Raw genomic sequence first — 70,415 nt, forward strand, 5'->3', positions numbered from 1 at the left:
TAAAAAGATAGAATAATCTAAAGATATGATTCGTTGAATCTTTGGCCAAAGTACAGGATTGAAATAAGAACGTTTGCAATTACAACCAAGTGAATCATAGAACCTAAAGATGTCATTTTAGGGATTTGACCCAAGTTAACCTTATTCTAACAACACGACATGGAGTATTATAATAAGAGAAGGACCAAATTGCATTGTAATACAAACTGACTAGGTTCTCTAAATTAATAGTATTTACCTTGCGTAGCCATGACATTAAGTGTCACTCATGGTTTGTGGAACCCTTTTAAGGACTAATTACAATTAGCCTTCACCAATATGGAGAATTGTATAGAGGGATACTATTGACATTCGATTTATAAGTAATCATTCTTACCCACAGCCTTGCTAATTAGAAGTTAAAAGATCGCACACTGAAAATGTATGGATCAAGAATTGAAAAGATAATAAATGATTTTGCGGCTTGGTCAAAGTCAAAGTCAAAGTCAAAGTAAAAATTCAAATTCAAAGGTCAAACTATTGACCTGAGACTTGATGTGGTCAACACAAGATTGACTAGGACCAATGCTTGTTAGGCAAGTTAGTGATTTAATTAGTTAAGTCATTAAACCAATTAAACTAATTAGATTAGCTTAAAGAATTAATTAAAGTTATGGAACCTTAGTTTTGGTCCTACATGACTTAAACATTTATAATAAAATGGACCTTATAGGCTTAGACAAAGTGTGACACATTATAAGAACCAAAGTAGCCTAAAAAGGCCCAGGAAGAGGAAGGTGTGGCACATGGTTCTTTAGTGGCACATGTATGACATTATGTCTCTATATAATCATAGCCATAGCACAACACCTTCTTAGGGTTTCAAGTTAGGCATTTAGGAAGAGAGAAACACATCAAGCCTCCTCCCTAGTGTCCCTTGGCAGACCACCATAAAGAAGAAAAAGTTAGCACCCATTTTTCTTCTCTTGGTTCCTTATTGTTGGTGTGATAATTAGGTTTAGGGTTTATTATTTAATATAGTTGACTTTGTATACTTACCTTTTTTTGTATACTTTGTACATATTATAAATACCTCAGAATGAGAAGAATAAAATCATTCGATTCATTCATATTTCTAGATGGTATCAGAGAAATTGATCTGATTGGCTCACCTGCGATCTGAAACCCCAATTTAAAACAAATTCCCTAAACCACTCTCTAATGTCGTCGCACCTCTCTAGCGTTGTTTACCTTGCCTGTGTGTTGCCGCAGCCTTCTAAACTTTCATCAAGAGTATATTGACCTTGATGTTGTTACCTCTCCCCCTAAACACAAAACCCAATTCCGCTGCCAATATGCCTACTCTTCCTAGTGAAACTAATCCTTTCACGCTCTTCGTAGTGACACCCATTGTTACCATTCAACAAGACGTTGCTTCCTCTCCTATCAACGTCAAACTAGATGGAACAATTATAGCCTCTGGTCCAAGGTTTTAGAGATGCATATCGCTGCCCGTAACCAAAGCTACACCCAACCGTTCTGATTAGAAGTATGAAGAATGGGTGGCCGAGGATGCCTTACTGAAGTTACGGCTCATCAACTCCATGCATACCAATCTCATGTTGAACTTTATTCAATGTGAAACTGTGAAGGATGTGTGGGATACGGTGAAGAAGGCCTATCATGATGCTTTTGCATGTTTTCAAGTCTATGAATTGATGAAAAAGTCCTTTCAACTTTGACAAAGTGGTCGGCCCTTATCCACTTATTTTACTAAGATGAATTGTCTCTTTATGGAATTGGACTATCGTCCTCCAACTGATCTTAAGAATCCATATGATATTGCTAAATTAAAGAAACGCACTTTTGAAAAACGTGTCTACATGTTTCTTGCTAGTCTAGATCACAATCTTAACCAAGTGTGTAGTCGTGTGTTGGCTATTGTACCTCTTCCCGATCTTACTGAGGATTAAGCCATGGTGTGTCGGAGGCCCAAAGACAAGTTACTATGACTACTGAGGGTTTCACTGAAGCATCATCTCTTGCAGCCAAGAAGGCTCAACCTCACCTAGTTTTTGAAGAATTGGTAAGAGGAGGGTTGATCTCTATTATTTTGAAGAAACTTATTCTGCTGGCTTTGTGTTTCAAGTTAATGGGGATCATACATCGGAACCAGAGAAGATTATGTTATGGCATCGCCGTTTAGGACACCCATCTTTCTTGTATTTCGAACGCTTATTTCCTAGTTTGTTTACTAAGGTTTTGAGTTCTAGTTTACGGTGTGAACATTGCGTGTTGGCTAAGAATCATCATGTTACTTTTCCATCTTCCTCCAATAAAAGTGAACAACCTTTTGCTATTGTTAATACTGATGTTTGGTGTCTGTTTTCTTCTCCTACTTCTGCTAATGTCAAGTAGTTTGTGTCATTTATTGATAATTACACTAAAGCTTGTTGGATTTATCTTATGAAGCAGAAAAGTGATGTGACTTCTATATTTTCTAGATTTTATCAAATGATTTGTACCCATTTTCGGGCTCAGGCTCAGGTGTTTTGATATGATAATAGGAAGGAGTACCTCAATCAGACTCTTATTGATTTCTTCCATCAACATGGGATTCTCTACTAGACGACATGTGCCTCAACAAAACAGGATTGTAGAACGTAAGAATCGCCATCCACTTAAGGTGGCACGATCCTTGTGTTTCATTATGCAAGTTTTGAAAAAGTATTAGGGTGATGCTTTCATGGCTGCTGCCTTTCTTATTAATCAGATGCCCTATCGTCTCTCTAATTATCACACTCCACTTCAGATGATGTCTACCTTGATCTGATCCATGGTCTTCTTTCCTTGGATCCTACGGTGTTTGTATGTGTCTGTTATGTTCATCTTCACTCGATCCACCGTGACAAATTGGATCCAAGGGTTCTCAAGTGTGTTTTCTTAGGATACTCTTCTACACTAAAAGGTTACAACTGTTTTCATCCACCATGAGCAAGTACTATGTCTTCATGGACATTGAGTTTCAAGAACATATTTCTTATTTTTCTCAAGATGTTCCCAATTCTCTCCTTCAGGGGGAGCATCCAGCTTGTGAAGGTGTGAATTTGACGCACATGGAGTTTAGTGATTATTTGAAAAAATATATATGAAAAAAATAATTAGGGAAGGAAGAAAAGTCAACAAACAAAACAAAAAAGGAAGAAGAAAGTGGTTGTACGCCACTTTGCTTGAATGTGCATATAGATAAAATAAAGGGTGTAGGCCAACATGGAGGAAAGTAAAGATGCTAGCGATCATGGGCTAATTGATAACAAATATTAAAGGCCCGAAACAAATTAACGGGTTGTCAAAAATATTGGCCCATTAGTTCTCAAAAGCCCAAAATATTTAATCGGTGATCTAAATAATTACCTATTAAATTTACAGAGGCCCAAATTGCCTATTATATGGTTAATGGATTAATTTTAAAATCCTCATAGCCATATTTGGGTCCAAATGCAAATGAATAAATGGGTTCATCAAAATTGCCTATTATTTTTCTTGGACATTGACAATAAGAAAAATGGTACAAAACCATCCAATTTTTTCCCATGGGTCAATTTCAATGAGATTAAATTCAAATCTCTTAAACACAAATTCTCAATTAGTGGGCCACACTTACCGATTCATTTCCAATTTTTCTCATAGGTCATCTACCTATAAAAATCTCCAAATTGTCTCAAAGACACAAATTCTAAATTATTGGGCCACACTTACCCATTAATTTTTAAATTTTGGAACTACGCCAGTTTGATCCCATAATGGTACATAGGCAGTCTAACATCTCAATAGATGCAATCGCAACCAAATTTGAATCACTGGCTACGTCAACCAAATTCCCATAAATCAAATATCCATCTTCACACAAATCAATTTAGAACTACGCCAGATTGATCCCATCAAGAGTATTTAGGCAGTCAACCATATCAATAGATGCAACCGCAACTAAAGGAGTAGGGTTCAGAAAAACTTTCATTGTTGATGAGAGCCTCATCAAGTGCGTTGTTCCAAAGCCCATTCAGAGGGCTAGGCCTCAGGTCACTCCTAAGGTCTTCAAGACCCAACTGAAGAAAACACCGTCTAAGAATGCTCTCCGAAAAGCAAGAAAGAGGGCTACGCGTGCTCTGAGGAAGAAAGAAGCAAATAGGTAGTCTATTGAGGCAATCTTACACAACTCAACAGGATGTACACCATACAATTTGGTGTTTGGCTCCGAGGCTGTTTTATTATTACAAGTCCAATTGTCATCGTTAAGAGTAGCCTTACAGCTGACAAACCCCGACGAAAACGCAAATGTGAGACTAGCAGAACTAAAGCTCTCACAAAAAAAAGACTTGGCTCGAAATATATCAAGCTCAAGTTGTAGGGACATTCAACAAAAAAGTTAAGTTTAGATCTCTCTCAACTGGAGATTTGATTTTAACTATCTGAAGACTCTTTGTCATTACCAGGAGAATGCATGGTAAGTTTAAACCAAGTGGGAGGGGCCCTACACCATTACTAAGGTTTTCTCCAAGGGTGCATACGAGTTGTCAAACTCCGAAGGCAAGTGCATTTATCCTTGTGTGAAAGGAAAATTCGTCAAGAAGTTTTATGCCTGATGATAAATAAATAAAAATTCGTTGGGCTAAAAAACTGAAAGGGCAGTCCAAGCAAAAATTAGAGCTAACAAAAAAAAAAAAAAAAAAACTTTGTTGGCTGAAAACCCAAAAGGGCAGCCCAATCAAAGAACTATGGTTGACTTGATCCCTCAAAAGGGATAGGCAGTCTAGTTCCTAAAAAACTAGATTCAGTCACAAGTCCCAAAATCTCCTTTCATCACCTCAATTCAAAGAGGGTGAACTACGTTCTGCTTGATCCCTTCACAGGGTACGTAGGCAAGCTAGCCCAAAAGCTAGGTGCAGCCGTAAATTATCACAAATTCATTCTTGTCCATCGATGGTGTTAGCACGTGGTTAAACTGTTGTATATTATGCAAGAACTCCAACTTCACATAAGTATAAACTGGGAAATTGGAAAGCAAAATCCTACAAAATCTTTATTTTGAAAATTGTTCTTGGTGGAAAAACCACATTACAAGGGCAAAGAATACTGAAACAAAGGCCTATCTACGAATTCTTGGTGGATGAACCATACTACAAGAACACTTATTAAAGGGAAAAGGCATGCTAAACAAAAATAATAACAATAGGCTCATCTCATAGAGCTCGCTACAAGAAGAAAACAGGGCATTAATCAGACGGTGGATCTCTTGCTCTTGAGCCTTCATTGACCGTTGAGCGCTCTCACTTTGGGGAAGTAGATCTTCTTTAGCATCAATTCTTGATTGTGGAAGTTGTGTTGCTTGTTCATTCTGATGCTCCAAAGAAATCTCCAAGTTCATCTTTTGCATATTAAGGGAAGTTTTCTTAGTTTCATTCTCTTCCCACATTTGGTGAACTCTCTCTTCTACTTCCCTGATGGTAGCTTCCTTGACATCTAAGTCTTCAATCTCTTTAGCAACCTCTATAAGTTGTCTCAAGAGCCAGCTTGGTGTTTAAACATTCCTCGTGTTGACGGATCAAATCCTGAATCACACCAACATTCACATCTCCTAAGGCTTCAATATAGGCACTACTCTTGAAATGTCGCCTGGCAATCTCAAAAATCCAGTCCCACAAATGTCAACTATTGACCCCAAAAGTTGAAGGGCCTTGATCATCTAGGAATGGTACTTATGAAGTTGAGCAGGTGTTTCTGAGGAGGAAGGTCGGCTAAAGATACCTTCAATTTCTCTGCTGATAAACTCCCGCCTACTCTAGTTCACTCAATTCCCAAGAATCTGACAAACAAAATTCTCAACTGATATGGGCCCTACACCTTCAAAAAATTGATCATCAACTAGGCTATTCTGAACTTGTTGAAATTCAGATTCTTCAGCTAGGGGTTTAGACCCACTGTCACCCATGTTAGAGTTAGCACTCTTATGAAGAATGCTTTCCTCTTTACCTAAAGAAATAAACTCAAAAGCTGCGTAATCTGCATTAATAGGCTCCATTTTGCGAGGGAAAGAGACGTCATCAAATCTCATTTCCCCTTGTACCGGATTAGAACTTTCTTCATCGGGTACATGGCTAGAGCTTCCAACCTCAACCCTGTTGTGATCTTCTTAATGTGTTCGTTTGAGGTGTGAGTCTCGATTAACCCTTTGGGAGTGGTGCATCATGTGATTAACCCCTAAGAAAGGTTGCCCTTCAGCATTGTGAATTCTCTTCTTGTGTCCTCTGCTCGAAAAAGCACCATAAGGAGGTAAAGATGAATTGAAGCCTCTTTTGCCTATGCTTGTCGAGATACGTTTCAAATTATCAGTCACAAAGACGTGGTCCCTCCTTTGGAAGTGCCTGTCTACAACTGAGAAATTTTTTAACAGAAAAACCCCATGTAAGATGCACAGGCAGTCATCTACCATCTACAATACCACCAAGAGCACTCCCCTATGCTGGTAGATTGCGGAATATAGAAACACGTTGTTAGATCCTTGCGAAGGAGGACGGTTTGTGCTCTCACCAATTTTTCAATCCCACACCGCTATCTCTCACAGACACTAAATAGAAATTTGTTCGCTGGAACTCCTTGGTCAAAACCAACTGGCGAGAAAATCTGTTTGGGTAATAAGGTTCCAACCAAAGGTGGCCACCCACCCTTGCAGGAAGTAATGCAGAGCACATGCAGATCAAGTACTCAAAAGTATCATCTGCTAGTGTCTCTGTTTCTAAAAGCATACAATCTTCATGTGCAAGGAAGACGCTAGGGGATAAACCACAGAATCACTCCTAAAGATTATTCTAGCTCGAGTGGGGTCAACATATTTGGCCTCGATTTGACTATAACTAGCAAGAAGAAGGTAATATTCTGGAAAGTCATTATCACATCAACATGTAGTCATGTCAGGAAAATGCTAGCCTAACAGTCCAAGCACATAGTGAATGGGAAGACATGTGTTTGCTAGACCAGGACCTCTAGGGTGAGTAGCAACTATACCAAGAGCATGGTAAATAACACCTAATACCGTTGGAGCAAGGGAAACTTTGAGCCCACAAGCCATCAAACTTTCCATATAGAAGCACTCGGGCCTTATGGCCTTGCTAGTAGGCATGAAAAAATGGCTAAGCCAAAAAGCTAAGAAAGCAGCCAACTGATTGTTTAGCAATTAAGTTCTTCCCATTTCCAGTAGCACCATATACAGCTTCTCCTCGGAAAAAATGCTCAACCCAATGATTGCAAAAGACTTGACCTTTCTTATGGAAAATGTATAACTGTGCATGGATTCTCAAAAGTTCAACACCCAAAGGATACAAATCTTCACGACATAATTCTTCGTTTAGAGGGATCAACTCTTCATACTGGAGACCTAAAATTGGTAACCCACCAATAACTTTCAAGTCGTACAAATAAATGCCCATTTTGCCATTTCCGTAATGGAAAGTGTTAGATAGAGGCCCCCATAACTCACAAAATGCTCTCCATACATTAGAGCAACAATCATAAGAGTAACGGGAAACGACCACTGCACCAAAAATACTAGCTTGGTGGAAAATATCTCCAAAATTGTGCAAGGTAGTTTCTGTCCGTTCCATTACGAACTGTTGGAAGGTAGCTCGACCATGAAACTTGAAATTGCTCTCCCATGCAATTTGCTCACGAAGCATCTTGTGCAAAGCCAGATAAAATTCATCTTTGGGTAAAACTTCTTTGTCCCCATCTAACGAGTTGTTTACTTTCGCCAAACAGTGAGCTTGAAAGTAAGCACATCTTGCTTGGGAAACCTAAATGACTCTATCCTCTTCATGAGGATTAAACTTGAAATGTCCACTACTCACGTGATCAATACTGAACCAAGTCACGCAACTATCAGGTGATAAAGAGAGGTTGATCGAGTTCAAAGGAAAGGATCTCATATATTCCGTGCCAGCCGTGATTGCTTCTCCACGCGCATCGAAGGCATGTTCTTGGAGAAGGTTCCAGTGCGCATTCATCACCTGAAATTGAGAATGCAAAAGGGAATTAGTTCACAGTTTAAGACATTACACACATTAAGCTTGAGGGGGCAAATGTTGAGATAAAAAAATCGGCAAAATAAATTGCATTATTGTTCAAATAAAAATTAAATGATAAATGCAAGCCAACATAGGTTCCCAAAAATTTTGGGATATCTATTATGTTTCAAATTGATGGATATAAAAGATAATAAGCCTAAAAGGGAGGCTAAACCTGATCAGCACTTATTTGAAATTCAAAAGTGTTGTTTATTCAAGGAAGTCATATCCATTTGGCCTATAAAAAGGCTACAACAGAAAAAAGAAAGAAAAAAAGAAAGAGGAAGTGGCGATGGATTAAAAAAGGATGCTGGAGAAATTAGAGCAGTGCAAAGAAGAGAAAAAAAAAATTGCTGCAAGTATACTATCATCCCTATTTTCTTTTCTATGTTAGGCATAGCATGCCACAAATCCATGGGTGAAAAACCCCTAAATTACTTGGATGCAAATCCATGGATGAGAAACCCTGAAATTATTTGATGCAAATCCATAGGTAAGTGACCCCAAAATTATTTGGATGCAAATCCATGGGTGAGTAAAATCCGAAATTAATTGGATGTAAAAATCCATGTGGGTAAGAAACCCAGAACCTCTGCAGATGAAAGAAATCTGGAAAAAAATGGGTTGAAAGATCCATGACAATTAGCAAACGAAATGGGTCTTTACTTTCATCCTGCTGTTTCTCCTTCTCTCTGCCTAAACAAGCTACAAATCAAAAAATGAGAAGATAATTCTCTACCACCAAGTGCAGCAAGGGAAAAAAAGAGCTAAAGTAAAGTTATTGGGGTTTATTCCCGTAGCAGATGCAAATAAAAATGGGTTATACCTCTGCCTTTGGAGAATCTAATCAACTTTCTCCCTCTCTGTTAAAAAACTAATTTCCTCTGTGTCTGCACTGCTCCGAAACAAAAAAAATAGAAAGAAATTAGCACATATAGACAGAACCAAAAAAGAAGAAAGGTTTGAATGAGCAGGTCCCGTCGCACAGCCAACTCTTGTATCAATTCCTAGTTTGGTGTTTGTGTACAGATTGTCAAAACAAAAGGAGGACAGCCATGGAATCCCGAGTTAAACAAACCCATTTGAAAATGGGGAAGTGCAGCAAACAATATAAAAAACAAAATGGAGAAATTGATGACTGAAGCATGACTAGTATTTTTGGATAGGTCGTACTGAGACGAGTTCATAGACACGTAGTGTGCTCGAATCGGAGTTGTAACGAGAGAGATATGGTCAAAAGAAACTCAGTGGCACAATCGTAAGTAGTTCGAAATGGAATTTTTATAAAAATCAGATTTCTTTCTCTCTCTCTCTCTCTCTCTCTCTCTCTCTCTCTCTTCGAAACTCCGGCCACAGGCCACGGCTGTGGACAGGGCCGGTACCAAAATGACCGGGGCGTCGTCCTCTTCCAGCCTCAGTCGACTCCCGCCTCCAGCCGCCATGGTTTCGCCGAAAAATGGAGAAGAAGAGGCCGGTGTCGCCCGATCTTCGCAGCCGTCGATCTCCCTCCTCCGGCCACCGATTCTGACGAGCGAGGTATGGTTTCTCACCTACTTTTCATGCTCTAGCTGCCTGTTGGGTAGAATTGGATCGATTCTTAGCGTAGCCAATTCGATTCTCGAATTGAAATTCGGCCAGTTTTGGGATCGCTATTCCGACCACTTCCGGTCAGTTTTTGGGGTAGGTCCAAGAACAAAAGTGGTTCTAAATATGGTGTTATACCTAGGGTAGGAGTTTGGAGCCGTGGTTTTGAGATTTTCCGGCGATGCGTAATCGCTTTGGACACCTAACGCTGCCGGCGTGTGGGCGAGGGTAGTGCAATGGAACTGTGTCTTGATGCGATCCTTAGGTTGTCACGAGCGCATAGGAATTCGCTGATCTCAATTTGGATACCGTTTGAGCCTCGAAACGATTTTCCATATTGTGCGATTTTCGGGTTCAATACTGTTGAGCTGTTGGGTCGTAATCAATTTTAGATATGTTACTCTAGATAATTCCAGAATCGTGTAGGATTCGATGGATTGTGAATCGGAGTCCCAGATACTCCGAAATCGCGAACCCTAGGGCAAGGGTTTAGAAATTATGCGATTACACGATCGTGGTCAATCCGATCGTCCAATTCAGACCAGACTTGCAGGACATGGTTATTTAAATGTGAGAAACTTATAGGAACTCTCGGATTGGCAATTGGCGGTCGTGGACCCCACGAGGTTCCGTATTGACCAATATGAAAGTTTATCACTTAGTGAGTCTCGGGTCTTTTAAGACAGTTCTAACCATCCGAAATGCTTAAGTGGGCATAAGAATGACTTTAAAGTTAGTGCACACACTTCTAGGAGCCGGGGGTCAAGGTTTTAATTAAATATTTATACCGAACAATTTTATTAATTAAATATTCATGGTAGTTTAATCAGGCACCCGAGGCCAGGCAGACCCGCATGAGGGACCTTCAGGAGTCCAGCTAGCTCGGACCAGGAATGAGTGGACTTTTCTTTTATAAATGATTTTATGCAAATGAATTTCATTATTTGATCTTGAATAAGTTTTATTGATTATGGTTTTCCTAGTATGATTTGTTAAAGTTAAATATCTTTATTTATATGCTGCCTAGTTGAAAATGCTAAAAAGATATGAAAAGTAAAGATTAAGATTTATATAAGATAAAATGGCAGCAGAGTTCTATAAATTTATAACAAAAATTCAGTTATTTATCAGATATTTAAGAAATTTTATATTTTCTTAAGCCACCTTAGGTACCTAGTTGTAGAAATAGGTTGCCTACGGTATATGTTGCCTTCGGATATGACGATGTCCACGGACATCCAGGTTGCCTTCAGTTTTGTCAGCGCGCTTGACATTTGCCTCACGAGTTTTAGGGACGCCCGGACCGTGGAAGCCAGGAATGCAGATCAGGCTGACTACGGTCCCCTGAATCATGCCAGTTTGCGGCTCGGGTTGACTTTGTGTCACCGAGACCTGCCAGGGGAATTGACAGATATCAGGAATTGACGGATTATCGGGAATTGACGAATATCAGGAATTGACGGAATTTAAAGGGTACACCTAGGTAGTAGTTTTAAATTGATTTCAATGCTTTTAAGAGAGTTTTATTGACCTTGAGTATGATTGGCATATACGTATATAATTATGTGAATGCCTTGATTTTAGTACGAATATAATGAAGAGTAAAATTCAGTTTTGCATAACTGTTTTTACAGTGGGGTTAGTATGTTCATATGCTATTTTCTAGACCTTTATTTTTGTCCACTCACATTTTTGAATGTTTTGTGCCCCCAGGCAGTAGACGTGTACAGGAATCCACCACCGGGCCGTTTCCCATCTTCCGCGCCTTTCCTTTAATGTAGGATTTTTGTTTTGTAAAAGGATTAACTCCTTTGTAAATTCTTAGTAGCTGATATTTTGCCCTAGATTGAGAACTGAACTGTTGGAATGTATATTTACGTATGTTGGCAGTTGGTTGCATAAATATATATATATATATATACTTATTTTGGCAGGTGTAAATGATTGGTATTGAGCCAGTTACAAGGGAAACTCTGCCAGTTTTTTGGTAGAAATCAACCTTGTTATTTTATCATGTTTGTATAGAAGGGCAAATAGGTTATTTATGCCCGACATTCGCTAAGTGTCGGACACGCACAGGGTCCGGCTCGGATTCCAAAGCGGAATTTGGATCAGGTCCTGTCAGTCTACCATATCAATAGACACAATTGCAACCAAATTTGAATCCATGGTTTATTTCTTTAACCAAATTTGTCCCAAACCCAATTCCATATTGATTCCCTGGTTTATTCAGCTAAATTCACTCAAACACTTCTCAATACAATTCAAATCGAATTTCTAAAAATGAGTCATTTATTCATTGCGATTCTTTGAACTACAAGTGGCTTGATTCCCTCCAGGAATGCATAGGCACCCTGAGGTTGGACTTGGGAGCAGCTGCAAAACCAAAGGCACACGTTCTGTTTCTTTATGATGGAATCAAATGGTGTTCCCTTGAAGCAAGGGATTGTAAACAAGAGACATTGTGTCTCGAACGGGTTGAACTTAAAATTATAAAACCCCATTATTTAATTAGTGGTGGTGAAATTATGTTTGGAGGTTCACATTTTTGCTTCAACAATAGGCTCTATGCCGATCGTATAAAGGAGAGCCTCTCCTGTGACACGCACATCCCCTACCGATCGGTAGGCTCCGTGCCAAACTTGTAAGGGAGAATCTCGCACAACTAGAGCATTCTCCCTACCGATTCTTCAAGATATCACCATCTAGGAAATCATTGGTTGTGGTCATGGTACTAAGAGGGGAGGCTTATATTATGTGGATGATGTTAGCACATGAAGGAGTTTATCAGTAAAGGGATTTGCTCAAATAAAGAAAATCATATTTGGTTATGGTATCATTGTTTAGGCCATTAATCTTTTAGTTATCTGAAACATTTATTTCCATATTTATTTTCAGATTGTACTATTTCGGATTTCATGTGTAACACTTGCATTTTGGCTAAGAGTCACCTTTGTTACTTATCCGCTAAGTTCTAATAAAACCTATGTCCCATTTGCTTTGGTTCATATTAATGTTTGGGGTCCTACTCCTACTTCTACTACTTCTGGATATTGGTGGTTTATGATATTTATGGATGATTTCACTCGTATGACGTGGTTATATTTCATGAAAAATAAGAGTGATGTCTATGATTGATTTCGTGTTTTTCATAAAATGGTACAAACTTAGTTTTATGCTACTTTGAAGGTTATTTTTTCTAACAATGGAGGTGAATATGGCAATTAGATGTTACAAGCTTATTTTTCAGGATCATGGTATTATTCACGAGATAACTTGTCCTTAAACACCACAATTGAATGAAGTTACAAAAAAGATAAATAGCAGCTTCTGGAGATAACTCGAGCTAGTCTCATTGGTGCCCACATGCACCTTACATTCTAGGCGGATGTTATCACATTTGTAGTGTATGTCCTTAATCGTGTCCCAACCAGTGCTTTGCAATTTAAGACACCTTTGGAGAAACTATCCGCCTATGTTACACTCGCTTCCCATTTGACCATCGCTCCACAAGATTTTGGGTGTATTGTATTTGTCCACCTTCATAAAAATTTGTGTACTAAATTGACCTTTTTGCTTCGAATTGTGTGTTTTTTTTTGGCTACTTTCCACACCAAAAGGGTTACAGGTGTTATCATCCACCTTTATGGTTCTTTTGTCACCATGGATGTTACTTTTTCAGAAATAGAGATGTATTTTGCCCAACAGTGTCCAATTCTTCTCTTGAGGAGGAGATTGTAAGTGTGGAAGAGCCGAATTGGATGACTGTGCTACCATATTTAGTTGATGTACCATCATTAGATGTGACAAAATCCGAGTTGATAGAACCATTGATAGCGGATAGAATACTAGACTCATCAACTATACCAGCGGTGACGCCATCACTATCTTATGCAAACCTTTTGGCTTATGATGCTTACTTTCCGCTCCTCTACTCCTATAGTACCCAATCATGATATTCCTCCTGCTAGTATTCCTAAGGTAAGTCAAGAAAATCAAATTAATACTAATAATTCTACCATTGAAGTCAAGAAAATCAAATTAATACTAATAATTCTACCATTGAACATATACCTGCTATACAAAATTGCAATGACATGTATCAATTACTACCAAGGGATACCCACGGGAAACCTCTAGATAGGTACTCACCTGGTAATTCTAAGCAGGAAAAATATCCAATTGCAAACTATGTTTCTACTCATCGACTATCACCATCCCATGAGGCCTTTGTGAATCAAATGTCTGCAATGACTATCCCCACTAAAGTACATGATGCATTGTGAGTTTCTAAATGGGATGATGCAATGATTGAAGATATGCGAGCTCTTGAGAAGAATCAGATATTGGAATTAATATCGTTGCCAAAGAGGATGAAGCCAGTGGAATGCATATGGGTATTCACTATTAAACATAAACCGGATGGTACGGTGGACAAGTACAAGACCAGATTAGTTGCAAGAGGATTTACTCAAACTTATGGTATTGACTATCAAGAAACATTTGCACATGTGGCAAAGATAAATAATATACTAGTTTTACTATTACTAGTTGCAAATCTTGACTAGCCCTTGTAGCAGTATGATGTGAAGAATGTTTTCGTGTATGGTGATTTGTGTGAGGAAATTTATACGAGTATGCTACGTGGGTACAAAATTTTTGGTAAGATAGATTTGGTGTGCAAGTTGAAGAAGGCCTTGTATGGCTTGAAGTATTCTCTGAAAGCGTGGCTTGAGATATTTAGCTTGGCCATGAAGAAGTATGGGTAATGCAGATCATACTTTTATTTCTTAAAAGGCAAAATGGTAAAGTAATTGCACTCATTATATATGTAGATGATATGATTGTGACAAGTGATGACACTAAAGAAATTGGAAAGCTGAAAACTTATTTAGCTTTTGAATTTGAGACGAAAAACCTAGGAAATTTAAAATATATTTTGGGTATTGAGGTTACTCATTCCAAGCAAGGTATATTTCTATCTCAAAAGAAATATGTTTTGGATTTATTGAAGGAAACTGGCATGCTGGATTGTAAGCCAGTGAATACACCTATTGAACAGAATCACGGCTTGGAAGAATCTCCTTATCATACACCAGCAAACAAGGAGAGATACCATAGGTAGGTTTGTAGATTTATTTATTTGTTACGTACAAGACCTGACATTGCTTATGTAGTCAGTGTTGTGAGTTAATTTATGCATAATCCAAGTGAAAATCATGTGGATGCAATTATAAGGATTCTACAATATTTAAAATATGCGGGAAAGGTCTTATGTTCTCTAGGCATGGACATGTGGATATTGCAAGATATACAGACTCTAATTGAGGTGGGAAAGGAGTTAAACGAAAGTCTACTTCTGGCTACTTCACATTTGTGGGAGGTAATATATTTACTTGGCAAAGTAAGAAACAGAAAGTTGTAACCTTATCTAGTGCAGAGGCCGAATACACAGCCATGACTAAAGGCATTTGTGAACTCTTATGGTTGCGAATACTCATGGGGAGTTGGGATTTGAGCCTAAAACTACCATGAAGTTATATTGTGATAATTACTGAGCAACTAAGATTGCAGAGAATCTAGAACAACATGATCGTACTAAACACGTGGAGATTGATCGTAATTTCACATATGAGAATCTGGAGGAAGATATTATACAAATTCTGCATGTCAAGACTATTGAATAGCTGGCAGATATTCTGAGAAAGGCGGTATCAAGTCAAGCGCTTCATGACTCACTTGTCAAGTTTGGCATTGGAGATATCTATGAGCCACCTTGAGGGGGAGTGTTGGTGCGAGTCCCTCCTAAAATTAGGAGATAATTTTGTAATTAATTGTAATTCCTTATTAGATGGGATTGTTTTTATTTTCCTAGTTGACTTATGTATATTTGTAACCCTATAAATACCTCCTAAAGAGAAGAATAATAAAATATACAAATTATTCTTAACCTATTTTGCGTTAATTGACCATGACACGATTTATAATGTAACTGTTCCTCCTCCCCTCTCCTCTCTTGTTCCCCTTTTCTTTTGGGTTAGTGAATAAGTATCTTGGGGATTTTTGACTAAGAAGTCCCTTGTGGTGGTTTCTTCTAAGCCATGCTCAAATCCAACTTCACCACTACCTCTTTTCGGCTAATTCCTCAATCAAATTCTTCTTCCAAAACCCTCCCTCAAAAACTTTGCATATTCTCTAAATTTAATTATACATTGCATTTGAAGGAGTTTGCTAGAGTTTACTGATTTTTTTTCGCCATGATTTCGATTGGCATATTTGTGCATTGTTTTCTATAGTTTAATGGATGGAAACCATGTTTAATCCAAATCCATCACATGTCTTGCATTTTCTTGTAGGCTAGATGCAGTGGGTTTGACGGTGGCACAGCTTCAGGTGGTGACAGTAATGTTCATTTAGGCTTATAAGTTGTTTAAGAGGAGTGGTTTGTGCAATTTCTGTCTGCTTTAGTTTTTTAATTTTATTAGTGTGTTAATTTTATTGTTCTTTTGGGTTTGGTACTTTGAATATCATAGTGATGTCTTGCATTTTTTTTAAGGGTGTAATGAAGTTGCTCTTTGATTTATTTTTATTTTTTAATTATCAAAATCTCGCAATGGGCTTAAAGTTTCTCTCTTGCAAAGTATATTTCGTTTTCTCATCAAAACTGTTCCAAACCTTTTTGCAATGAAGTTTATCATGGGAAAATTTACCCATTTTTTCTGGATATTTACTCGAATCTTCCACTCATCTTCTTTGTTTTGTGTTTTTCTTTTTCTGTGTGAGAACGCAATCTTTAGTAAACGCCCAAAGACTGACAGAGAAACAGCAAGCGGCCCACAAGACAAGATTGACCACAGACCAAGAAGGTCAAGCCCAAATAGACTACAGAAGTCTTGTACGCAAAGGAGGAAAGAGGAAGGAAAAAAAAAGAAAAGAAAAGGAGAACAGTCAAGCACGTGGTTTTTGTTTTTACTTTTTATTTTTTAAAGGCTGTTAATTGTTGTTGACGGCCGTTAAGTAAATAAATAGAGGTAAATAAATAAGGGTAAATTAGTAAGTAGACGAGGTGGGGACACAAAGGATGCGAACAGCAAATATGACCTCCCAAATTAGTTGTCTCATTCGTATGTGGCATTAACCCAAATTAGGAATTTAAAGGTCAGCAAGGCTATTATAGTAAAATCCCGCTCCATTATGACTAAATATTATTATTTAAAGTAACATATCTAATTGGTCATTTGAACCTTCCAGGAAAGAGAGCTTTCCTTTCAGGTGCATTTTTTCTATTCTCAGGTGCTTGTTTTCCATTTAAACGCTTTTTTCCCATTTAAGCAATTGTTTTCCATTTCAGTGTTTGCTTTCTATTTAGGGCACGGATATTTATAACTCAAGTGGTTGAAAATATTCAATTTAATATCGGAAATCTTGTGTTAAAGTCTCTACTTAATATCGCCCGTACAAAAAGATAAAAAAAAAAACAGCTAATAAAGCCACTTTGGATTTATAAAGTTCGGGTATCATACCTAAAACGCTTCAAGCTTACATAGACGACTAGATCGCGAATATCTAATTCGACTTCGTACGTAGTAGATACGATCATGCTGCCATGCATGTGATTATTTTTTTTCTTAGTTTTATTTTGAATTAATAAAGAAAGATGATTCAACGTTGAGATACCTTTGAACATTTGGAAAATAAATACTATTAAACAAATAGTTATGTAATTTTTTTTCTTTTTTTTAAAACTTAGACAACATAAATGATTTGTAATTATTGACGTAATAAACGATTACATAGAAGAAAATCTGATACTCATATTGCACGTATGTTACAATAAATGAATACTAAAATCATTAAAAACGTCTGATACGCTGTGCTAAACTCCATCACTCTGTGATTGTGATAAGCTTCGCATAATAATTTGCGGAATCCATAAATAATACAGAATGATGGAATTTAGCATAATAATTTGCGGAATCCATAAATAATAGCTAAAAACTGCTTGACCAAATATAAAAATATCTACGAATTGACCAAAATGGTGGGATGTAACGCACGTTTGGTGAAGCAGCAGTGACTTCAGGTTGAGAAAAAGTGTGGAAGAAAATCTCACTGCGATAAAAGAGTCTTCCGTATCCAAACGCCAAAAAGGTTACCCACGTCTTAACCACGGTTAAAACGTCACCTAACCCTAGTTAAATAGGCCACCTTCCAAATTAAAATGTCACTGTTGTTGCTTCATATCCTTCTTGTCCCTGCAAGCCCACCACCGTTCTTATCTTTTCTCTTCCATTTATAAAAGCTCGGAAAACCCACTAATAAACACTCTCTCTGTGTCTATCTGTCTCTCTCTCTCTCTTCTGACCAGAAAAAGAAAAAAAAAACCTCTCTCTCTCTCTCCGAGCAATCAGAGAGTGCTGGAGGAGCTTGATGGTACCTTCATTTTCTGCTTCTTTTATTTAAAAAAGTACTTGTTTCATTTCTTATTGTTCATGGCTGCTGAATTTTGTAAAAATATTTTTTTCCCTCAATCTTTTGATGTTTCATGGTTTTTGATGGTTGATCTGCTTGCTGTTGTGTATCTGATATGCATCACTGTCTGGAGTTGTTTCTCTTACTCATTTGTAAAAGTATGTAATAGTTTGTGTCTGCGTTTTGTTTGATATGCCTGTTGTTTCATGGTAAATATATATATATATATATATATATATATATGTTTTTTTTTTCTATATGATTTTTTATTTTTGCGTTTTTTTCTTTTAATTTCTTGTATAAGAATTTAGGTTTTATATGTTTGGATCTGGCTGGACAGATAGGTTTAGCCTTTTGGTCCAAAAGATGGCTACCCTGAATTTCCGGATTTATATTGAATTATGAAAAAGAATTAATAAGTGAATTATGTTGCTTACATAGGTGGAAAATTTGCTGTAAACCTGCGTTATAAGCTATAGCCGTTTGTGTAAACCGAAAACAATAAATTAAATAAAACCTGAAACTTGGTCCTGTCAATACTTAATGATAACGTGTAATTGTGAAGAAAATGAATTTGAGTAACATGTAATTGTGAAGAAAATGAATCTGAGTGTTCGTAGATCTGGGGGTGCTTGGCTCTGTTCTCTCTGCTTTAGTGGTTCACATTTGCAAGGTATTTACTTGTCACTTAAATTTGGTTTTTATAGCGATTATCTCATTTTTTTGTGTCACTGATGGACACTTTTCCCTTTTTGTTTTTCTATTTTTTCTCGGTTTTTCGAGAACCTCATCATTTTTTGCTTTTCGTGGTTTAGAGCCTTGGATTTTGTTTTGTTTCGTTTTGAATGTGAAAATGAAGGAACTTATTGTGATCTTTTGTTGATTTCATGCATTTAATTTATGGTTCTTTTGTAAGTGGTTCTGACTTGTTTAGCGTATTACCTTTTATGTTTGTAATTACTTGTAGTTAATGAAATTATGTACCTTACCTTGTATGTTCTTTCATTAGATGAAAGTTGTTATTGCTAGTTCAATGTACCTGATCTATGATATACTAATTGTGGGTTTAACTAACTTATTTGTTATTTATTTCATTGGCAGAATATTGAATTTCATTTACTCTTCACGGAGAATCCGTCGTAGACTGCGTTGATTACCCTTTCTTTTATATATATTTATATACCATAAATATATCATCAGGGTTGTTCTTCGTGCCGGTGCTAGATGGGGATCTTTGAGGAAATGGGTTTCTGTGGTGAGCTTGACTTTCTTTCGACTACCTCTAGGGAAGGTGATGGCGACGGCGACGGCTTCGACGCAGCTCCAGAACATGAACCAGAGGCAACAGTAGAGGAGGATTATAGTGATGAAGAAATGGATGTTGACGAGCTTGAGAAGAGGATGTGGAGAGATCGAATGCTATTGAAGAAGCTGAAAGAACAAAATAAGGGAAAGGAAAGAGTTGACAATGCAAGGCAGCGTCAATCACAGGAACAAGCTCGGAGGAAGAAGATGTCACGGGCACAAGACGGAATCCTGAAATATATGCTGAAAATGATGGAAGTGTGCAAAGCTCAGGGTTTCGTTTATGGGATTATCCCTGAAAAAGGAAAACCAGTGAGTGGCGCTTCTGACAATCTCCGAGCATGGTGGAAAGAAAAAGTAAGATTTGATCGTAATGGCCCAGCTGCAATTTCCAAGTATCAGGCAGATCATTCAATCCCTGGGAAGGATGAAGACTGGAGTGGAGTGGCATCAACTCCTCACACCTTGCAGGAGCTCCAAGACACCACTCTTGGTTCACTTTTGTCTGCACTGATGCAGCACTGTGATCCACCCCAAAGACGTTTCCCATTGGAGAAGGGTGTTGCCCCACCTTGGTGGCCTACTGGTAATGAGGTATGGTGGCCTCAATTGAATCTGCCCAAGGATCAGGGTCCTCCTCCATACAAGAAGCCTCATGATCTGAAGAAGGCGTGGAAGGTTGGTGTTCTCACGGCTGTGATAAAGCACATGTCACCAGATATTGCCAAGATCCGCAAGCTTGTTCGTCAGTCTAAATGTCTGCAGGACAAAATGACTGCTAAGGAGAGCGCCACTTGGCTAGCCATTATAAACCAGGAGGAAGCTTTGGCCCGGAGTTTGTATCCCGATAGATGTCCTCCTCTATTGGCTGGTGGAAGTGGCTCTTTTGCAATCAGTGGAACCAGTGATTATGATGTTGAAGGGATTGATGATGAACAAAATGTTGAAATAGAGGATTGCAAACCTCATGTTAATCACTTCCACATTGGTACTGCTGGACAAAGAGATAGGCCGGTACCGCAGATTAAGGGAGAGCTCATTGAGATCAACTCGGATTTTGGTCAAAAGAGGAAGCAGCTGGCTGAAGAGCCACCAATTATGCTAAATCCGAACATTTACACCTGCGAATACCCCCAATGCCCATATCATGATTATCGTCGGGCTTTTCTCGACATAACTGCAAGAAACAATCACCAGTTGAATTGTGCATACCGGAGTAATTCTTTACAAGTGTTTGGAATGTCCAGCTTTCAACTTAACAATGAAAAACCTGCGGTCTTCTCTCTACCCCTTGGTCAACCAACACAAGCTGTTCAACAACCAGTGAGCCAGGCAGGTAGTTTTAATGCTTCAGGATTTGGACTGGCCGATGATGGACAGAAAATGATATCTGAGCTTATGTCATTTTATGATAGTAATATTCAGCAGAACAAGAACTCCAGTCCTGGAAACCTCAATGTTGTAGAAGGCCACAACCAGCAGCAGGCGGAATTTCGTTTTGCAATGAATGATAATTTCTTTGGTCAAAGGTTGGATATGGGACGCAACATGTCTGAACCCACCCCCATGCCTGTGGATATGGGATGCAACATGTCTGAAACAACCCCCATGCCTATGCATCGTCAAGCTTTCCCATCCACGGAAGTTCAGTTTGATCAGTGCACAATATTTGATTCTCCATTTGGTGACAATCCCAATGATACTGTTGACCTAAGATTTGACTCCCCGCTTCACTTGGCACCAGCTGACTATAATGTTCTGGACCCACCAAAGCAAGATGCATCCTTTTGGTTCCCATAAAGTTGGGTTTTTCTTGTACTGACTGCTCCAATACATGTGTTGGAGGGGAGGCGGTGAAAGCTATCTTCAAACAGTTGTGGACCGAGTAGGTGAAGCTTCCTTTTTAAGTTTAGTTGCTCATTTTATCTTTCAGACTTGTTTAGATGTTTATATTGACTGCTCCAATCTATGTTTGGGCAGTTTACACAGTTCTGGAAGCATTAGGTGAAGCTTCTTTTTATGTTTAGTTCATTTTATCTGTTGGACTTGTTAGATGTTTATAACCCTTAACAACTTGGGGGTTCTCTTGCTGCAACCTTCTCATCTGAGTATAAGGTTATCTAGTTGCAGTATTGAGTAGGGCCAATAAAGGACCGGAAAACCCCAAATGTGAGTTTCAGTACTTTTGTTGAAATGTTAGAAACATTTTCTGGTTTCCGGTTCAAATGTTGGCATATAGGTTATGCAATGTATACAGAGATCTATATATGTGGTGGTTTGATATATTTAGCTACCCTTTGCTTGTTTCTTTGGCTGGGTTGCAGAGATTGGTTTCAACTGTTCTTGCTATCAACAATACTCGTTCTGATTTATTCTATGAATTTTATGCCATTGCTTTCGCACTTCCTTATGATAAAGCTGAAATAGGAAAATTAGTATTAATCTTCTTGCATAAGAGTGATTAGGTTGCAGTAAAGGGCTTGTAGCTCAAGTAGTTAAGAGCATTTACCTTTGCACCCGACGTCCTACATTAAAAATAAATAAATAAAGTGCCCAAGGTGCATACTGTGCTAGTTGAAGTGATATGCATGGTTTTCTAATTTTGTGCACTGAAATTGTTTGTCAAATCAGCCACAATGGTCTTCTATGTTAGGTATGGAAAAAAAAAAAATGACCTGGAAGAGACCGAATGGTTGCAATAAAGGAGATTCCAAGAGCAAATTGAAATTCAAAGCGCAGTTAGGCTTGGGTCAAAGTTGGGCAAGTTTTTCTCAAAGTAATTTGTTATTCTTCAACGCATAATAACAGGAGATGGTAATAATAATTGGAAAAGTTTTTGACTCAGTCTCAAGACTTTGAACAATTCTTTTTAAGGTATGTTCAAGTCCTATACGCATAGAAAAGTGTTCGTACTTTAACTGTGGAAGAAAAACGTGCTTTAGCAATCAAATTCACTCTTCCCCAAAACCAAAAACAAAACAAAAAACAAAGAGAAGAAAATTTATGTAGAATGATAAGGGCTTATTCTGAATGAATGCTTGAAATTTATCTTCTTCTTTAAAGGTACCACATATCTTCTTCTTATTGGGCCACTTCATGCGTAAGGAAATTGGACTCTGGATTGTCCTTTAGGTGAAACAATTGCCAAGTAAAAAAAAAACACTAAATACAATTGTCCCAAACAAGTAATTATAGTGTGGTATTGAAGTACGATATTGATGGTATTACAATATTGTATAATAATTTCTTTAAAAAGCAAATAAAGTTTTGTTAAATATGTAATTATTTCTATTTTTTGAGTCGTTTGGTTGAGGATTTTAGAGAATTTTGAAGACATTTAAGTAGTGATATTCGTTGTTTTCTTTTTATAGAAGCCAATATCATAACGGATAGATTAGCTTGTTATACATTATTTGTGAATGATGTATCATCTTCGTATCAAGACCCACCTGCTATCATTGATGGTGCTTTAGTGGGGGATATTTATAAATTTTTATATCAATATATTGATTTTTTTTTCCCTAAAAGAAAAGTAATTATTTCTTAATATCCACTAAAAGTTGCAAAAAAAATGTTATGTGAATTAAAATAAATGAAATATAGTAAATATTTTCTAAAAACATAAGTGCAAATAAGATCCTCAAGCGATCTTACAAACATACAAGTTAAATTCAAATTTAAGTAACATTTTAGGAAGGAAGTTAAAAACCAAAATATGTTATAAAGATAGAGGGAAAATGTAGAGAGAAATAAGGGGAATGGAAAAACAAGAATTTGTTCTATAAATTTGTTATCTTCATCTTTGATAATTACCTATTTATATGCGTACAATCATAGAAAAGTAATCCACTAAATATAGGTTAAAGGCTACTAATTACTATGCTAACAACATATGTTACAAAATAATAAAAGGTGGAGATAATGGATATAATGGTGGTTATCCACATTCCATGGATTTATAAAACCCTCCCTTGGATGTCCACCATACAATGACATTGTTGTCTCATTAAAAACATTGCTTGGAAAACCCAAGGGGACAAAGCCGAAAAGAAGGGAAAAAGAGTGTAACTTTTTTCTGGATGATTGATATGGTGTTGGACACGCTTATGTTGCATTGTTAAAACCTTGTTAGAAAAAACTCAGTGGGACAAAAACTTAGTCGAAGGGAAAAAGAGTACAACGCGCATATGTCATGTATGTAGTAGAATTGGGATGCTCCCCCTGATTGATATCTCCTCCTGATTTTCATTAACTTCGGGAATATAGGCTTTGGAAAAGCTTTGGTAAAAAGGGTTTGCCAAATTATCTTGTGAACAAATTTGTTTGACTCCAATTTCTTTGCTTTTTCTGAAACTATATCACCCTTCATGAACTCTTCTTTAATTTGAGCAATACAAGTAACATTGTCTTCATACATGATTGTTTATCACACTATTCGACCTGCTTTTCACTTTTCAAATGATTGAACTCTTTAGGAGCATCAACAACTAATCTAATAGTTAGAATATGTTACATCAATATCACATTTGAATTCAAAATACTTAGACTCTTAGTGTTAACTTTTAATTAAGAATATTCTAGTACTTTATATCCTTGAAGGGGTCGCTTCATGTGATATATCTCAAATATTTCATGAGTTTTGAAGATTTCCATATACCATACAGTCTTAATAAATATGCATTTAACACATGCTATAAATTCAGCGTTAAAATAACAATTGTACTTATAGAAATATGGATGCATCTACAATGGGGCGGGAGACTAAAACCATGTATATACTAGGAAACCTTATATCATATTAGTGATCGTATTTCACTTCATAAACATCAATATGTAACCTTCATGCTTAACATTTGTAATTCAGTATTTGAGCCATAGGTTTAATATTCAACACATTATATTTAGTGACAAATGAAATTGCCTATTTCCATTTTGGCCAATCACTTAACTTGTCAATTCATGAAACGAGATTTAATATAATCATAGCCTTTTATGAATGTAGACGCTACTAATAAACCAAATGTATCATCAATTTGTGATCCCACAATTCTCATGGGCATGCATAATTTATAAATATCTCATTGCTTTGGGGTACCAATGCCTCTTAAGAGGCTTCTATTGTCACTTATGGGATAAACATCTCTTTTAAGATGAATTATTTAGAATATGTGGATCATAAACTCCTATAGAGCGTTATTTTCTATAAGGCTTGAATTTTTCAAATGATCTCCACTTCTTATGAGTTAAATATTTAGAACCTATAGGTCTGTCATGCTTTAGGCATGCAACATATTAGTTATTGATAATCACTTAATATAATTTTAATGGATTGTGATACGAGAATATCAATCCATGTTAGCATATGTATAACTTACATATGCATTATCCTGATGAGACAATAGTGGATTGATTTAGCACTACTTCATGATGTTCTTCAGGAACTGTCATATCTCCCCCTGACGGCGGGAAAGTTGTCTTATCAAATGGACAATCCTTAAAACATAATGTAGAGTGCAAACATAACCAAAACCAACTTAGATTTTCAATTTGCATTGATAATTCAGTGCATTCATTATGTTTGTGCAATAAGCACATAAATAAAACACATAAACGAGATGTACGGAGGGATTTTTGTCGGTTGGAAACATGCCTCAACCGAACTAATACTGTAATTATATAAAATGGCATGGGCTTCAACTACTTTAATGGTTTTGTAATAAAACTCACAAAAGAAGTAGGAAGTTTCTCCAATAGACGCCTCTTGGCTGTCAATATTGAGAGTAATGCAAAAACATTAACATTAACTAACAATCCAACACAAAGATAAAGAAATACTATCTTTATTTAAAAGGACTCAAAACGAGAAATAAATTAAAATATATTAATTGAAAAAAAAAAAAACAGCAAATGAGATCTAAATAAAATATCCAAATTAAGTTAAAAATATGAAAAGAAAATAAGACATCAAATTAACTGGGGATGACTCCACCACTAATTATAGAATCATGTGATTTGCCATTAGTATCAGCAAAGAAGGTTGAAACATAAAGGTGGGTTATATCCACTTGGTGTCAGTCTAAAAGATCAGGTTCAAACCAATGTGTCTCAACAATTTTTTTTTTTTTTTTTTGCTTTCTTTGTCCATGATCGAGGCTTGGTAAAGATCTACCAAATATTTTGACGTGCGATAGACATGTACCCAATGCCCGATGCAGCACACCTATGACAAGCTTCCTCAATTACCTTATCAGTGATATTTTTGGGGCCCTTTGCCTTGTCTTATTTGTTCCACTTCTAGTGGTTATTGTTTATGGAGTAAACATTAATACATCTATCAAAACTTCTGGTTTTGGGATGTTTACAATTGGAATTGAGGAACCAGGTCCTCAATTATTTAGAATCAAAGAACTTTAGATTCTAATTCTATCAAGGAAATTCAAGTCTTAATCTAGCTATATGATGAAGATTGAGGAACTTCATGTCCTGATATCTTGTATAATACAAACTTATTATAAGATATAATAATTAATTAGAATCATGATTAAAGAAATAAATAAATAAATAAACTAAACAATTGTATGAAAATATGAAATAACGAGAGTCATGTAACCTACAAAATGCCATAAATATTAACGAAGAAAAAAAAAAGCATATCGTCTTAGAATGATTAAAGCACCAGAGCTGAATAAGATGAGAGATGAAAAATAAAGCAAACATGCAACCAAAACAAAATTTTCAAACATGGCATTCATGCCTAAGATTAAGAAACTTTTTATTTTATATTAAAGAAAAACAAGCATGGTGAAGTCTGACGGTGAGTAAAAAGATAATTCTATATCATATAATGATTCTAACTCAGAAGAAAAATAAAATTCAAAAATAAATAAATAATATCAAGAGCAACATCATGCTAATAACCTATTATAAAACTAGAGGGAAAATGTAGAGAGAAATAAGGGGAAGGAAAAAACGAGAATTTATTCTCTAAACTTGTTATCTTCATCTTTTATAAGTACCTATTTATAGGCTTACAACCATAGAAAATTAACCCACTAAATTTAGGTTAAAGGCTACTAATTACTATACTAATAACATATGTTACAAAAGAACAAAAGGTGGAGATAAGAGCATTTACAATGGGCTCGCCACACCACCTTCTTAGACAGATTTTAGGGACGAATTGAAAAAATACAACTCCAACCATACTCCCTATCCACCTCATAAATCGGGAGCCATTTAGGAGTTCCTAAACCAGAGGAGAGAGAAAGGATTTCTAGTGGCTCAATATAATTTAATACTGCTTTGTTTTATGAGTAGTTTAAACTTATAATTAATGCTAACAATTTTTTTTAATGAAGATGGACCAATCATATTGAATTAAAAAATAACTATAGTATTTATGACTTCATAAACTAGGAAGCATGATTGGAGTTCAAATTTTATAGAGAATTCCTAAAATAACTTTTATGTGTTTTTAATCAAATTTTAATTAAAAAATAAAAGCATAATTATAGATGCTCTAATGAATATAATAGTGATGAACCACATTCCATGTATTTGTAGAAACATGTCCCGTCACGGCGTTGGCGGCCATATGCTTCATGGAAGACATGTTTGATAAGTACCCGGTAAAAAGATCCCAATATCTTTACAATTACAATGCATATTTGACATCATTACAATCCAAACAAATTAAGCTCCCGGTTGTATTACTTGAGTTTCAAGGACCTTCCACAGGTTGAGAGAGAGAGAGAGAGAGTATAGCACTATTTCCTTGCACACGCAAGAGAGATTAATCAAAACAAACAGTAGAAACCCTATTTCTGTGCACATGCTTGACAGTTGACTCTGTCTTTGTCTCTTCTTCCTCATCACCTACCCCTACAATATATTCCCTCACGTCCCTTTGAAATCTTTTTTCTCATATTTTATGCATTAAACAAGTTGAACAACTGTTCACAAGCTGATGTCAATCCATGTAATTCCAATGCCCGTTTCAACTTCTCTCCCTTATCAATGAAACCACCTTGCCCTTTCACCAATATTATACACATTATTTTCTCTGCGACTGCTTCTCATCATCAGATTCAAAGATTCGATTTCTTTCTATTCTATCCCTCTTGGGGTCTCTCTCCCTCTCTCTCTCTTGCTCTCCCCTTCTGCCAGTTCGATCTCTTCAAGGTTTTTTTTGTCATCGTCATGGGACAAGAAACAAGAAGACTGGCAGATGAGTATGAGATATCAGAGATTTTAGGCAGAGGAGGATTCTCTGTAGTGAGAAAAGGCATCAGCAGAAAATCAGGCAGCAGTGACAAAAACAATGTGGCAATCAAGACCCTCAAAAGGCCATTTGGACCATCAAACCCTCCGCCCGGCAGATCGGGTGCCGGTGATCATCAGAAAAGCTTTGCTGCTGCTTTCCAAGCCCGGAAGCAGGTGTCCATATCAAATGTCTTGCTCACAAATGAAATCTTGGTCATGAGGAGAATAGTTGAAAATGTCTCACCACACCCAAATGTCATTGACCTCTATGATGTGTATGAGGATGAAAATGGGGTCCACCTTGTGTTGGAGCTTTGCTCTGGGGGTGAACTGTTTGATAGGATTGTGAAGCAAGAAAGGTATTCTGAGGCTGGAGCTGCAGCTGTGGTAAGGCAGATTGCTCAAGGCTTAGCAGCTCTTCACAAGTCCAATATTGTTCACAGGGACTTGAAGCCAGAGAACTGCCTGTTCTTGAATAATACTGATGATTCTTCTTTGAAGATTATGGATTTTGGGCTCAGTTCTGTGGAGGAGTTTACTGATCCTGTTGTTGGGTTGTTTGGTTCCATAGATTATGTCTCACCAGAGGCTCTTTCTCAGGGACAAGTCACTTCTAAGAGTGATATGTGGGCTCTGGGTGTAATCTTGTATATCCTTCTCTCTGGGTATGTTCTCCTCTTTATTTTCTTGGGAACCAAACAGATGACTGTAACATTAGTAGTGTTTTTTTTTTTCTTGGGAACCAAAGCCCTTTTTCACTGTGCTGGACTCTCGTTCGCTAATATTAGTAGTGATTAAGGCATAGTTTAACTTTAATTGGATCCCGGATTTACTTTACTCTGCTCAACGTTTTTTAAGCAATCCCATTTAAGGACAGAGAAATTTCAAGTCAATCTCTAAATGTCATGAAATATTCAATTTCTACAAATTTCTAGAGCACTCTTAACGTGTGAATTCTTGTACAATGCCTTAGGTACCCACCTTTTATTGCTCAGTCGAATCGGCAAAAGCAACAGATGATAATGGCTGTAAGTCGTTTCTATTCACATTATACTAGAACATAGAAATTCACATGATATATATATTTTTTAAATTCTGTTAAAGTTACAAGAGAAAATACTTTTTCCTGCAGGGAGAATTCAGTTTCTATGAGAAAACTTGGAAGGGCATTTCTTTGTCAGCAAAGCAATTAATTTCGGATCTCCTCAAAGTTGACCCTCACAAGAGACCTAGTGCTCAAGAGGTAGGGTAGCAATTAATTTCCTATTTTTTCTGGGTTAAGTCATAAGATATCTGATCTGAGCTAGAGTTAAATGGCAACTTGGCATGGGTTGTAAACTTCAACTAAATGCACTTTTATAGAGTATTACAGTTCTTGGTATCTCACAATGAACTCATCTAGGTTTGTAACTTAAACTAATTTAGTTCTTGTGTTAAACAGCTTCTGGACCATCCATGGGTTGTAGGTCTTTCAGCCAAAGAAGATCAAATGGATGCTGAGATTGTGTCACGACTGCAGAGTTTTAATGCTCGGCGAAAACTCCGTGCTGCAGCAATAGCTAGTGTGTGGACCAGCTCGATTTTCTTAAGGACAAAGAAGCTAAAATCACTACTAGGTTCCCACGACCTTAAACCGGATGAAATCCAGAAACTGAGTTTACATTTCAAGAAAATGTGAGTAGTCAAAACAGAGTTTTGCATCTTACTAAGTCTGTGAATATGGTGATAAAATGCAGGCCAGGCATAGACATTTGTAGCACATCAGCTACATAACAAGTTCAGTTTAATGATTAACTAATCATGCTTATGAAGATAACCAAAGGGAATTCTCTTTAAGTGGATCATTTAACCAATCCTAAGTTCTCTGGTGAGCCAATGCATATATATTCTGATCAAGAATACCAATTTGGCAAAGTGCAGATGTGTAAAAGGTGACAATGCTACTCTATCTGAATTTGAGGAGGTGCTGAAAGCAATGAACATGTCGTCATTAATCCCTTTGGCACCCCGGATCTTTGACCTATTCGACAACAATCGTGATGGAACAGTTGACATGCGAGAGATCCTCTGTGGGTTCTCTAGTCTCAAGAATTCACAAGGAGATGATGCACTCCGCCTGTGCTTCCAGGTTTGTTTTCATCTAGTACAAGTACATGAACAAAATCTCACTCTAACCGAACTAATTTCGACTCATAATGAAGCTTCCTCAGGAAATTAAACCTTCCTGGCCAAATTAAAGAACCTAGGGAGTGTTTCGGTTAAATCTTTCTACTAGTTTCATCGTCATAAAGTTTTTGTAATCCAAATTTCCTTCTCTCTTGCTCTGCCTTCTTCACTATCATTATTCATGAACCCTATGCTAATTGTCTCACTCTTTTGATTTTGCAAGCAGATGTACGATACGGATCGGTCTGGATGCATCAGTAAAGAAGAAGTGGCATCTATGCTCAGGGTAATGCCTCTTAATTCATCTCACTTGGTATAGCTTGCTTGCTTGATTAGTTTCAAATAAGATCATGACCAAATAAAATTACATTGAGCAGGCTTTACCAGATGACTGCCTTCCAGCTGATATCACTGAACCTGGGAAATTGGATGAAATATTTGATCGCATGGATGCAAACAGTGATGGACAAGTTACCTTTGATGAGTTCAAAGCTGCCATGCAGAGAGACAGCTCTCTCCAAGATGTAGTCCTCTCCTCTCTTCGACCATTATAGCTTCTCCCATCATCCACAACCGCGATCAACTTTTTCACTAAATTCTGGAAGTTAATTTCCTTCTTCTTTGGACATATATGCTATAGGCAATAGAAGACCAATGACCAAAAAGCTGAAAATAAATGCTAACTTCTGCCATGGAAATTAGGAGCTTTGTCACTTTTACTTCCAGACTAAACAAAATCGAAATCCAAGGTAGTACTTTTCTTTCAGTAGCAGCAATGAGAAAACCCAATCCCTAGCCCTAGTACTTTTTTTTTTTGGTCTGAGAAGTTTTTTATAATTAAAAAAAAAGGATGATTTTATTTAAAACCAAAAAAGATAACCAATCCGCCACATGCAGCCAAGGCACAAATTTTAAATCTTCTGTTAGCATTATTTGCCAGCCATTCAAGATATATGCCTTGATGTTACCACCAAAGCATATAGAGCTGTTATTGGCATTCTAAAATAGTCATCACTCGCTCCACCCTAATGAACTATTTATGATTTACCTGTAAAAATCTAACCTGTGTTTTCCATACAAAGAAAGAACAAAAGTGGCATCTGCATGCCAAGCAAAGAAAGGAAGATCGTGAGATTTCCTTTTAAATATTTACTCTCATACCATTGAAGAGAACCTTGGCAAGACGCACAAAAGAAATTTTTTGAAATCAAGGTTTTGCTCTCTTCCTGCGGCCTGACCTTTATGACAGTAATAACTAAAAACCTATCATTGATTCATCAAGTTCTTGTCCCAAGTTAATAAAAACAGATTTTGGAAATTCCCTTTTCCCTCTTTTCTTTTCCTGGAAACTTAAAAATTATGTTTCAGTCACCAAGATCGAGTTGCCGAGTACAAATTCGTAATCCATACACTATAAGATTTATTAACGTATTAAGTATACATACTGTAAGTTATAGCACAAAATGAAGAGAGAATGTCTTTAATTGTGATCCTAAATATTCAAAAAATTTGATTTGATACAAGATATACAGAAAAAGGATAATAATAGTTCCTGCTAAAGAGTAACTCCATTCATGCTCACGACCTAGTCACCTAGCTAAACCATATTCAAGACATTGATATATGATCATTTTGGGGTGGTTCATCTCTAGACTATACTGATTGACACAACTCACTACCCACCCCTGTAAACATTTTTTATTTTATTTATTTTTATAATCTTACGTTCAAGGCAGGGTTCTCCGTTTCATAGCACACTGCTGCATCAGTCAAATGATTCAATGAAACTCAACAGTTCTGTTAATTCGTATTAAAGTCCGTTATATCCAGCAATTCATACTAGAATATAAGGAAAGAAACTAATGCCACCAACTAGCAGAGTAATCTGTACAGTTATTACAACCATTGTGATATTCTATACTACATGTCATCATTTGTGTCCACACCTTTCCCATCATCACTACCCCTATCATCTGTACTGTCATTACAGTCATCCATATTCTCTACTCTATGATTCAAAAATTTCCACTCACCAGGGACTGTCACGTCCATCCAGCTTAGGCCATCGCTGCCAATAGCTCCCAGATCTTCCACCCAATCTCCCATGTTGGCATCGATAGCTTCTAAGCATATAGGATCGAGTGTACCTCTCGTATAAATGGCTTTACTTGCTTCAGAACGCCTGCTTCCAATAAACAAAAAACGAGATAGAACAAATAAATAAAAAGGAAAAGAGTTGAGGCTGATGAAGAATGGGAACAGTTAAGGGCTCACAAACGTTACCAATTAGCCAGTGGAATTTCAAAATTCTTCCTTATTATCCAAAGCAAAATAATAATTTATTTTGCTCACACATATAAATTTGTAAACGTGTAATACTAAGTTTAAGGAATATTTCACAAAATTGTTGAACTGGGTCAGCCAAATTGACTTAATCTGGGTTAATGGGAACTGGGAAGAATTTGAATCCATTAAATCACCTACTAGAAAATAATATATATAAAATGCACTTGTTTTTTGTTAATTAAAAGATAAAAGATGCTACTTAGCTACAGTCACGACACTAAATAATTCCTCTGTAAAAGAAAAAAAAAACAAAACAAAAAAAAACATGACTAGGGCAACTAGATTACACTATGCAAAACAGTTTGCAAAAAAGTAGGCATTCTGATTCCGGAACTAGCAAGTCAACAGCTTCTAGAAATTATATTTAATATTTATTCAATGAGGGCGTAAGAAAACTCTGTTATGATTCGCAAACAAGAACACAAGTGTTTTGTGTCAATAATGTCAACTTCCAAAAGTCTAGACAGAAGAAAAGTCAATAAATACATATTTGCTTTCACTTAAAAATCCATCTAGCTATATTAGGATAATAATCATGAAACTAGCATCTAGCTATATAATTAATTATGAAACTAATAATCATGTCTAAATTCTTTACAAAAATGCACAACACCTTTCAACTTCTGCACTCCTTAGTCTTAAATTTTTACCATTGGTGTCCAACATAGCAAAGTTTTATAGAATAACGGCCTTATAAGTCATATATTGTCAGCAACATAAAGTAACATGCTACTTTTCATATACTGCTGCATAGCACTGAACAATGCCTTAACATAATCTTATCATGGACTGGGAAGGAACCAAAACTCACACAGCCCATCAAGGGCTCAATGGACAGATGCACTTTTTTCACCAAATGGAGGAAACTCTCTTCTTCTTCTTTTTTTTCTTTTAATAACAGAATGTATTCCTTGACCAAAATACATATGGAAACTTTGAGAGAGAGCACAGGGAAAGCTTCTTGGGCATTGGCTTGCTAATTAAAAATGAGGGACAATGCAGGAATGGGCATCCCCTCTTCCATGACCTTTTATGAAGGTGACTACATCAATGACCGAGACCGAGAGGCCCACAACCCTCATTTTCCTTAAATGCATTCATTATAGTCTCCGTCCGGAAGTGCCTCACTCTCACATTTATCTATCAAGTCTCTGATATGTTAATCTAGCATCCTATACAGTACCACCTTCTCTTAGGAACAACTACTTCCTTCAGGCTCATAGCAACGAGTCCCACAGTCCCACTCAACACCTAGCAAAGATTCTAAGACCCAAACTAATTATCTTAAGCTAGATTGCCCTTAGGAACATATGGCCTTGATAGAGGAAACTAAAGCAAATTCGAGTTTATCCCAACTAAACATACACATTTCCATTCAATTAATTTTGGAATTCTTGTACTCACAAAATAGCATGTCTCCCCCAAAGTCATATTTTCATGCTTAAATATGAAAATATATCCTTATCCAATGAAACAGAAGACTAGCTAGTCCCAGGATACATTTTGACTGCGTTCATTATCCTTCCTCAAGAGCTTCAGAGTGCATCACAAGGACTTTTAATTGAAAGGAAGAAAAGAAGATAACTGACACGATAACTCTGGCAGTTATTCTAGGATAAATTAACATAGGTCTATTTTCATTGGAATTTATCCCTGAACTACAGGAGTATACAGCGAGGACCTACGTGCCACTAAGATTTACTCTATCTTGTGCAACCTTGGCGTAAAAAATACATAAACATATTTAAAGAAACGCGCTAGTAGAGATAAGAGAGTAACTCCTGGCTATGACATATCTTATGACTATCAAAAGAAGTTACTGAGGATGGAAAAACTTACCTATGTTGAAGGTGCAAGTTAAAATGAACAAATGCAAGGTGGTTGAACCTTTGTTGCTCCAATCGGTTCTTTTTCTTCAAACACATACGTTCAAACATGGTCCTACTCCGCTTATATCGAATAATGCTGCAAGTTTGACTTAGTATCCTGACAGCTAATCGTTGGAGATCGGGATAATCTGCTGCATACAGTGACCACCAAGTAGCTGCAGAACAACACAAATAGTTTAATGCTTACACTGTACCGAAAAAGAATCTGGAAACTTGGAAACAATGAAAATCATTTTGACCTGGGGCCAATGATTCTCGACAACGTAATGCGACAGGTCGACCAAAATCCCCTACAGCTTCCTCGTAGAAATTTATATTGCTAGTAATCACAACTTGAGCTGTTAAGTTAGGCTCTAAGGTTTCAATACAGTCCAGCAATCCCTTCTGGATGACTTTGTTAGTAGAAAAGCTAGGGTTATAAAATATAGATGGGTTGAGATAGTATGCAGCTGCATGAAGGGGACTATGAAGCTCCTCTTGCCAAATGTGATCAATAATCTCCAGATATGGCATGTAGTCAGATTCCTTATTGTCAAACGACACAATTATACTTTTCTTTGCTTTTTCCATTGCATCATACACATAGCCAACAGATGGCTTCTCCTCGCAGTCCATAAGCTGAAAAACAGAAAGTAGGGGCTTAGTCACCTTCAGAATCTGATCACCCAGTGACCAGAAAAGTTGGTCCGCAATAATCTCTGCCAGCTCAAGTCCAGCCTTTTGCTTAGAGAAGGTTGAATGCATCCAAGCAGCACTGGCAAATATCTTTTCGAGCCGGTGCTTCAAAGCTACCATATTCTGTAGTGTCAGGAAGGTGGAAGCAAATCTTGTGGTTGCGAGCTGGACTATGTCTCTTCCACCTGTTTTCCTCCTCACTAGATTAAGCATCCAAGCACTGTTGTATATAAATTGAGTAATCTTTTTTGCCTTTGCCAAGACCTCTTTAACTTCATTCATTTTTCCAATTTCCTCAAGCATTAATTCAATACCATATCCACCACACGTACTACAGAAAAAGGTTTTATATTTCTCCATTAGAAGTTTTCTCGCAGCTTTACAACTGGCTGAAGCATCTGTGACAAAATTGACAATCCTCTTATGCCCAACTTCTTGAACAACGCAGTCAAATAAATTAAGAAGTGCATCTGGACATTCTGAAATGTCTGATGCATCTGCAGATTTGAGGAACAGAGTGCCTTTAGGACAGTATACAAAGAAGCTTATAACTGAATTACCAGTTTTATCCACCCACCTATCAACCATGACAGAACACCCAGTCACATCCCAAGATTTTCTGAGTTCCTCTTCATATTCTTCTGCATCCTGAACGCTTTTGCTCAACAGGTTTCCCCTCAAAGCATGATAAGAAGGCATCTTATAGCCAGGTCCTGCAGCAGCAATGGCATCAGCCATCTGTTGATAAAAATGCGAATTCGCAGCAGTGAATGGTATACCGGATTCATACATAAACCTTGCAACAGCCAAATCAGCTTGGGCTATGCTCTCTTGAGAAGCAAAACTCTGATGTAAAGGCTGAGCAACAATAGTTGTTGCAGCAGGGAAAGAACGTTTTTTGTGCTTCTTCATTTGATTTGAAATGCATTCCATAGCCTCTTTTTCCCTTCTCCTTCGCTGGCCTCGTGTGCAAACGGTCTTTTGAGTTCTCATTCCATCTTCATTTTCTCCTCCTTCCCTATACTGCAAGTAGGGTGCGGAATCCTTGCTATTACTTAATCCTTTCTGCTTTTTAAGCTTCTCCAGTACTTTAAAACCAAGATGTTGTTGAATCTGCACTTTAACTTCTTCAGGTACCTCCTCACACGGAGCTACATTCCCCCTTTCCCCAGCCAAATGCTGTTTTAGTCTGGAAATTCCGCCCCCAAGCATTACTTTATGGCAGTATTTGCACTTAATCTTCTGGCGACCTCCATTCACCATAATACCATGAGCCCAGCCAGGATCGGATGCACGGGGAGGCACTGAAACCTGATGATTAGCACATGGTAGAAAAAATGTAAAAATTAGAACACAAAGACACATGTATACAATTAAAGAAGAATTGATTAGTGTCCTTGGCCATACTATGAGATAATAAGATGAAAATCCTAGGTCTCTAAGCTCTGATATTAAATGGGAATGCAAAACATAGCTCACTTGAGTATCCTTGTACTGCATATCTGGGGAAGTGTCAGAAAGCTCCTGAGCAGTGTTTTCAAAGGCATGCCTTCGCGCGTCGGCGAGCGCGTCGGAGAGAGGCGGCAGGAAATCGCCTGAGGCGGTCGGCTGTTTCACGAGTTGCACGTTTAGCGCGGGGAAGGCGTGAGGAGGCGTTGCAAGGCGTGGCCAGGCGGAGTGAGGCGGAGCAAGGCGCGCCAGATCTGGACACTTCTGAACCGGAAGAAATTTTGCGACTCTGCAAATTGGCTGCGACTCTGCGAGGAAGACGACTCGCGTGCTTTTTCTTTTTTTTCATTTTTTTATTCAGGTTCATTGTATTAGAACGACGTCATTTCGATTGCAGTTTAATGAAACGACGTCGTTTCACTCGGGATGTTTTAAGGAAAAAAAGGTAAGTTTCTGTTTTTTTTTTTTCTTAACTTTATTGTAACAAACTTAAGAGGCAAGAAGAATTAATATTTTTCTTGCCTTTTCCAACTCCAGCGGGTGGTAGCTTTATTCTACTTAACTTTTTTTTTTCTTTTTTTTTTTCCTAAATTAATATATTAAGACATGTACTTATATATATATATATATATATATATATATATATATATATAAGTATAATAACAACCATGTAAGAAAGTTTTTAAGCAGGTGAAAAAAAGTGTGCTGCAACTTTGAAAAAATTTCAGCTTGAAAGAAGCAAGAAAAATGAAATGCTTAGAAAGATTGGGGAAAGTACATAAGAAGGGGCTCAAAGTATGGAAACTTCATTGGATGAAGAATATGGAATCTCCAGTACTAGAAGTGTTGCAGTTGATGAGGCTCTTAGAGATTTGTCACTTTAGAAGCTCGACAAAGTGCATTAAATTCAGCATACAAACAAGAAGAAAGAAAGGAAGTTTGTCGAAAGATTGGTCATTTTTTCTTCTCTAGAGCACTCCCATTTAATATTGTAAATGATCCATTTTGGCTACCTATGGTGGAAGGGATTACCACCTATGATGTAGGATTTAAGCCTCCATCAATGCATGAGCTGAGGACTTGGATCCTTAAGGAAGAATTTGAATGCATCACGTAGGGAAATATTGTTAGATGGCGACACTGAAGATACACTCGCCTCCATGAAAGCGAAAGCGTTAGTGGATCTTGAATTTTTTTGTAAGTTCAGTGTAGATGAGGAGAATAGGCTTGCTAACTTATTTTGGAGAGACTCTACTTCACTTTTGGATTATGTTGCCTCTAGAAACATCCTCATATTCAACAGCACATACAAAACCAGTATGTATGACAAGCCTCTAGTGTTATTTGTTGGTTCAAACAACCACCGGGCGAGTGTTGGTTGTGCATTATTACTTGACGAGACCTTTGGAACATAAAAGTAGTTATTGGAGATATTCATATCCTCCATGAAAGGCAAGAAGCCTACATCAATATTGACGGGTGGGGATGAAGCGATGCGCACAAAGCAATTGAGTATGTGTTGCCCATGTCCAATCATAGGTTGTGCTCATGGCACGTGATAAGGAATGCACAGAATAACTTAAAAGATGAAGAATTGGTACGATCATTTCAAGCATATCTTTAGGAACCAATTACAGTAAATGAGTTTGAAAAGAAATTGGAGTTTTTGAAGGACAGAGTTACTACACATGAATAAAAGGAATGGATGCAAATAATGTATGCAAAATGAGATGCGTGATCGAAATCACGCCTTAGACCCAAGTTTTTTGGTGGTATGTGCACTACTCAATGCATAGAGTATATGAACAAGTTTGTAAAAGATTACTTGAAGAAAGGCGTTAAGTTGTTTGAATCCATTCCAGCAATTGATAGGGACATAGAACGCATGAGAAATATCTCAGGGAAGGATGATTTTGACCAAAACAGTCAAAGAAAATGCTTACAACAACACTAAAAAGTCTTGAGCAACATACTTCCCAAATTTACACTCATAGGTGCTTTTTATTGGTATGTAACGCAATTAATGCTTCGTCAGCACTCATTCATGAAAAAATAATTCATAATTTCGGAGGACGGTGTATGTTTTAGCGAAATATGGTAAACTGCAAAATAATTGGAGTTATGTGTACCTTGGTGGGAAAGATGTTCAAATAGAGTGCAACTATCAAAAATATGAAAGCGAAGGCATCCCATGTTGTCATTTGTTTTATGTGATGAAATAGGAGCATGTTATGGAAATTCCCTCGTCACTCATAATGAAGTGATGGACAAAAACTGCCCGAATGGACATTGGATATGCATTTATGTCAGAAAGTGGTAGCAAGGAGATTGTACAAATTGTGAGATACGGAAGTTTAAGTTGTATTGCCAACAAAGTGTGTTTGTATGCATCAAAGAGCACAACTGGGTATAATATTATTCATAAATTTTTCTTATTAAAATAAATGAATATTCAAAAGTTTATACCTTACTACTTCAAGGCTTACGCCTAGCATAACGCGACAAAAACACCTTGCATCAATGCTTCGCCTTTCAAAACATTACTCATGAGTATCCACAATTAACTGTTAATACTGTGAATTAGAGTCACCATTATACAAAATCATGGTTAGCAATGAAACAAAAATTACATTACACCAAAATTAGGTTTAAAAACTTAATCATATATTAAAGCCTATATATTATAAATCTAATATGGAGTATATGAATTAAATTTTAAAAAAGATCAAAACCCACACTGCTATTTTTGAGCCATGCTTTGACCAAAGCAACATGGCTCGGGGCAAAATCATGTTCGTAATTTCATACAAGGGTAAAAGTTTAACATTTCTTAGCTTTTCTATTTTGAGCTCAAAGAGACTAGATCATAAGATGTTTGAGTTAAAATTAAAAAAGGGCTTAACTTAACAAGAATAAGCATAATCAATCCACCATTATGAATGTTTATATGTTATATGTTTGTGGCTAAATTCATTCCAAACCATGAGATGCAAAATGTTCCCTTCAACTTTTCCCACTGATGATTTGCCCCCTAAATTTGTACCTGACAATGCTTGGCTTTTGACATATCAGAAGTCATTCCTTCTCAACAATGACGTGGGCTCCTTGAAAAACAACTCATGTTTCCTTTCTTATTATTTTTTTTCCCTTTCTTTCAATGCTTTTAACCAAGCATTATGGTTGGTTTTACTGAAGCCTCCGCCCATGCAAACCTCCGACCAATTTTGGGGCCCAGGACCCTGGATTGAATTCATTATGTGCTTTTAATTTTTGGTTTTTGATTTGCAGCCAGAGCAGAAATTTGATTGGCTGATTTGAATACTAGATTTCGACGAAGTGGGGGAGGAGAAAGACAAAGAAATGAAGACTAGTAAAGTCACCATTGAAACCTCAAATCCCTGCCTTCGCTCACCTCAGATTTAGAGGGTAGAAAGTCGCCGATCTCTACTGTTTTCGACGTGGAGAGAGAGAGAGAGAGAGAGAGAGAGAGAAGAAGAAGAAGAAGAAGAAGAAAAAAAGAAATTTGGTGGGCTTCTTGCTCGTCCTTGTCGGTTCAATGGCGAGGTTGGTGATGAGGGTGGATTTGGAATAGGGGTGGCAGTGGGTGACTGCGTGGGCAGTGGCTTTGTAGCGTCAGGTTGGGGAAGCTACATTTAAAACCAGCCAAAAAGTTAGGTTAAAAGACTTAAGGGAAAAAAGAAAAAGAAAAAAAGAAACACATGTTTGTTTTTTAGACAATGGGGGAACATTTAATATCCTTAATTTTAAAAAAAGGGATAGGGGTCAATTGAAAATTAAGGAACAAATCACCAATTTAGCCTTGAGAAAAATAAAATGTAGTAATGAAAAACAAAATCAAGGCAAAATATGATAACCAAGAATGTATATTATTAGCTTTTTAATCAAATCCTTATAGCATCTCTAACAACCTCTTCAACCTCAATCATTAAAACTACAACCATTTTCTCTCTTTTCAAGACTGGTAAGTTGACTCTGGCTCTTCAAACATTTAACTTTACTTTGGAAAAACAAAACCTACCTTGAAAACGTTAAAAACATGCATTTTTTATTTTCATATAATAAATACATATACATTTTTCACATGTTTTCATATTTTTCATTATTTTCCATGATATTATATTAATTGAATTGAAAAGTTTGTTGGAGCAAAAATTATTCAAGTAGCAAATAAGACTTTTCAAATTGCCATGTAGGTCAACAAACTTCAATTTGACAAGTTATATTTGCTTCTAGTGTTGGAAATGCTCTTACTATAATATACAAATTGTAAGAGCATCCACAATGATGCTCTCTATTTCTTAGCTAAAATTTAGCTAAAAATATAATAAAGCTATTTTAGGAGCTCTTTAAAAAATTTCAACTCCAACAATACTCTATAATTTGGAGAGTCATAAATACTATAACTCTTTTTTGATTGGTCCATTTCTATTAAAAAATAAAATAAAAAATAGTTAGCATTAAATAAAGATTTGAAATACTCATTAAATAAAGCAGCATTAAATTATAGGGAGTCACTAGGAGTCCTTTCTCTCTCCTTAGATTCTCTTAGAGGACTCCCTATTTTAAGAGATGGATAGGGAGGGTTAGAGTTGCATTCTTACGATTCCTCCCTAAAATTTGTTTAAAAATATAATTTCAAAAGCCCATTATGAATGCTCTAATAATTGACTTAAGAATGAATAACATTATTAAGATTTCTTTCAATTCAAGTTTTATTTTTATCCAACTTGCCCCACATTTCACGTAACTTCCATCCCCCTTCTGACCTGACACACATAAAGTGTGAGAAATTTGTACTGCGAAACTTTATGCTTCCGCGGATCTCCCTCCAAGGTCTGGACATCCGGATTGTTCTTGAAATCCTAGGATACCCATTCACCTGAAAAGGATTCACCTGAAAAGGGAAGAAATCCTAGGGCATTGTTTCCTAATCGCCAGATTAATCTAACGGCTAGAGATACAAAACTGTTCAGATAAAAAAACTAAATAAAAACCGCAATGATTAATTGCACATAGAAAACATAAACTGGCGTCAGTGGTGGAGCATAGAAAGTTGCTCCCACCATATCCAATAAACATACCTTTTTATTCATCTCTCTCTCTCTGCATATCAGTTTTACCTATCTGGGTAGTTTTTTTAATCTGCAAAAAGAGCTCTCCATCTTCTTGTTCTTCTCCTTCAGCATTTTCCCATTTCCCCAAAGCAACCAGAGGTTAGACAGAGAGTCTGAGAAATTAAGAGGTGCTCTGAGTCAGTTGAAAATTAAATACCCAGAAAAAAGAGAGAGGTAAAAAAACCACATTTACTTTGTAAAAGCTTTCTTCGTCTTCTAGCTTATTTTTTCTTCTAGGTACTTGTTGTAGAAAAACGAAAGGAAGAGACAAAGGGTGTGAATAGTTTAGTGATGCCGCCAAAAAATTCTCGAATGGCTGATGCCTGTAGGGCAATGAAGCCTTTTGGCATTTCCGAAGGTCAGACAAAGGCAGCGGTCAAAGAGCTTCTGAAAGTCTATGCAAACAGCTGGGAGTTTATTATTGATGAAAATTACAGACTTTTGCTGGACTTTGTTCTGGAGCAGAAGCCAGAGGAGGAAAAGGTTTGTTTTTACCTTCTTTTTTACTTTCTTCATGTTTTAATAAGATTTTGCTTTTTAATTTTTTGAACCATTGGATTAATAATTCTGACCACAATATTTTGACTTCTATGGTCCAAAAAATCTGCTTGTTTATTCAATGCTTTTCAAGATTTTGTTTTTATTTATTTTTCATCTATTATATGTGTCATAGAAGAGAAATATTGGAATATCTATTTAAATATTTTTTTTTTTTTTTTTTTGGGTGATACTTACTGGGCATCCTTATTTTCCCTTTAAAATGGAAAAGGAGCTTTGATCTATGATTCAAAGGTGAGCATTTCTTGCTGTATTATGTATAATAATATTCTCTCTATGCCCTATATTTCTGTTTACTATTATTACAAATTATTGGGGGGTTGTTTGTTCTATGTCTTCTCTCATCAACCACGCAGAGAGCATAATGGTTTTTTTTTTTAATATGATGAAACTGAAGTTTAAGTGTTTTAGCATTTCATATATTTTCGTGCCAGGGAGTTAGATTGAAGAAAAAAGAAGCTCCATCTTATGATAAAACTGAAGTTGTTGAACTTCCAACCAAGAGATATTGCACAAGGCAACAGAAAAAACAGGCATTGTCTCCTTTGGAACACTCCACATCTTGCCTTGAAAAGTCTCCATTAAAAAGGGCACGTCAGAGTAATGAGGATAATCTATTTTCTGATTCGGAAGAATCTGAAGACTCTCAACCACTAGTAAGAAGAAGTCGCCGAAGACACCAGGAAAGAGAGGTTTTGGACTCTGGGAATAACTTCGATCCTCTGTGTAATCGCAACACGCAACTGGAAGAAAGTCTCAATCTGATAGGTGAAGATAGTTCTTCAGATTTTGATGAAGACGGCTTGAAGTTGTTGGAAGTGGAATCGGTGAATACGGACAACAAAGATAATGTTTTTGATTTGCCACATTTTGTAGCTGCATCATCTACTCCAAAGGGTGACCTGGAAATGTCTATGATTTGCCACTCTTCTCCACAGTCTGATTTCTGTCCTCCACATTTTGATGAAGCTCTAGAAATGGTGGAAGAGACACACATAAAATCATGTAGGGTTGAAGAATGCTTTGTGGAAACAGGAACTGATTCCATCTTTGATGAAAGTACTGCACCAGATGTTCTTGCCAGTAAATATGATCATCCAAGTTTTCAAAATGAATTAATTTTAAGTAAAAATCTTATCAAGGTTATACCCCATATACCCAAACATATAGCTTTTGGTTGTTATGATGGTCTTCAATGCTTAATTGGTTTTGCAAGAAAGGATATTGAGAACATCTTTGGTGAAACTGCAAAGAGATTAAAGGTGATCCAAGGCCGTAGATCTTCAAAATTATGCAAGGTGGAGGCTGCTTATAACTACCATTCCTCACTTGGAGTCATTAAATCCTTTTTTTATATTGATGACATAACTAGAGGTGAAGAAAGAGTGAAAGTTTCCTTGGAGAATGGAAGAAATGCTGAAGATCTGCCAATCTTTTTTTACATCCCCAATAATTTAGTTTATAAGAACGCCTATGTGAAATTTTCTCTTGCTCGTATATCTCATGGGGGTTGCTGTTCACATTGTTTTGGGGATTGTTTGACATCACCAATACCTTGCCTCTGTGCGGCTGAAACTGGGGGTCAGTTTGCATACACTCCAGGAGGATTCGTCACGGAGAAGTTTCTGGAAGAATGTATATCCTTGAAGCGGGAACGTAAACAAGACCACTACTTGTATTGTAGAAACTGCCCACTTCAAAGGTCTAAGAATAAGAAGAGTTCCGTGCCGTGCAAAGGCCATTTGTTACAGAACTTTATTAAGGAATGCTGGTCTAAATGCTGGTGTAACAAGAAATGTGGAAACCGGATTGTTCAGCAAAGCATCACTGTGAAGTTGCAGGTTAGTTTGTCCTCTGTGAATTTCAAGGCCCTAGGTAATAATAACCAGATGGTTATAAATTCTAAAGGCGTCTAAGTGGTTTAATCCATGTTGCAGGTGTTTTTGACACCTGAAGGGAAAGGGTGGGGTCTTCGAACGCTGGAGGACTTGCCAGCAGGGGCTTTTGTTTGTGAGTATGTTGGAGAGATATTAACCAACACAGAACTACATGAGCGAAATGTGGGAAGTCCTGGTAACAAGAATACATGCTACCAAGTTCTACTAGATGCAGGCTGGGGTTCGAAGGGTGTCTTGAAAGATGAAGAGGTACTTTGCTTGGACGCTACCGTTTATGGAAATGTTGCGAGATTTATCAATCACAGGTGTAAACTCCGTACTCTTATATTCCTCAGCCACTTCCTCCAACTGAGTGCTTATAATATTTATTAGATTTGTATTTCTAGACAAAGGTGATATTACATAAGAATTATATTATTCTCTTCTATATAAATTTCAAGGTTATCTCTGACCAAAAAGTAGCTCAAGGTTATTACTTTTGTTGTATTGTTTGTCTTGCTTTTCAAGTTTTCCTCTCAGGGTCTTGGATTAATCACAAGCAGTTGTAAGTTTTGGATTTGTCGGCTAGTATGAAACAATATTCTTATTCTTCTATCGTTGAAAATATTTCTGCCTCTTAGAGAATTTATATCTACTTACCCTATTATGAAAGAAGTAATTTAAGACTAATATAAGTTGCATACGCATTTATATCTGATCGCAAGAAGAAAATCTGATGCGCTTGGTTGCTTAACAACGATGTGTTAGTTTCATGTTGTATCAGGTATCTATATTCAGTTTTAGTAATATGAAGGATTTATTGAATATTTCACACTTTTGATAGGTAAGCCATTTATCTACTTATTCAAACAAAGAAACTTTTAGATTACAAAAATTCTAGGTTTAGGGGTTTGGTCTTTATAGAAGTATCTACTTGATGCCACCTACAAGCATCTGTGGTGTGAACATGAGCTCATCTCTGCCACTCTGCCTCTCCAAACTCCCCAGTTTCTTTGTTCAGGATTTAAGGTTAATCACAGATTGCATGCGAACTTAAAAGTTACGTAATTGTCCGCTGAGTTTGCATCTGCAGTAGACCTGTAAATTTAACTTTATACGTTAAGCTATTATCATTTGCAATAAACTTAATGAACAGTTATTAACGAGAATCATTTAAAGTAAGTGATGAAACAGTATTCTTTTTCTGCTGTCATTAAAAAAAATATTCTGCCTCTTCTAGGTTTATATGTACTTACCCTATAATGCAAGAAGTAATTATAGCCTTATATAGGTTGTATCTTAACATCATAGGAAGGGAACGTGTTGCACTTATTCCTCACGTTTTTTGAACATTTCAAACTGTTGAATAGGATGCTCTGTTGATAGGTTATACCATTTATCTACCCCTCAAACAAAGAAATTTTCAGATTGCATCAATTCTAGGTTTAGCGGTTTAGCCTTCGTATAGAAGTATTTTCTTGTCAATTGTCTAATTATTTGACTGTATTCTTTTACATGGTTTGCAGTTTCTTTATACTCAAATTAATTCAGCTGACCTTGTCTGCCTAAAATAACTCATTTGGTTTCATGACTCCCCCTGTTAACATCTTAGGGGTGAACACGAACTCATCTCCGCTACTCTGCCTATCAAAACTCCCCAATTTCTTTGTTCATTATTTAAGGTTAATCTTAGATTGCATGCATACGTCAAAGTTAAGTTATTGCCACACGCAATAAACTTAACGAACAGTTATTATACGATCACTGATGAGCATCATTCCATTTCTGTATGCTTTATAAATTCTATATTAAGAGCCATGTTTCTTATTGAAGCTGTCTCAATGTCATTCTGTGCCGGAATGGTTTGTGTTCTTCGATATCTTGATTGATGGGAGCAGGCTAATTTGCATCTCTCCTTGAATACTTTATTTTTGTTGCTAAAATCTTCTACTGAAACGTTTTACATTTATTGGTCAGATGTTCTGATGCTACCTTGGTAGAGATCCCTGTGGAAGTGGAAACCCCAGATCATCACTACTATCATGTATGATTTTTCAGCATTCAATGATCTCATCCCTTCGATCTTCTTTGTACTACTAGTCGAACCAATTCTTCATACAAGTAAATATGATTTCTTTTATTTATTTCATGAAGATTGCCCTTTTCACAACAAGGAAGGTTGATGCCATGGAGGAGCTGACTTGGGTAAGAGGGGGATTCGCCAGTATATGATATGTTATTAACGTGTGTTTGGCATCATCATCCAACTTTCAAATGCCTATGCCGTTTTTCAGGACTATGGCATCGACTTTAATGACTCTGATCATGATAGTGGCCACCCCATGAAGCCCTTCCATTGTCTCTGTGGAAGCCCGTTCTGTCGCGATCGTAGTGATATGAAGGGTGATGTGCGCCTACTCACTTACGTCCGACGGCGACGTAGAGTGCAGCTTCAAGCATGATGCTCTTCATGTTTCTAACATAGATGGGATGCTTTTTTTAAAATTAAATTTCTAATTTTGAAATCAGTTCTGCTGTGCTGTCTAATTGGTAAAATCACTCAAGCAGAATCTCCAATTTTTGCAAACATAAATTTTTCATTCCTAATCTCAGTGGATTTGGTCAAAAATGGCAAAATTCAGGTCTGACAGGGTTTATCTCTAGTTTATTTATATTAATTATTCTTCCAAAACCTATCAGGTGCCCTTTTTGTATATATTTGTTACACGCCTCATGCATAAAATTCTGTTCTTTGCTCAAGCATGAATTAATCCTGTATATAGCCCTTGGCACGGTCAAAGGTGACCAGAGGAGTACACAATCCAGTTCCACAGCCCAATTAAGGAAGCCAATGGAAGCACAAAGAAAACAGAAAATACAAGCCCATCTAACACAAACGAGGCTAACCAAGACCCACCACCCAAAAAAAAAAAAAAAAAAAAAAAAGAAAAAAAAGATATTGTGATGGTTCGGTCCATTATTAAAAAAAAAAAAAAAAAAAAAAACAAGAGAAAAAAGATATTGTGATGGTTCGGTCCATTATTATGCAATTAGATCCATTGGGTTTGGACCTGATTCTATGAAAGTCCTTAGAGTTTTGACCTCATTCTATTTTAACACTTTAGTTTGGAGTTGATTTAGTTTCAACATCCCCAAGAATATATGCAGGGCAAGACACCCGGTACTATGAATTAGCGCATTATGAAATTGAAGCACCATTTGGATTTCAGATACAAAATATATGCAAGGCAAGGCTCATTGCATGTGGCCATTCACAACTAGCATGTACATACCAGCATCCAAAACAAGGTTACATGAAAACCATCTATATAATTTAGCTACAACTAAACTAGATGTGGTCCAAGGAATAGAACACCTAACTACAACTAATCTAAATTTCTTCATGGAACACACGCATCGTACACCAATGGCCATAGGCCAACAGATCTTCACTTCTCTATAGCTAGCGCCTTTTGTACAGAGCCTAGATTCGATTATTCGTTTTGGAGGTTGGCAAGGTAACTTCAAAGCAGATGAATAAGTCTTCTTTACAGACTTCATATTAGAATGAAGCTCGCTGTGTTCAACATAGAATCATGATACAATCAGCAATCATAACTTCATTTGAGGACCATATATATCTTATTTAAATACGAAAAAAAAGATTTCTCCCAAAAAGAAGTTCATTATACAATTGACGAGCAGTTAGCATACAGAAGAAATACATAAGAATGAAATTATGTAAATGCTAAATTGGTAAATTGCCAAGTCTCCTAGTATGCTTACATTTGTCATAGCTGCTCACGGATGTAAGCCATTGATTTCAACATGGAACCTAGTGTATCTCTGGACACTTGAAACTTGACCTCTGTTTCTCCAGAAGTTGTCTTTGTATCTTGAAGCTGAGAAACCACAATAATGTAGATATATTGAACACTAATGATGATAAAATAATAATAATTTCATACAAAATTGGATTACTTTAGAATAATAATGAATGTTGAATACATAGGATTCCTATATTTGAATTTGCAGAGCCATGCATTTCATGCTGTGTTTCCAAGCATCCTTAGTTTACTCCCAAAATTTCTAGACAGAAGCATTCCAATCCGAACAAATAGCATGAAACACCCAACCCCTAGCATGAAACACCCAACCCCTAAACTCAGAGGAAACCGAAGCCCACAAGAATGGCCAAAAGTGAACTCTGTCCCACAAATGGTCTGTATCGTCCTCCTTGCATCTTAAAAAATCCTTCTAATCCTCTCCATCCATACCACCCACAATATTGTCTACGCAGCACAGCTTCGTATCACCATACCTCTTTTCCATCCTAAAAAACAGCTCATGAATGGGGAGGCACCCCACCATTCGTGTGCTTCTCTATTCATTAAAAACTATTATGCTTTGACGACAGAAAAAAGCTACAAGTTATATGGGACTTTGGTCCAATGACAATCTTTGGGGTGGTTTGGATGGAAAGGAATACAAGGATGTTTTGGGATATTGTCAGATGTGAACTGAGAAACTGCAGTTTCTTCTTTGGTTTTTCTATTTTTTTGGGCTGGTTGTGTTGCTATTTGTGGTTGTCTATTAGTATGTTTTTGTCTTATTTTGACCTCTGGTTCATTGTACTTCTATTTAAACCTTTCCATTACACATTTCTTCTGTTTAGTTTATTAAAGAAACCAAAATGATTTAGACAGATATCTAAATTATCTTCAAGGACTTAGAAAGTTTATAGTATATGTCCCTTGTCTCCTTATGATAATAATTAAAGAGTTTACAACAGACTTAGTTTGAGCACATTGTAAGTCCAGCATGAAACAGAAATTCCAGTCTAATAATAAAGGAAAAAAATTTGCCACGTTCCTTTGTTAAAGAATGGTATGTATGAGCATGCAATTTTAGTCATTGACTACAAATTACCTAATGCACAGTGCAACAGACTGTAAGCATTGCTGATTCATCAAAACATCATCATTCAACTACAGCAGGACAGAAGGCATTTTAAAAGTGAACAAATGAAAAGAGTAAGAATAGCAGTAATACTACTACTACTAATGGAAATTGTTATAGTAAATATTGTTTTGATGAGTTGCATGGTTGCACCTGCATAACCAATGCTACCTCTAAGGAACATCTGCACCTCACCCCTCTCAGTATGTTGTTCACAGCCCCAAAAAACACCCCAAGCTTAGTATTTCCTTCCCTCAATACCCTCTTGGTATAGCTTTTCACACTCTAAAGTCCACTTATTTCCCCAACATTTTGCCAACAGGAAATCCATATATCCATACCTTCAGGCTCCAGCCCAGATAATTCCTGCAGCTTACTTGTTGAACTTAACCCATAATCTCTTTTGAAAGATACTCAATAGTGCACTTTACCCCCATAACCTTTAAACAGGCCTATTAATCCAGAAATCTTCGGTTACAAACTCACTCAACCACCTATACTGACTATAGATAGCTCAATTCAACTTCCTGTCACAAGTCTAACTGTGATGCCAATCCAATTGCAAAAATTACAGTGAAACCCAAGAAATTTCATTGTAAATACCTTAACACAAGGGGACAAACTGTGATGCGAACGAGATTGAAACTTTGGGTTTGCATACCTTCAAATTAATGACAGCAACTCTGTTCGCTGGTGCAGAGAGCTGCTGACTGATATAGGCCATCGATCTTAACATAGGCTCAAGTGTAACTCTTGTTAGCCTAAATTGTACCTCTGTCTCGCCTGCAGGGTTCTTGCCATAATCTTGGAGCTACAATAGACGTAAAAGAATATTAGAACAGCAAGACAGCCATATCAACAGCAACTTAACCTTCTCCTTCTAAAAAAAATAAAATTATATATATATATATATATATTTAAATTTTTTCATCGGCCGGGGTGGAGACTACATGATAGGGGATAGCCTTTACAGTAAAGAGCTAGTACCAGGCTATAGACGTCAGTGGTCCAAATTCAGCTATTATGCTTGACTAAATTATTTTTAAATGTAAAACGAGAAGAATAATCATTTATTTTGTTCTTAAAGGGTTCAAATGGAAACTGCATGAATATTTAAATGGTTTCCAAAAGATGCTAAATCACCTCTGAACTAAAGTCACATTAGGTTAAAGAGAAGTCCTCACCTAAGTAACTTAAGTTGAGGGAAAAGTGAGGACAATGGATTCAATGATTGGATATGCAACTGTTGATAATCAATAACACAAGGGGAAAAATTGTGCCTCGCGTATCACTCAACTTAAATCACTCAGGTTGAGGAACAAGCCAGGACAATGCAATGATTGGATTTGACACAATTCTTGAGATCAATAATTCATTGAAGTGAATCCAGCTTGTAAATGCATTGTGCCTCACTTATCCCTTAACTTAAATCGCTCATCACTTCTAATAATTAAGGTAGCATGAGTACTCTTAAGTGAAATTAAAGATAACTCAAACATACAGGACAGTAAAGTTGGAAAATTCTACACATATACAGAAGAGACATGCATACCTTCAAGTTGATAACGGCCACTTTCCCAGCTGATGTTGAATTCTTATTTTCTATGATCCATGCCATGGACTTGAAACAAGTAAGGACAACCTACATCAATAATAGAAACCATAATAAGTCAACCCTATATCTTTAGAGAAGGTATTCCAAAATAAAAAATCTAGAGATCTCAGGTATAATGGAAAGTTGGAAACACATAGCCACAAAAGAGGTATAAACAGAAACAAACGAAACAACTATAAACCTCCTTTAGATTCATACCGTGTTATCAGGGTGGGCACCATCAGGGTGAATAGAGACGGGGGCCATGCTGGGCTGATTCAAATCAGCAACAGGAACTCCTCCATCATTAAGATTAAAGCGATGTGGCAATGCTTCTTGCCAAGGCCACAACGAGGGGGCCATTTCGCCAAGAGGCAGTGGGGATTTCTTCATATTGTCTTCTTGTATATTTCCACTAGGCTGAGAACTAGGAGGTGTGACTTTAGCAACATTTTTCTTTACAACAGAAATCTTTTTCCCACCCTCTCGTAGAGCACTCATTGCTGCATTGTAAGTCTCCACAGCAATTGCCCCTTCCTCTGCATATTTAATGGCTTCCCGACATAAATTGTTAAAGCGCATGTTTAGTGTTTCAATACCTTGGTTCTCTGAACTCTGTTCATCTAGTCCAACCCCAGATTTGGCATTTCTTGTCCATCGCTTCAATATGTAATGTGGTGGAAGGGTGAGAACATTTGTCACCGTGAAGACAGTCAAAATATGTCTACAGAGGATACCCGAATATTCAAACATCTGACAGCTGCAGCTTGCTTTCATCTCGGAGACATTTAATGTGACTATATAAGCCTTGTCATCATGTTCATATTTTGCAACCCTGTATTTACTAACCAGTCCATCACCCTCAATTTTATTGGCAGTATAAACAAAAGTTTCTACCAATTCCTCTTGAAACTTTGCGAAAACCTTTTTGGTATACAGGTTAGCTGCCTGTTGTTCCATTGGTGATGGTGTCTTCAGTACTGGTGTTGTGCACATTGTATCATAATCTGCTTCTATTTCTTTTTCTAATGAAAGTTCTAGAGCCCTTTCGTACTGCTTAAAAAACAGAGGTATACTTGTCTGTTGATTCACATAGCCATCAAAGAAAGAACTAACACCTTGGTTTGAGAAAATTGCAGCAAAGAAAGTACCACGAAAATAGACTGGGGCCCATTGCTTTCGAGCATTATACACTGCCTGCAGCCAGTCATTCCTCAGAAGATCATATCTCTCAAGAAGGGATGCCCATGATGATTCGAAATCCTCAATTGTCTCTGAAAAGTTGATGCAGCTATATAGCTCTCCGTATAAGGACGGATGAGCAAGATATGTATGAGCCAGTCGTTCTTGTCCTTCTCTTAAAATATGCCACTTGCATATGCAGTGCCGCGTTTGTGGAAACACATGAGCAACTGCTACTTGTATGGCTCTATCTTGGTCTGTAGTTATAGACACAGGAAGCTTATCATTCATGGCAGAAAGCCATGTCCTAAACAGCCAAGTAAAGGAAGACTCGGACTCATCTAGAAGTAATGCACAACCAAACAATACCATCTGACCATGATGATTTACACCAGTGAAAGGAGCAAATGGGACTTGGTACTGATTTGGTCGATACATTGTATCAAAAATTACAGCATCACCAAAGTAATTATAAGCTGTCCTAGATCTTGCATCAGTCCAAAAGACATTAGTCATTCGGTTCTCATCATCAAGTTGGATAGCATAATAGAAGCCAGGGTTTTCAGCCTGCATCTTCTTGAAATAGTTAAGAAGATTTTGAGCATCTCGTCCAAGTGTTCTCTTTCGGCTAGACGGCCTTATATAGTTAACAGGCCCAAGATTCCTTGCTGGGTGACTTGGTTCTACAGGGGAGACACTCCTACCTCCATGATTGGGTTCATAAGAGACATGATTACCCTCTGTGGCAAAGTAAACATCAGTAGTGGCATCCAAAGTCTCAGCTGCATTCTTTGTAGCACCAGCAAAGTGCCTACGGGGTCGAAGGTAATGGACCTTACTAGGACTTACCATAGAATGGTTGTGGTCCTCAACAAACTTTGTCGCAACCCAACTGTTTGCACCCTTTCTCTCTATACGTAGCATGGCATTGCAGCTTTCTACGTTCTTTCTTTTGAATACCTCTCTCGAACATGCAAAGTCCCATGTCACAATTGGTCCATCAGGCTTAGTACGACTGAACTGACCAACATGGGTGCTAAAACCTACATGCCTGGAATATGCATCATAAAGAGTCTTGGCAGCCTCCTCTGATTCGAATTCCATTCCCACATGTGGCTTAGTATTCCCATCATCCTGAATACTTATTTCCCTCCCTGTAAAATTTTGATTTACATTCTGCTTTTCACCTGGTTCAGTGTTTTCTTCCATGTGATGTTCCATGTTTTCCCCCTCAACATCTACCACCACTTCAGTGTCCATGACAGTTTTCTGAAAGATATGAACAACTATATCATTCCTTTTGGGCTGACTATGAAGAGTTCCTCATGGCTATCCCCACCAAAGCATCAATAAAACAAGCTGATTAAGTATACAAAAATATCTATGAACTAGAGCTAACTATTATATAAAAAGTTCAAACAAATAAAAAGAAAAAAGATTACCGAGATCCAAAAGCCAAGGTGTAAGTGGTTGTTCACCAATACCCTGCTCAGAAACACTCAATGGAAGGAGAAGAGCAAAAACCTTGCTGGAAATAACCAAACTTTAAGAAATATACTGATAAATACTTCATGTTGCGCAATCCAATTTTACGTTTCCACGTGTTTAACATGAATTCTTGCCAATGTACCATTTCTAACATGACATGATCATAACACAATTTGAGAAGGACTTGAGGTGCTGCATTGCATACCTTTGTATGATCTTAGAAGTGCCAAAATCTTTGTTTAATATTTTGTTTAAAAATTAAAAAATGTTCGGGTCGTTAGAGTAGTTCCTGATTTCTTTGGGTTACAGAAAAGAAAATTCAATAACAAAGGAAGAAAAAGAGAAAGCCATTCAGCATAATTCATTACTTTTTTTTGAAGTTTAAACTAATTCGTAACATTTGGAAACCACAAAACAGAGTACCACTTTTCTATTTCTTCTTTACCCAAAACTATGACAACTGCATAATTCCATCAGCATTCAAACCACTCACCATACAACCATCAAACAATATCCCAACCCATGTTTTCCATTTCCAAAATTAAAGTAACATTCACTTCTGTAATCAGTTCAAGAACTCAGAATGTTGCTAAAACCAAACAAAAGGCTTTCAACAAAATGGGATCAAATGGAGCAAAGAAATATGCATAAAAAGTAAAGCCTCACCTGGTTTCTTCAAGCCTCAATTTCCGATTGGGAATCCAAGTGCCATTGTGGTTTCAGTGTTCAGAGCATGTGTATTAGGGTTTGTCAATTTGGGGTTAAGTGAGAGTTTACGAGCATAGAGCTCCAATTTTTGTTCTGAAGGAGTCGCCGAGTGACTCAGTCTGAGTGCATATACCCCCAAACCCAAACCCAAACCCAGACCCAGAAAAGAGGCTGTCGTCTTCGTCTCTACCTTAATTTTCTTTTTTACTTTTTTTCGGTTGACATTTTCACGCTCCAAATTTTTCTTTTTTACTGTTTCGTAATTATTACGTGTACGTATGGTGCACGTGCAACTGAGTTGCCAACTTGGGGAGTCTGGATCTTCTGTTCTTATTTTCCTTACGCCCTCTTTGTATGCTTTCTCAAACATATATATCGATGATAATTACGTATTTATTCACGTGACGATTGTTAAAATGTAAATTGCCTAGCTAATTTCAGATTAGTTAGTAAGTTCTAAGTCAGTTTATATTTAATCTGTTCTAATCTTTGTGTTAGCTGAGTACCTTGAGCTTATATGCCAGGTGCAATGCTTGAGTCTGTTTTCAATGCCCAGCTGTTAGGACAGCTGTGTATTGTCATGTGTCATATTCACATTGGCTTACTATTACAAACCGTTAGATTTGAATCTACTGATGTAAGAGAACATGCTATAGTCATGAGGGAATATAAGCTCTGCTGCAATGTTCATGCAGGGGAAGCATTCTGTTAGAACAATCTAAGTTTCTATGCTCTCTCTCTCTCTCTCGGTACATTTCTTGCTCCCTTTGCAATCCAAATATTCAACAACGATATCGTAGTTTTTTCAATTTTTCCACGAATTTATCTAGGTGATATTTCGCAACACTCAAAGCTTGAACTTGGTTAATTTCTTGCCAAAACTATCGAAATTTCCCCAATATCTCGAGAGAATTTCATAAATTTTCGCGCAAATACGCTAACAACTTGACAACAATCTAACTCATTTGAAATTTCGAAAAAATTCGACATACCATTTAATGCTAACAGCAGCTTATCTACCTAGGGGGATGATTTTTTTGTGTCATTTCCTTATTTCTGTTAAATTTATCCACACCAATTATATGATTTTGTCTTACAAAATATTTCTCACAATTTCCCTTATATCTCTCACTACATAAAAAATACCTCTAGCTGAAGGTATTCGTAAAATACTTAAAACTCTTATTATTTCTCAGCGAGCATTATATGCAATCTTAGTCACATAAATCCACCATATAATTAAGTTTTATCAATTTCTTTGGTTAAATTGTTAGATAATTGTTTAAACAAGAATGTCTCTAGTTTTTGTTCAAAATCTCCACATTTAAAAAATAATAATTTTAATGGCTTTTCATCAATTTTAACAATATTGATGCATTCTTGATATTTTCATTGATATTTCCACATTTTTAGACTACCGATATTTTCCAAATTCCTGATATTTAATTACTTAATTAAACCTGAGAAGAAGAAGAAGAAGCAACAGACGGATGAAGAAGAGGAAGCAGCTACAGCTAAAATGAATTGTATGCAATGAGGGGTGAAGAGAATCTAGAATGGACAACTGAGATTTTTCTATAAAAAAATTTTGGACAGCTACAGCTACAGTCAATATACGATCAACACAATGAATAGCTGAGATTCAACAGTCAAAAGTCAACATAAATGGATGACTTGGATGAGTTGGGTAGGTGACTCAACAGTCAGCATTCCACATTCAACCGTCACTATCTAATCATCACTAATTCACCACATGGCACCTGATCACCCTTTAACAAATCTGGTCATGCCACATGGTGCAATGTTACTGCCTTGTCACTGCCGTGCAAGCACCAAATGGATGCTCCTGATTGCACCACGTGTCACTTCTTAATAAATTAATTATTATTTATATTTTCTAATACTTGAAAAATTCACTAAAAATAGCTCTGGACTCTAAAAAATTCTACTGACTCATAATCACATTTAGGGGTAGGCATCAATCTAGCCAATCCGATTAATCCGGCCAAACTGATTACATTGGTTTAGTTTGGTTTGGTTTTGACTAAAGAAAAAGTCAACTGTTTGAAAAACTGAATCGAACTGATTTGGTTTGGTTCAATTACGGTTTGGGAGTTTTGTAAACAGTCCTAAACCGAACCAGACTGATTAAAAATGAATTTATTATTTGTGTAATTTAATTTGCATGTGGCAAGGCTTGAATGGGTATTTAAAAAGTGTACCATGTAGCCTTTGGCACCTGATTGGACTCCAAACTAAAACTCATAGACTACTCTATTTGACCTCTCTCATTCCTTAATTTCCTAACCCTAGCTGCAACTCCCGCTCCTTCTCAAGCTCTCACTCTCGTTCTCGTTCAACCTCGAAGCTCAACTCCATCATTGACCACCAGGTTCAACCTCAAAGCTCAACTCCTCCTCCTCCTTCATCTGTAGATTCTGCTGCACCCACTTCCATCAAGAAAGCCAGAGGCTGACCACCTGGTTCTACTAAGAAGCAACAATTGGATGCTTTGGGTAAAGCTTTTTTCTTTTTATTATTCTAAATGGGTTTTCCTTGAATCCTTTTAATCTTATTGGGTTTGCTTTAATTTTTTTTGGGTTGTGTTTTAAATTTGCGTTGTTATGTGTCTTTGATATTGCAATTGTTTTTCTTTTGTGTTTACCCTTGTTTGTCGCATGCTGATTTTTCAATATTTGAGTGAGCCGTTGGGTTTTAATTTAAGGCAATAGTGGCATTGACTTATTCACATATCAGGATCAACTAAGTTCTATTTTTATGTACTTATAAACCTCGTCAAACAAAGGGAGAAGACATACATCATCAGACACACAAACCTATTTTTCGTCTTGCATTTTTTCCCTTAGACTTAGGATTTTACTTTTCAAGCACTTAGTGTAGCGAGTTCGTCCTTTTCTTAGTGTAAGTTTAGTTTCTTGCAATTTACATTGTATTGTCTTTTAAATTAAAGTCTATGTCAATTGCTTTACTTTTCATTGTTATAGCATTTTCATTAAGTTTAATTTCAAGTATAATGTAGTTTATCATTCTTATTTCGTTCTTGCTTTATTTTACGTTTATGTAATACCCCAAAAAATTAAAGGTGGACTTTCGTATTTCAGTGAGAATAGTATTATAGTGAAGAATGATTATTGGCATTTTATCAACTGATTTTGGATTGAGACTATTGGATTAAGTGTGTTTAATTTCAAGTTGGACAACAATGCCCTTACATAACATTTTGTGAATTTTTCAAAGACATTGAAGTGAGACAATTATGATTCTTAGGTAAGATTGTAGTAGTCGACTCAACGAACATGTAGGAAATCATTTTTAAATTTTGGGCCAAAATGACCAAAATACCCTATGTGTGAAAATTACCAAAATACCCTTGTATAAAAAAGGAAAAAAAAGAGAGGAATGAATCTGAAACGTGGAGAGCAGCAACCTCCTTCCACCAATATTTTTCAAATGACAGATGCAGCGGCTACACCATGTTATATTTTAGCTGTCGCTCATATTTGACACGTGTAGACTTGGATGTGTTGGTCATCGCGTTTTCGCAATTCCCAACCAGCAGGTCATGCTTTCGAATTACCTTCATTCTCCGTCTTCTAGGATTTCATTGTTTTGTTTCTATTCTTGTTTCCTCTGTTTATTTTTCATACATTGAGGACAATGTGTGGTTTAAGTTTTGGGGTGGGAAAGTAAATTTTAAAATTTTATTTTTGTTCAGTCTTGTTTAAAATTTTCTTTTTAAAGTTAATATCCTTAGATTATTTTAAACGTTAGAACAAATGGACATGGTGAAGATTAATCTCACAGTAGTCTTTTCTATTTATTGTTGCTTAGACACTAATTCATGAATTATACTTTGAAATTTACACATCACACCAACATGGTTTGTGGGGAGTGAGATTGAAATACATACCTTTTGTCTAAGTGTGTTTTAATTTTTGTTCAATATAAATAAAGTTAGTATATGTTATAAAGTAATAATTGCCTCACCTAAAGCTTTGCTAGTAACTTGGCCAGTCTTGCCTAATTAGTAGTGATTCTTGAGTAAAACGGTAGAATTTTGGCATGAGGTTGAGTGGTTAGTTGGTTTCGTAGCCTTTCCAGCTTGAGTTAATAAGTCCTTAGGGTGTTCTACACCTAGTCCCTAAAGCCTTAGTGGTTTGGGAGTCATTCACCTAAAGCTCGCTACATGGGTTGGATCGAAAGCTTAAGAGAACCGACATTGCACAACCACTACTGTTACTGAAAAAAAAAAATTCGAAAAAGAAAAGAAAAAGAAGAAGTGTGAAGTTAGTATGTGAAGTATGAATAAAAGGGATGACAGGTAAGGATTTTGGTCGAATCTCCTTAATTATGATGGATCACTCTACACCGAAGAAAGTTTATGAATTATTTTCTAATTGACTCTAAATGGCTTAGACTCTGTAGTGGGATTGGTAGGAACTTTTCAAAATACGTTTTGGTTTTTAACATTTTTTATGGATTGCAACTTGAATGGAAATTTTGTTTAGCTAGGTTTTATTTAAAGTTTTTAATTCGTTAGTTTTTGTGTTTGTTTTCTAGATTTGCTTTGTTTGAGGACAAGCAAAAGCTAAGTTTGGGGGTATTTTAATGGGTATATTTTATATTATATATTTAACCCTATTCTTAGTATATTTTGGTTAGTATTTTGAAAGAATTTTGATACTTTGAATTATATTCCCAATATAGGTCTTTCGACTTCCTTTAGAGCAAAACATAATCAAATGGAAGAATTTTGGAGTAATTTCAGTTGGACGACGTTAGTGAGTCACTTAGCTTGATCGTATTGAAATTTTAGATTTTTCTACCAAGCGGTTATTTTCTGACAATAAAATAAAGGAGCAGTACACGGTGCTGGAATAGTGATATTTAGGGTTTTTACTGCATTTTGGTGCCCAAAATGACCTTGGATGGGTTTGTGGCCCTCTGGAGAAGTGTTCAGAATGTTTTTATCTTTAAAATAAGATATCTTAAGCCAGATTTGGAGGACATTCTAGGCCAAAACGTGGCTGGGCAGATTGTGGGCAGATTCTCCTAATCCAATTTGAACTTTATATCTTAGTATTATTTTATTTTTTAACTTAGTTTCCTTATGGGGATTGGGAAACTGGGTTTTAAGGGGGTATTTAAGTTGGTCTTCATAGCAATTTTGAGACTTCTTTTTTGGCTTTTGAACGGGACATTGTGGAGAGCAATTGCTAGGGTTTTAGAGTTTTATGCGAGTTTAAAGTGTTTTCATTCTTTTCATTCTTAATAATATTTTCCATGATTTCAATTATGAATATGCGTAACTAATTTTCTTGTGCTAGGGTGAAACCATGAACCTTAGCATGAATATGTAATTTTTATTTAATTGCTTATGATTTATTGCATGTATACTTTGAATTGTTAATCATTGTTTTAAACCATCTAATTGTCTTAATGCCTGATCACCATTAGGATCTTTAGAAAAGTAATTGGATGAAATTTTGGTCGGAAGGTTCCCTGAAAATGCTGGCTTCTTGTGATTAATAATTGTAATTTTATTTAAGATGAACACCACGTCTTAAGGGTTGTATGGTTTTTCAAAGGGTTTTCACAAAACCGTCCTGATGGGTTGCATGTTAGATGTACGTTCTATGTTGGAGGTTCCAAGTATAATTTAAATTAGGAAAACCTAACCTTCGAAGTGGCATGTGCAAATCATAAGTAATTGGTAAAAATTCATAGGATTGCTATGTGATGGTGAAACCCTAGTGCTTTTATAAATTGGTATTTAAAATTCTTTCCTTCAATCGTAATTGTTTTTGTTTAAAATTTGTTTTTAGTATCAAACAATTTCATAATCATCTTTCTCAATGTTTAATTTTAGGTAGTTAATTGGAAATTATTTTTACATAAATGGCTAAATAGTCATTGAGGAGAACGACCTTGCATGAGCATCTACACTACAATAGCCTTGTATTCTTGCAAGTATTTTATGTGATTTTTGTAATATCCCAAACCAAAAATTCATAATGAAGGAATATTTTATTTTGCGAAAAGACAATTTTGCCCTCGTAATATTTTATTTTGCGAAAAGAAGAAATTTGACAATTCCGCTTGCGCCATTGTGTAGAGCAGGCGAAACGAGTTCATAGACAAGTAGTGGGCCCGAATCGGAGTTGTAACGAAGGAGTTATGGTCAAAAGAGTCTCAGTGGCATAACCGTAAATATCTCAAAGTTAGATCTATAAAACCAGCCAGCCTCTCTCTCTCTCTCTTGCGGGAAAACGGGCCGCCGCCTTCCAGAGCTTGCTGGGGCTGCCTCAGGGCACCACCGGCCACGGGACCGGTGGCGATGGAACCGCCGTCGAGTTCCCTACCTTTCCCGACCGATCCCCCGCCCGCCGACGACATATGCTAGCCCGAAACTGTGAAAAAACGATGGGAACTCACTGAAACTTCAAGGCCTCCGATCTCCTTCCTCCGGCCGCCATTTCCGTCGACCCAGGTATGGATTTTGAACCTCGCGAGCTGTTCTAGCTGCCTGTTGGGTCGGATTAGATCGATTTGTAGTGTAGCCATCGGATTTTTGAACTTGAAGTTTCAGCAGATTTTGGCCTCTGTTTTCGACCACTTCCAGTCACTTTTTGGGGTAGGTCCAAGAACAAAAGTGGTTTCCAATATGGTGTTTTACCTAGGGTAGGAGTTTGGAGCCGTGGTTTGAAGTTTTTTCGGCGAGCCAAAATCGCTTTAGACACCCATCGCTGCCGGCGCGTGCTGGGGCTCGTGGACGAGGGTGGTGCAGTGGCATTATGTCTTGTTGTGATCCTTATGTTGTCATGAGCGCGTAGGATTTCGCGGATCTCAATTTGGATTCCGTTTGAGCCCCGAACAGATTTTTCATATTGTGCAATTTCCGGGTTCAATATTACCGAACCGTTGGATCGCGCTCAATTTTGGATATGTTGTTCCAAATAATTTTGGGATTGTGTAGGATTCGACGGATTATGAATCGGAGCCCCGGATACTCCGAAATCGCCAACCCTGGGGCTAGGGTTTGGAAATTGTATGATTTGACGATCGTGGTCAATCCGATTGTCAGTTTCAGACCAAACTTGCAGGATATGGTTCCTTAACGGTGAGAAACTTAAAAGAACTCGTAGATTGGTCATTGGAGGTTGTGAACCCCACAGGGTTCCGTATCGACTAAGGTAGAAGTTTATCGCTTAGTAAAGTCTCGAGTCTTTTCAGACGATTTTAAATATCTAAAAATGCCTAAGTGGGCAGAAAAATGACTTTAAAGTTAGTGCACGCACTTCTAGAAGTCGGGGGTCAGGGTTTTACTTAAAAGGTTATCCCGAGTAGTTTTATTAATTAATTATTCATGATGATTTATCCAGGCATCTGGGATCAGACAGGCCCGCAGGAGAGATCGTCAGGAGGTCTAGCGAGCTCGAACCAGGAATGAGTGGACTTTCTTCTATAAATAATTTTATATAAATGAGTTTATATAAATGATTTTATATTGATTTTATATAAATAAGTTTATATGAATGAATTTCATTATTTGAACTTGAATAAGTTTTATGGAATGTTTTCCGAGCATGATTTATGCCGTAAAATACCTTTATTCCTATGCTGCTTAGTTGAGCATGCTAAAGTGTGATAGAAAGCAGAGTTTTAGACTTGTATCAGATAAAATAGCAGCACAGCTTTATATTTAACAAAACTCAGTTATTTCTCAGATTTTTCAAAAATATTTTATAATCAAACTACCATGTACCCGTTTTTGGTGATTACCCTCAGATGGACCGATGTCTATGGATATCCAGTCTATTTACAGTTCTGTCAGTGCACTTGACATTGCCTCACGAGTTTCGAGGACGCTCGGACAGTGAGTGCCAGGATTTGCGGCTCGGCTGACTTCGTGTCCCCGATACCTGCCAGGATTGGGGATCAGGCTGACTACGGACCCCTGAATTCAGTCAGAGCGGATCGAGTCGACTTTGTGTCATCGAGACCTGCTAGCGGATCAGGCTGACTATAGTCCACTGTATCCTGCCAGTTTGCGGCTCGGATAGACTTTGTGTCACTGAGTCCTGCCAAGGGAATTGACGAAATTACAGGAGTACATCCGAGTGGCAGATTTGATTGATTTCAGTGCTTGATTCAAGTTTTGAGTACATTGCTTTTATGCAGGTTTGGATTTCAATGCTTTCATGCAAGTTTTATTGCTCTTAAAAGCGATAGCATATATTTTTATAAATATGTAATTGCGTTGATTTTATTATATTTCAAAGCTAGTTTAGATATTCAGTTTTACTCAACTGTATTTGATTTCATTGTTTTTATGCGAGAATTATGGAGTTCGAATATGATTTACATATAATGCCTTGAGTTTAGTATGTTTTAAATGCAGAATACGTATCTAGATTTATTTCACTATTTTTACAATGGGTGTTAGTATATTCTTAGATATTTTATGAACCTTTATTTTTGGTCCACTCACATTTCAATTGTTTTGCGCCCCCAGGCTGTAGCGTGCACAAGACATCCACCACCGGGCCATCGTGACTTCCGCGTCTTCTGGTTCAAAAGTGTTGGTACGTAACCAATTAAGAAATCCGTAAACTATCAAAATTGCTCTGATATATTGCCCTAGAATGTGAGAATGGAACTTTTAGCATGTTTATTGAAGTGCTGGCAGTTGGTTGTGTAGATATTTTGCTCATTCTGACAGGTGGAAATTTTGGGATTGAGCAAATTACAGGGGAGACTCTGCCGAAATTTCGATAGAAGTCAAGGTAAAAATTTTAAGAAAAAGGGCAAATAGGTCATTTGTGTCCGACATTTGCCAAGTGTCGGACACGCACAGGGTTCGACTCGAATTCCCAATCGGAATTTGATTCGGGTCATGTCAATTTTAACCTTATTTGAGTGGATGGTAAAAATCATATCAAATATAATAAAATAATTAGTCCCGATCTCTTGGACCACAGGAGTCCAAGAGATTGTGGTCACCCACCGTTGGATATTAATCCAATGGTTCAAAATGATATATATAAATGCAATATGACATAAATGATTATTACACGATTCAAGTCAACCGTTGAATTTACATCCAACGGTGAGTGACCATAAATCTCTTGGACTACAGGGGTCCAAGAGATCAGGACTTATAAAATAATATGATATTTGGCATTTTGGATGAAGTTAAATTTTTGTCTAAAGTGTCAAATTGTCACATAAGCCATCAAATTTAAATTTAACTTTTTTGCATTTGACATCTCCCTTGTTAAAGCATCTCTAACCAATATGTCAAATTGCCACATGGACATGAAATGGCAAGAATTGAAGGTTAAAATTACTCCAATCGAGTAGTCAAATCCTACATGAATTTAAAAGTTGGAAGAGATATGCAAAAAATAACATATCAAAAAGGCTGATGTCAAATATATTTTTAGTCATAGACCCCACTATTATTTACTCTATTTTAAACTTTACGCATCAGCCCCATTTGTTTTTTAAAATAAAATAAAATAATATTTGACATTTCAGATGGAGTTTAATTTTTTTCCAAAATATAAAATTGCCACATAGGCTATCAAATTCAAATTTAATATTTTGCATTTGAATGAAAATACTCATATGTCAAGGTAAATTCCTTCGCTATATGGATTTTAAAATATGTTTTTTTTAATCCACCCTTGCAATTTTTGTACCATGGAGTCCTGGTGACTGTAAATAAGTCAAATTAAATCAGACAAAGGTGATTGCTGGTCCGTTTTAAAATAAAAATAAAAGGTGACTGCATTGTCTCGAGTCGAACGTTCAGACGAGCCCCAGGCCCCACTAGTCGTCCGGTATCCATTGACTTCACCATAGACCTGAATTGTGTTAAGAGACATGCTCTGCTTCTCTGGTGGAACTTCAGCCTGTAGCTCCTCCTCACTTCTTCAGCTGCGAGTTCACCTACACCCAGGTCAGGCTCCAACTACTAATTTCTCTAACACCATCTCATGATTTCTTCACATTTTGTATTTCCCCATTGTGATATAATCTTCTTTCTCTTAGTCATGTTGTTGCTGATGATGTTGTTTGGCTAAAAAAATTTGGCAAATGCTGAAGGGAATTACAAAAGTTGTACTTTTGAATACTTGTAATATATATATATATATATATATATATATGTTAATATTGAGGCAAAATAAAAGATTAGTCAGCTCCATTTATGATACCTCTGTAGTCGCAGATTTGATGTTTTTGTTGGAATTGAGGGTTTCCAGGATCCTCAAGTGAATTAGGTGAGGCTTTGTAGGCAATGGTCTAATTCTGCTGTTTCTGAGAGGGGGATGAGGGGGGAAGGAAAATCAGGGAAAGATAACATTAAAGATTAAAAATTTGATTCTTAAGTTTTTTCTGGATACAAGCCATATTGGAAGAGGGGGGATTCAAACACAGGACCTCAGGTACAGGATAACTGCTCTTAACCATCAAATGGGTATTTTATATGTCGAAAACTATCAGACGTTTGATTAAGTTTGATGGCTGGTAACAAACTTGGAGCTCTCAGTCGCTCGAACTCAGTCCCTCGGTTGAGCAGCTCTGAATAAAATATTAGACAGGTCAATTTATGATCCCTCTGTATAGTATAGTAAGTCATTTTGCAGGTGAGTTCAAATAAGTGACCGAAAAAATGAAAAAGTAGATCAGCAATAGGTAAATGTATTTATCTTCTACCAAATTGCTTAATTGCCTGCACTGTCTCCTCTCTCCAGCAGATTGCTTTGTGAAATTAATCTTATCTCCATTCTCCTGTAAGTTGGCACAACGATAAACCAGTCTGAAATGGCATCGAGCACGCAAAGAGACAGCTCATCTCTTCCTCCACCTTCTCGATGGAAATATGACGTCTTTCTGAGTTTTAGAGGTGAAACACGCAAGACCTTTACAGCCCATTTACATAAAGAACTGCTGGATCAAGGAATTACGGAGACATTCTTGGATGAAACAGAACTTCAAGAAGGAAAACCAATTTCTGAAGTCTTCTCAGCAATTGCACAGTCAAGATTTGCCATTCTTGTGATCTCTCAAGATTATGCTTCTTCAACGTGGTGCCTCAATGAACTTTTAAGGATTTTAAAATGCATGGAAGGGAGGGGTGCAATTCTACCAATTTTCTATTCTGTGGAACCCTCCAATGTTGGAAAACAATTAGGGAGTTTTGAACAAGCCTTCACTAAACTTGAAGAAAGGTTTAAGCATGACATCAACAAGGTGAAGAGCTGGAGAGATGCTTTAAGGACAGTGGCTAAAATCAAAGGGTGGACTACAAAGGATAGGTTAGCATTACTTCTTTTTCCCCTCGACTCAAAAGCTCTCCTTGGAGCACATATAATAATTGTGAATTTATATTTTATATATCACCTTTGTAGGAGGGAAAGTGACTTATAATTCCGTTCTATTTGATATAATTTTGTAGTGACATTTAATTTGCCTGGACCTCATGCATGAAAATCGTACAGAAAAATATTTCATGATAACATTCATATTACCCATTCATAAAAAAGAATTTATATGGGAAGGCTAATTTTATTTTATGATAAACTAAAAAATATACTACATTGTTTTTCATTACTGCAGAAGAGGATTGGAACTTGGGAACATTGGGAAGAGAAATTTTTACTCTATCCAATGCTCTTTGATTATCTATACACTTTTTAAATCATTTTTATCACGTATTGATGAAGTTTCTTTGGCTTAATCCAAAATATGCATCGTAACAGTGAGGAGTTCTTAATTTGAAGTCAGATGCTTTCGTAACAGAGGGAAATAGTTTTGAAATTTTTTTTGGGTAGCTTTCTATTTCTAATCATATTTTAGGTCCACAGTGAGGAGTTCTTAATTCGAAGTCAGCTGCTTTCTTGACAGAGTTAATGATATTATGGACAACAACTTATTACACTAACTTTTGACGATAACTGATGTTGAAGTGATTCAGTTGTTTTCATTCTGCGTCTTCTATGAACTTTTTTTATTCATAGCAAGTAAAAATTTTCGTATCCATTGGTATCTCAAAGTTGGTGTTTTTTTAGCATTATTGTTCCATTAATAAGGTGTTCTTAGTTTTTGGGTTGAATGGCTGTGATGCAATGGGTTAGCCCTGAGTCCAATCCAAAACTTCTTATAAAATGCAGGCAGAGCTACCACTCGGCTACTAGAGGTGGTGGCAAAAACACAAAATGCAAAGTGTATTTTATCACTTTTTGTCTATTTATTACTCATATTAGTTCAGCCATGCATGACCTTGATTATTGTCTTTTCCTCTTGAAGATATGAACCACAGCTCATCAGAGAAATTGTTGACCAGGTGCGAACCTTAGTACGTCCTACATGGTCGGAGCCTGAAGAAAAGCTGGTTGGAATTGATTCAACATTGGAGCATCTACGTAGGCTTCTAGATACAGACACTGAATCAGTTGATGTTCGTTTTATAGGGATATGGGGGTTGAGTGGGATAGGTAAGACAACCATTGCTGAGAGAACTTATGCGAGGATTCTTCATAAATTTGAACGCAGCTGCTTTCTTGACAGAGTTAGAGATAAGATTTCTCAAACAGATGGTCTAAAAAATCTAAAAAGAGAACTTTGCAAGAGCCTTATGAAAAGAAATATAGAAGACTGGGCCTTTGATATAAAAGGCACAATCAAAAGGCTCTTATCTTGCAAAAAAGTTCTTCTCGTTCTTGATGATGTGGACGATAATAGTCAATTAGAAGACTTATGTGGGAACCAAGATGGGTTTGCTCCAGGGAGCAGAGTCATTATTACAGCAAGAAGTGAACGATTGCTAAGTAGACATGGTGTGGACAGAACATTTGAGGTGCATAAGTTAAATGACCAAGACGCTCTTCAACTTTTTAGCTTGAAAGCCTTTGGAAGAGATTATCCAGATATGCCCTGTGTAGCTCTGTCTAAATGTTTTGTGAGTTATGCCAATGGCCTCCCATTAGCTCTTAAACTCTGGGGATCATCTTTGCGTAAAGCAGATCAAGATGAATGGGGAAGTAAATTGGGTAAACTGAAAGATAATTTTGATGGAAAAATTATGGATAGGCTTAAAATAAATTTTGATGGATTAGATGAAGAGGAGAAAAGTATTTTCCTTGATATCGCATGCTTCTTTATGGGAAAGTACAAAGATGAAGTAGTTGAAAGACTATGCGGCTCTCGTTCCAGCGTAGACAATGCTATAAAAGTTCTCATTAGGTGTTCTCTGCTAACAGTTTCAGATAATATGGTGTGGATGCATAATTTGTTACAAGAAATGGGTAAAGCAATTGTTCGTGGGGAGTCAAAAGAACCTGGTGAACGTAGCAGGTTGTGGCTTTCAAAGGACATCTTTTATGTTTTGAGAAATAATACGGTAAGAGCTTACATGGATACATCAGTAACACATGAATCTAGCAAAATCAAGAGAGTATAAAGCAGACTATTAAGTTTACTTACCTTACTTTCCATATAACGTGCACATCAGTTACCCTTTATGATGTTTTGCAATTGACTTGTTCTTTATTCTTGGTTATTAGGGGACATCAGCAGTTGAAGGCATTGTCCTAGATCATCGTGAATCAGAAGTGTGTGAATGCCATCCAGAAGCCTTTTCAAAGATGTTTAATCTTAAATTTCTCAAACTTCATAATGTGTACCTTCATAAAGACCTCGCATGTCTTCCTAACTCCTTACAATTTCTTGAATGGAAAGGTTATCCTTTAGATTCTCTCCCCATAGATTTCAAACCGGATAAGCTTGTTGAACTCAGCATGTGTCATAGTAAGATTGAACAGCTTTGGAGTGGAATAAAGGTACAAGTCCAAGTCTACAACTGCAACATATAATGTATTTATCAGAGTAAAATGTAAGCTTCTCCTGAATCTAATTATTATCAATTTCTTGTAACTCTAACAGGATTTTGACAAGTTGAAAGTCATCAGACTTTGTCATTCAAAAAGTTTGACCAGCACTCCTGATTTCAAAGAGGTCCAGAATCTTGAGAGGCTAGATCTTGAGGGATGTGTAAGTCTAGTTGAGATCCACTCATCCATACGAGTTCTCAAAAAGCTAATCTTCTTGAATCTTAAAGACTGCAAAAGTCTTGAGAGTCTTCCAGGTGAGATTGCAATGGAATGCCTGGAAATTCTAATCCTTTCTGGTTGCTCAAATGTTAAAAGGATTCCTAAATTTGTGGGACATATGGAAAATTTGTGGAAGATTTCTTTAGATGAGACAGCTATTGAAGATATACCTTCATCGATTCAAGGTCTGACGAAACTTTCTGTTCTTGATATTAGAGATTGTGTAAATCTGACTCAACTTCCAAGTACCATTGGCAATTTGAAGTTTCTTAAAAGTCTTAATGCTTCTGGATGCACACAACTGGCAGAACTGCCTGCAAGCTTTCAGGAACTAGTGTCTTTGGAGAAGCTTGATTTAAGTGGAACTGCCATAGAAAAATGGCCCTTTTCCGTTTTTCATTTGAAAAAGCTGAAATCATTTATTTTCCGTGGACCAAAAGGGCGATCACCACAGCCATGGCATGTGTTGCTCCCTTTTAGATGGCCATTGAAGTGTCTTCAACCTATGAGTCAGTTCTTGCCTCCTTTGTCAGGGTTATGTTCTTTAAGGGAATTAGATCTAAGTGATCACAATCTTCGGGATGGAACAATCCTTGCTGATATTGGTTGCTTATCTTCTTTGGTTTCGTTGGACTTGAGTGGAAATGATTTTGTTAGCCTTCCTGAAAGCATTAGCAAGCTTTCTCAGCTTGAGAACTTATATTTGAGTGATTGCCAGAGTCTTGAATACCTTCCAGTCCTTTCATCAAGTAAAAGTTTACAAGTGACTGCCGATTGTTGCACTTCACTAGAAAGGCTGCAACATCCATTGAATTTGGATACATTAAGTTCGTCATGTTTCAATTTGATGAATTGCTTTGGATTGGTTAAGAATGAAAGCCATGATAATAAAACATTGACTATGCTCCGAAAATATCTTGAGGTGCGCTTGCTCTCTCTTTCTCTCTCGCATTCATTTGTTTGTTTGTTCATTCATTCTCTAACATGATGTTTTCTCTTGTATAGAGAACCTCATATCCGGGAGATAGGTTTGAAATTGCAATTCCTGGAAGTAAAATTCCATGGTGGTTCAGTCGTCAAAGAGTGGGATCTTCGGTAAGCATACTGGTGACTCCGAAATGGTGTGATAACAAGTGGATGGGATATGCTCTTTGCGCTGTTTTTGAAGTTTTCAGTAGTGGATGGGAGCTCTCTTGTGTTTTGGAAGTCAATGGGAAAAAAGAGTACCCTGCACCTGTATTATTAACTGATGTCCAGCCTGTGTCGGATCATCTTTGGCTATTCTATGTTTCTCGTGATATAAGCTTTGGTACAGAGTGGCAAAAGAGTTGTGATCAGTCAACATTTTCATTTGAAAGCTCAGGCCCCATCTGGGTCAAGAAGTGCGGTGCCCGTTTGATTTACGAGAAGGACGTGGAAGAGTTCAACAAAGTAGTGGCACAATCCAGCAGCAATGTTGGGGAAGGATCCAGTGGGACTCGGAGAATTTGATGAGGAACCACATTTCAAAAGATTCAAGAAAACATGAATTTTCTTCACATACTCGTAATTGCACCAGCAAATTCACCCTTGCCGTGTAACTACCCGTAGTCGGTCCATAATTCATATTTCAGATTTAGGGATATTTGTGGAGTTTAGGAGTTCTTTATTAATTAGTAAAACTTTGCGATATCTCCCTTGTACAGTTTGCGAAATTGCTAGGGACCAGAGTCTACTCCATCAACTTGACACCTCCTGTTTGTGTATATTAATTAGTACATAATTGTTTTTGAGTGCTGTTAAATGAACTTTAAAATTAATTGAGCACATCCTACTACCAAACTGTTTATTGAATTACTAAACCCTAATATAGAGTGACCAAAAATGATATATTGAATTGTGAAACAAATATAATTTTCGTCCCTACTCACCATATTCAACCCTAATCAAACATAGGGAAGAGACCTAACTCCTTTTATCAACTAAAAGTCCTTTGCAAGTTAGGTTAGGGTTTTGTGCAACTCAAGTCTTGCGGCTAGGGTTTGCAAGTGCTTCATTGTCCTTGTTGCTGCGAGAGTACGTATGGAGTTGAGAGCTCTTGGCGGCTTATGGTTAGAGCAGTTGTTGTGCGTCGTGTAGAGTTAAACTCAAAATCCAAACACAAGTGAGAGGAGGTGCTAGAAAGCATAATTGTATATTGATAAAGTTGAACTTAAATAGAATGTTACATCTCCAGACTATGCTGAATTCAAGGACATGACTCCTATAAACTTAATCCATTACTGACACTACTAACAAACTGCTCCACTATTGGGAGACTCCTAAAGACTTGGTTAAACATAACAACGTGCAACATAACTTCCTATAGAATAGGATAATCAGTTTATTTAATTAAAACAACTACTGTAACTAGATAAAATCTTAACACCCTCCCTTAAACTAAATGTTCCTTGAACAATCAGTTTAGAGAGAAACCTTCAACATGCACTACAGCTTTTGTCTTCAAGCAATATCTTTCATAGAGAAGACTCCTAACAATCTCCTTGGCTTCGA

General features: G+C 36.9%; 6 protein-coding genes across 12 annotated transcripts; 4 read left to right on the top strand and 2 right to left on the bottom strand.

The window, feature by feature from the left end:
- Positions 1-17,932: 17,932 nt before the first annotated feature.
- LOC117617710 (ETHYLENE INSENSITIVE 3-like 1 protein) lies at positions 17,933-21,829 on the top strand. 2 transcript variants are annotated; one of them, XM_034347203.1, is made up of 2 exons: positions 17,933-18,113; positions 19,353-21,829. In XM_034347203.1, exon 2 carries the CDS (start codon positions 19,377-19,379, stop codon positions 21,255-21,257), a length of 1,881 nt encoding a protein of 626 aa, XP_034203094.1. In that variant the 5' UTR covers positions 17,933-18,113; positions 19,353-19,376; the 3' UTR covers positions 21,258-21,829. The 2 variants fall into 2 exon arrangements, with proteins under 2 accessions (XP_034203094.1, XP_034203093.1); XM_034347202.1 differs by having other exon boundaries at positions 17,934-18,113; positions 19,254-21,829.
- A 5,565-nt stretch (positions 21,830-27,394) lies between these two features.
- On the top strand, positions 27,395-30,583 carry LOC117619153 (calcium/calmodulin-dependent serine/threonine-protein kinase-like). The gene is made up of 7 exons (XM_034349026.1): positions 27,395-28,384; positions 28,693-28,747; positions 28,852-28,962; positions 29,161-29,393; positions 29,640-29,847; positions 30,112-30,171; positions 30,263-30,583. Exons 1-7 carry the CDS (start codon positions 27,474-27,476, stop codon positions 30,437-30,439), a joined length of 1,755 nt encoding a protein of 584 aa, XP_034204917.1. The 5' UTR covers positions 27,395-27,473; the 3' UTR covers positions 30,440-30,583.
- Positions 30,584-31,662: 1,079 nt separating this feature from the next.
- On the bottom strand, positions 31,663-36,567 carry LOC117619870. The gene is made up of 4 exons (XM_034349925.1): positions 36,275-36,567; positions 34,360-36,106; positions 34,071-34,275; positions 31,663-32,067 (listed from the first exon to the last, which is right to left on the bottom strand). The coding sequence occupies exons 1-4, from the start codon at positions 36,293-36,295 to the stop codon at positions 31,806-31,808; spliced, it is 2,235 nt and encodes a 744-aa protein (XP_034205816.1). The 5' UTR covers positions 36,296-36,567; the 3' UTR covers positions 31,663-31,805.
- A 4,747-nt stretch (positions 36,568-41,314) lies between these two features.
- LOC117619852 (probable inactive histone-lysine N-methyltransferase SUVR1) lies at positions 41,315-46,477 on the top strand. Of its 2 annotated transcripts, XM_034349900.1 has the most exons (6): positions 41,315-41,862; positions 42,372-43,778; positions 43,875-44,140; positions 45,792-45,858; positions 45,969-46,019; positions 46,109-46,477. In XM_034349900.1, the coding sequence occupies exons 1-6, from the start codon at positions 41,671-41,673 to the stop codon at positions 46,274-46,276; spliced, it is 2,151 nt and encodes a 716-aa protein (XP_034205791.1). In that variant the 5' UTR covers positions 41,315-41,670; the 3' UTR covers positions 46,277-46,477. The 2 variants fall into 2 exon arrangements, 1 of the variants encoding a protein (XP_034205791.1); XR_004584632.1 differs by lacking the exon at positions 46,109-46,477 and having other exon boundaries at positions 43,875-44,084; positions 45,969-46,025.
- Positions 46,478-46,999: 522 nt separating this feature from the next.
- LOC117619092 (protein FAR1-RELATED SEQUENCE 3-like) lies at positions 47,000-53,960 on the bottom strand. Of its 5 annotated transcripts, none has more exons than XM_034348919.1 (7): positions 53,704-53,918; positions 52,992-53,077; positions 50,587-52,878; positions 50,326-50,415; positions 49,435-49,584; positions 47,601-47,716; positions 47,000-47,391 (listed from the first exon to the last, which is right to left on the bottom strand). In XM_034348919.1, the coding sequence occupies exons 3-6, from the start codon at positions 52,807-52,809 to the stop codon at positions 47,606-47,608; spliced, it is 2,574 nt and encodes an 857-aa protein (XP_034204810.1). In that variant the 5' UTR covers positions 52,810-52,878; positions 52,992-53,077; positions 53,704-53,918; the 3' UTR covers positions 47,000-47,391; positions 47,601-47,605. The 5 variants fall into 5 exon arrangements, with proteins under 5 accessions (XP_034204810.1, XP_034204814.1, XP_034204813.1 ...); XM_034348923.1 differs by having other exon boundaries at positions 47,033-47,391; positions 50,587-52,818; XM_034348922.1 differs by lacking the exon at positions 52,992-53,077 and having other exon boundaries at positions 47,033-47,391; positions 50,587-52,818; positions 53,704-53,960.
- A 10,202-nt stretch (positions 53,961-64,162) lies between these two features.
- On the top strand, positions 64,163-69,689 carry LOC117620204 (TMV resistance protein N-like). The gene is made up of 5 exons (XM_034350345.1): positions 64,163-65,090; positions 66,082-67,174; positions 67,338-67,613; positions 67,717-68,805; positions 68,889-69,689. The coding sequence occupies exons 1-5, from the start codon at positions 64,597-64,599 to the stop codon at positions 69,372-69,374; spliced, it is 3,438 nt and encodes a 1,145-aa protein (XP_034206236.1). The 5' UTR covers positions 64,163-64,596; the 3' UTR covers positions 69,375-69,689.
- The last annotated feature ends 726 nt before the right edge of the window (positions 69,690-70,415 follow it).

The sequence above is a fragment of the Prunus dulcis genome, chromosome 2, assembly GCF_902201215.1.
Source record: "Prunus dulcis chromosome 2, ALMONDv2, whole genome shotgun sequence".
In the NCBI taxonomy this organism is placed as follows: domain Eukaryota; kingdom Viridiplantae; phylum Streptophyta; class Magnoliopsida; order Rosales; family Rosaceae; genus Prunus; species Prunus dulcis.

Bases quoted from the DNA above. Each gene is read 5' to 3' on its own strand.
- LOC117619092 (XM_034348919.1), bottom strand. From the start codon at position 52,809: ATGGACACTGAAGTGGTGGTAGATGTTGAGGGGGAAAACATGGAACAT. The intron at 49,585-50,325 runs GTATGCATGTCT...CGTCTATTGTAG, and splicing joins TGGCCGTTATCAACTTGAAG to CTCCAAGATTATGGCAAGAA. The intron at 47,717-49,434 runs GTATGCAAACCC...GTGGTTTCTCAG, and splicing joins TTGCTGTCATTAATTTGAAG to CTTCAAGATACAAAGACAAC.
- LOC117620204 (XM_034350345.1), top strand. From the start codon at position 64,597: ATGGCATCGAGCACGCAAAGAGACAGCTCATCTCTTCCTCCACCTTCT. The intron at 67,175-67,337 runs GTAAGAGCTTAC...CTTGGTTATTAG, and splicing joins ATGTTTTGAGAAATAATACG to GGGACATCAGCAGTTGAAGG. The intron at 67,614-67,716 runs GTACAAGTCCAA...TAACTCTAACAG, and splicing joins AGCTTTGGAGTGGAATAAAG to GATTTTGACAAGTTGAAAGT.
- LOC117619870 (XM_034349925.1), bottom strand. From the start codon at position 36,295: ATGCAGTACAAGGATACTCAA. The intron at 34,276-34,359 runs GTCAAAATGATT...GTTGTTCTGCAG, and splicing joins TCGAGAATCATTGGCCCCAG to CTACTTGGTGGTCACTGTAT. The intron at 32,068-34,070 runs GTAAGTTTTTCC...TATTGGAAGCAG, and splicing joins AACTTGCACCTTCAACATAG to GCGTTCTGAAGCAAGTAAAG.
- LOC117619852 (XM_034349900.1), top strand. From the start codon at position 41,671: ATGCCGCCAAAAAATTCTCGAATGGCTGATGCCTGTAGGGCAATGAAG. The intron at 43,779-43,874 runs GTTAGTTTGTCC...TCCATGTTGCAG, and splicing joins GCATCACTGTGAAGTTGCAG to GTGTTTTTGACACCTGAAGG. The intron at 46,020-46,108 runs GTAAGAGGGGGA...GCCGTTTTTCAG, and splicing joins CCATGGAGGAGCTGACTTGG to GACTATGGCATCGACTTTAA.
- LOC117619153 (XM_034349026.1), top strand. From the start codon at position 27,474: ATGAAACCACCTTGCCCTTTCACCAATATTATACACATTATTTTCTCT. The intron at 29,848-30,111 runs GTTTGTTTTCAT...TTTTGCAAGCAG, and splicing joins CACTCCGCCTGTGCTTCCAG to ATGTACGATACGGATCGGTC. The intron at 30,172-30,262 runs GTAATGCCTCTT...TACATTGAGCAG, and splicing joins AAGTGGCATCTATGCTCAGG to GCTTTACCAGATGACTGCCT.
- LOC117617710 (XM_034347203.1), top strand. From the start codon at position 19,377: ATGGGGATCTTTGAGGAAATGGGTTTCTGTGGTGAGCTTGACTTTCTT.